The sequence below is a fragment of the Hibiscus syriacus genome, unplaced genomic scaffold (assembly GCF_006381635.1).
Source record: "Hibiscus syriacus cultivar Baekdansim isolate YM2019G1 unplaced genomic scaffold, ASM638163v2 tig00111366_pilon, whole genome shotgun sequence".
NCBI classification, from domain to species: Eukaryota; Viridiplantae; Streptophyta; class Magnoliopsida; order Malvales; family Malvaceae; genus Hibiscus; species Hibiscus syriacus.
The window spans coordinates 1520846-1580351 of NW_024063071.1; the positions used below are offsets into that span (position 1 = coordinate 1520846).

The 59506-nt window shown below is 35.8% G+C and overlaps 8 protein-coding genes across 11 annotated transcripts; 2 read left to right on the top strand and 6 right to left on the bottom strand.

The window, feature by feature from the left end:
- Positions 1-22315: 22315 nt before the first annotated feature.
- Positions 22316-23881, bottom strand: LOC120159604 (transcription factor TCP20-like). The gene is made up of 2 exons (XM_039170180.1): positions 22663-23881; positions 22316-22562 (listed from the first exon to the last, which is right to left on the bottom strand). Exon 1 carries the CDS (start codon positions 23765-23767, stop codon positions 22865-22867), a length of 903 nt encoding a protein of 300 aa, XP_039026111.1. The 5' UTR covers positions 23768-23881; the 3' UTR covers positions 22316-22562; positions 22663-22864.
- Positions 23882-26915: 3034 nt separating this feature from the next.
- On the bottom strand, positions 26916-31166 carry LOC120159474 (probable metal-nicotianamine transporter YSL6). Its single transcript, XM_039170066.1, has 7 exons — positions 30785-31166; positions 30281-30453; positions 29794-29891; positions 29333-29470; positions 28609-28798; positions 28328-28460; positions 26916-27997 (listed from the first exon to the last, which is right to left on the bottom strand). The coding sequence occupies exons 1-7, from the start codon at positions 31128-31130 to the stop codon at positions 27063-27065; spliced, it is 2013 nt and encodes a 670-aa protein (XP_039025997.1). The 5' UTR covers positions 31131-31166; the 3' UTR covers positions 26916-27062.
- Positions 31167-43736: 12570 nt separating this feature from the next.
- On the top strand, positions 43737-44104 carry LOC120159465. The gene has a single exon (XM_039170060.1). It carries the CDS (start codon positions 43823-43825, stop codon positions 44075-44077), a length of 255 nt encoding a protein of 84 aa, XP_039025991.1. The 5' UTR covers positions 43737-43822; the 3' UTR covers positions 44078-44104.
- Positions 44105-45773: 1669 nt separating this feature from the next.
- LOC120159458 (protein transport protein Sec61 subunit gamma-like) lies at positions 45774-53588 on the top strand. Of its 4 annotated transcripts, none has more exons than XM_039170051.1 (4): positions 45774-45927; positions 46027-46142; positions 53127-53132; positions 53538-53588. In XM_039170051.1, the coding sequence occupies exons 1-2, from the start codon at positions 45834-45836 to the stop codon at positions 46140-46142; spliced, it is 210 nt and encodes a 69-aa protein (XP_039025982.1). In that variant the 5' UTR covers positions 45774-45833; the 3' UTR covers positions 53127-53132; positions 53538-53588. The 4 variants fall into 4 exon arrangements, with proteins under 4 accessions (XP_039025982.1, XP_039025985.1, XP_039025984.1 ...); XM_039170054.1 differs by lacking the exons at positions 53127-53132; positions 53538-53588 and adding exons at positions 51437-51440; positions 51561-51570; XM_039170053.1 differs by lacking the exons at positions 53127-53132; positions 53538-53588 and adding an exon at positions 47041-47281 and having other exon boundaries at positions 46027-46156.
- LOC120159456 (ribonucleoside-diphosphate reductase small chain-like) lies at positions 47829-49048 on the bottom strand. Its single transcript, XM_039170048.1, has one exon. The coding sequence runs from the start codon at positions 48891-48893 to the stop codon at positions 47904-47906; it is 990 nt and encodes a 329-aa protein (XP_039025979.1). The 5' UTR covers positions 48894-49048; the 3' UTR covers positions 47829-47903.
- On the bottom strand, positions 49686-50798 carry LOC120159542 (disease resistance protein TAO1-like). The gene is made up of 2 exons (XM_039170117.1): positions 50018-50798; positions 49686-49777 (listed from the first exon to the last, which is right to left on the bottom strand). Exons 1-2 carry the CDS (start codon positions 50796-50798, stop codon positions 49686-49688), a joined length of 873 nt encoding a protein of 290 aa, XP_039026048.1.
- Positions 50850-52524, bottom strand: LOC120159543 (disease resistance protein RGA2-like). The gene is made up of 3 exons (XM_039170118.1): positions 52371-52524; positions 51720-52299; positions 50850-51651 (listed from the first exon to the last, which is right to left on the bottom strand). The coding sequence occupies exons 1-3, from the start codon at positions 52522-52524 to the stop codon at positions 50850-50852; spliced, it is 1536 nt and encodes a 511-aa protein (XP_039026049.1).
- On the bottom strand, positions 52205-58585 carry LOC120159457 (disease resistance protein RGA2-like). The gene is made up of 2 exons (XM_039170049.1): positions 58235-58585; positions 52205-52919 (listed from the first exon to the last, which is right to left on the bottom strand). The coding sequence occupies exons 1-2, from the start codon at positions 58554-58556 to the stop codon at positions 52639-52641; spliced, it is 603 nt and encodes a 200-aa protein (XP_039025980.1). The 5' UTR covers positions 58557-58585; the 3' UTR covers positions 52205-52638.
- Between the last annotated feature and the right edge of the window lie 921 nt (positions 58586-59506).

Below are 59506 nucleotides of genomic sequence, written 5' to 3' on the forward strand. Positions count from 1 at the left end.
AATTAATTCGAAAAGGGTGCTATTTTGGTAATTATTTTAAAAAGGGTGCTATTTGTGTAAAATGTTTGACAGTTTGTTGACCTCCTTTGACCAGAACTTTGACCGGCTTTGACCGGCTATTAAACGACCTTTGTTTTCAACCGAGTATACTTATCCTGACATTTTTCGACGTTCCAAATCCGAATCCAAAGTCCGTTTCACCAAATTCGAACTCGAAAGTCTCTAAATTATCAGTCAAACCCTTTTTCTTTGACTTTGACCAAGAATTTAAATATACGAAAAGTCATACTTTATGTTTTTCGACGTACTGAATCTGATTCTGAAGTCTGTTTTACCAAATTCTGATCCAAAATTCCCGAATCGAGCTTGTAAACCCAAAAAGGCTTAATATTTTAATATTTTGATTATTTAATTGAGATTTGGTCAAGGATTTATTCAATGAAAATATTTTTATGAAGGTACTCGTGTTTCACCTGAGCAAGGAACAATTAGGTCCGGTGTTATCCGTTTGTCAGATCAGTCCGAACCGCGTAATACGAGAATTGCCTGTAGGTTTTCGTATATTATTTAAATAATATTTAGATTATTTATATTAGGATTCCAATATGGATTTTTCCAATTCGTAGGATCTAGCGCTGCAGCAGAACGTGATCGACAGACCCAGTAATAGGCTTCCCTATATGATTCCCAGACTGTTACAGGTGTGTTTCCTGACAGTGTTATTTTACCGTTTTAAACTATCATATAAATAGTTTATCTGATTTTTGACCTGGATTCTGATATGATGTTTGACCTGAATTTTTATATGATACTTGACATGGACTCTGTTTTGTACTTGACCTGAATTATGTTTTAATTTTTGATATACATATATCCGTTATAAGCGGAATATGATTATTTTGGGGGGATAATGTTGGAGGAAGTATACCTGGAGGTTCCTCTGCTGTGTGCTCAGGACCTTATTTACCGGCTCCTCTGCTGTGTGCTCAGGGCCTTACTGGACTTGTTGGTGGGTGTATGGTTCTGGGGAATCTACACAGTTTGGACTTGATGGATGGGGGTGGTATTCATATAAAAAAAATTATATATATAAATCATGTTTGATAACTGATTTTACTGGAATATTTTATTTGTATGTTTTATACACTGTTTGGAGCACACTGAGCTTTTTAGCTCATTCTATAGTTTTTACCTTTTTTTCAGATAACAGCAGACCATAAGCTAGTAGATTTGGCATTAGAGGAGATCAATTACTTATATTTTGTACGAACATATATTTCTATATATTTTTCAGTTATATTTGGTGACATGTATTTGCTATCGTTTTGGACATATCTGTAATATTAATATATTTTGTGTAATATTCTATAAGTTGTAAAAAAAACCTCTGAAAGGGATATGTGACCACTTAGGTTTGGGTCTAACTTATAGACCGGGTCTGGGGGGTTACATAGAGAATTTTATTTTGATTGGTATACAGATAGAGACATAAAATAAAAGGAACAGGGTTGGCGCACAATAATGTGAATGAGTTTATATTTAAGATGGACATTAAATGCAAAATTGATGTATATATAAAATTAATTAGCGAATTTATTTTTTATTATGTTTATAATATTATTGTTTATTTATTTAGTTGAATTTTATAATTAAATAATAATTGTATAATTTTGTTTTATAGTTTATTTGGAGGTCGTACGATGATAGAGAAATTATGTCGTGCGTACTGGAACATGTCTGGGAGGGTTGTCAATATTGGTGTGCTGTTACACCATTGATCCATTTCGCATTTGTGGAGTTCCAATTTTCCGATAGAGTGTTGATGCAGTTCGGCTTCCACCAACCTATTCCAGAAATTCCAGAGAATCATGACGCTCTCCACAGATTAGATGGGCGGGGTAGGGTCGGTGAGGATTGGTCTGTGAGACATGCCAACCATATCAATAATTGGAACAACAGGGGTTCATACTTGCCAATGATCACTCCCATACAAGAGGATGACTTTGACTTTCAAAGTTCAGATTACCTGAATTATTATTGGGAACATGAAAAACCGTTATTGACAATGAACAGAGAAAGACGATAATTTATAGAGTATAAGAAAAAATTTAGTAAACCCGAGAAAATAAGAAGGACTGGGAGTTCTTCTCACCATGGAGCAGAACAAGCGTCAATAGATAATATCCCACCAGAATCTTTTGATCACACAAGATCATTTCATCAAGTGTTTGGTGATTCTGGTGTTACGCGCTACACTCCTCAACTTGTTCCTCATTAATCACTCATGTTCTCTCCCATTTTATGGGCAACATATGATTTTGATCAGCAGAGTGGTGGTGGGCATATATTTACAACACCGGATGAAATTCCCTCGGTGAATCAGCTGGATGGTAATGATGAACAAACTCCTGAACAAGTGCAACGACCACAACGAAACCGACTTTCGCCTCAACATTATTATCAACAACACCCCGACACATACAAGAGTTGTAAAAACTTTTTCATTATTAGTAGATTTCGGTCGATCAGTCGGACTTCTACGAAGTAGTGGATTTGGCAATCATTCATCATGATCTCGATTCTCCCAATAAGATTCATTTGGGATCAGTCTGAACTCATGGTTGTATATATTTAATATCATCTTTAGGTGAAAACACTCATCAACATAAGTGTATGAATTGATTCCAGTTTGCATACATGCAGCTACTGCATGAGCACACATATATCTCCACGCCTAAAAGCGGCAACAATCACATCATCTTTGTCGTAAATTAGTAGTAAATGATTCTCGATCTGCTCATTCGTTGCGACGTATACATGCGATGACAACAAAAATATGTCCAATTCGATCGAAGTCATGAACAACATTGAGATTGCCATACGCTCATTTGCTTCCATTGCTTCTACCACCGTTGGAGCCTAGATTTTACCAGGATTTATCAGAAACTCGATATTTTTCCCTTTAGCAGACCAAATTTTAGCCAACCTAAAGTATGTCTCTTTCACCACACTCGCTATTAAGAGATGGCGTGTACCTTTTAGTACTGAATTAATGGCCTCAACAAGGTTTGTAGTCATGTGTCCGTATCGCCGACCACCATCGTATATTTGTGACCACTTCTCCCGCTCGATTTTCAATCCCCACTTCCAAACGCGCTCATATATGGCCTTCAAATCCTCCAATCTCTTGTCAAAATTTGGTTGGCGTAGTTCATATCCTGTTTCAAAATAGATATTGTGTTAAAGTCAATTTATAAACAAACACATAAATGGGTCAAAATGGCCTACGAATACGGTCGTTATGAAACTTCTCAATAGAATTCTTACCAATATGACGGATACAATAAGTGGGATATGCGTGCGGAGGTGTCTAACGACTTCCAGGTCGTTTAATTGCTGCCAAAAGGCCTGTTCCTCGATCGGATATCAAGAAAACTTTTTTTTCTCGGACGACATACTTACGTAGATTAATCCAAAAAAAATCCCAAGCCTCTGTCGTCTCTCATTCAACGATTGTGAATGCAATTGGAAATATATTTCGTTGATCATCATGCGCAACTGCTATCAATAATATATGTCTGTATTAACCGTATAACCACGTACCATCTACTTGGACCATACGTTTGCAAAATGGAAAATCTTCTATGAATGACTTGAATGCCCAAAAGAGTCTATGAAATATTCTCTTCCCTTGAAGAAGTTGACATTCTCGATTGTATGTAGGCATGGTCTGAGACTTCACGATGGTTCCATGTATGAATTGTTTCATAGCTCGTAACAAATCAAGTAAATCATTGTATGTTGTATCATAATCACCATATATCAACCTCCTTGCTTTCTCCTTCGCATGTCAAACGGGTTTGTATTTTACATTGTATTCGAATTGGTCTCGAATAGATGTAGCTAACACCGAGCAAGGGATCATTGGATTTTGTTCAACCAAAATCTTCACATATTGACATATTACATTGGAGTCCAGTAGTCATTGATCTTGTTCGATAGAGTTTTGTAAACATGTGTGTGAACCTTTGTACATTGTGATGACCCAAGCATCTTGCCACTGATGTAATATGTGTCCAACCAGAAAATTGTGTACGCGAAGTGTGTTAAATATGAGCCCGAGTGTAAGTGGTTGATCAGAGTATCCAAAATACAGAAGCAAGATGCTTGGGCCATCACAAGGTACAATGATCCACACACATGTTTACAAAACTCTATTGAACAAGATCACCGACTACTGGACTCTGATGTAATATGTGAAGGTTTTGGTTGAACAAAATCCAAGGATCCATTTGTCGGTGTTAGCTGCATCTATTCGAGACCAATTCAGATACAACGTAAAATAAAACTCGTTTGGCATGTGAAGGAGAAGCCAATGAGGTTGATATATGGTGATTGGGATACATCATACAATGAGTTACCTGATTTGTTACGAGCTATGAAACAATTCATACCTGGAACCATCGTGAAGTCTCAGACCATGCCTGTGTACAACCGAGAAGGTCAACTTCTTCAAGGGAAAAGAATATTCCATAGACTCTTTTGGTCATTCACGTCATGCATAGAAGGTTTTCCATTTTACAAACGTATGGTCCAAGTAGATGGTTATACGGTCAATACAGACATATATTATTGATAGCAGTTGCGCAGGATGGTCAACGAAATATATTCTCAATTGCATTCGCCATCGTTGAAAGAGAGACGACAGAGGCTTGAGACTTTTTTCTGACTAATCTACGTAAGTATGTCATCCGAGAAGAAAGAGTTTCCTTGATATCCGATTGAGGAACAAGCCTTTTGGTAGCAATTGAATGACCGGGAAGTCGTTGGAAACCTCCACACGCATATCCCGCATATTGTATCCGTCATATTGGTAAGAATTGTATTTAGAAGTTTCATAATAACTGTATTCGTAGGGAGATAGTCAGCATGGGTAAGTTTTATTTTTAGCATTTGTACCCATTTATGTGTTTGTTTATAAATTGACTTTAACACTATCTATTTTGAAACATGATATGAACTACGCCAACCAAATTTTGACAAGAGATTGGAGGATTTGAAGACCATAGATGAGCGCGTTTGGAAGTGGGGATCGAAAATCGGGCTCGAAAAGTGGTCGTAAACATACGATGGTAGTCGGCGATACAGACACATGACTATAAACCTTGCTTAGGCCATTAATTCAGTACTAAAAGGTGCACGCCATCTCCCAATAGAGAGTGGTGAAAGAAACATACTTTAGGTTGGCTAAAATTTAATCTGATAAAGGGAAAGAGATCGAGTGTCTGATAAATCGAGGTAAAATCTGGGCTCCGACGGTGGTAGAAGCAATGGAAGCAAATGAGGTATGACAATCTCAATGTTTGTTCATGACTTCAATCGAATTTGACATATTTTTATTGTCATCGCATGCATACGTCGTAACGAATGAGCAGATCGAGAATCATTTACTATTAATTTACGACAAAGATGGTGTGATTGTGGCCACTTTCTGGCATAGAGATATCCGTGTGCTCATGCAGTCACTGCATGTATGCATACTGGAATCAATTCATACACTTATATTAATGTGCTTTCACTTACAGAGGATATTAAACATATACAACCATGAGTTCAGACCGATCCCAAATGAATCTTATTGGAAAAATTGAGATCATGATGAATGGTTGTCAAATCCACTACTTCGTAGAAATCCAACGAGTCGACCAGAATCTACTCGTATTTATACCAGTATGGATATTCATATTAGAGAAAAAGGTCAACCGAAGAGATGTGGATTACGTAGAAGCGAAGGTCATTCAAAAAGAAATTGTCCACACCTTCCACTGTACATGCCTTAGTAGTATTCTTATTTCTATTTAATAATGATTACTAATAATGATTTAATAATAATTATTAATTTAATTTTTTTTATATTTAATGATTTAATAATGATATGATATAATGATTACTAATAATGATTTATTATTAATATTTAATAATTTGATACTAATGATTTATACTAATAATGAAAATATAATGATTACTAATAATGATTTAATAATGAAAAAATGTTTACAACTTTTGTCGGTATCGGGGTGTTGTTGAATAATAATGTTGAGGCGGACGTCGGTTACGTTGTGGTCGTTGCACTTGTTCAGGAGTTTGTTCATCATTATCAATCTGCTCATTCACCGAGGGCATTTGATCTGGTGTTGTAAATATATGCCCACCACTACTCTGCTAATCAAAATCATATGTTGCCCCAAACATGGGAGAGAATATGGGTGATTGATGAGGAACAAGCTAAGGAGTGCAGGGCGTAACACCAAAATCACCAAACACTTGATGAAATGATCTTGTGTAATCAAAAGATTATGGTGGGATATTATCTATTGCCGCTTGTTTTTCTCCATGGTGAGAAGAGCACCCACTCCCAGTCCTTCTTAGTTTCTCGGGTTTACCAAATTTTTTCTTATACTCTATAAATTGTCGTATTTCTTTGTTCGTTGTCAAGAACGGTTTTCCATGTTCCCAATAATAATTCAAGTAATCCGAACTTTGGAAGTCAAAGTCATCCACTTGTATAGGAGTGAGAGTTGGCAAGTATGAACCTCTATTGTTCCAATGATTGATATGGTTGAAATGTCTCACAGACCAATCCTCACCGACCCTACCCCGACCATATAATTTATGGAGAGCGTTGTGATTATCAGGAATTCCTGGAATAGGTTGGTGGAAGCTGAACTGGCTCAATACTCTATTGGAAAATTGGAACTCCATAAATGCGAAATGGATCAATGGTGTAACAACACACCAATATTGACAATCCTCCCAGACATGTTCTGGTACGCTCGACATAATTTCTCAAACATCGTACGTCCTCCAAATAAACTATGAAACAAAATATAAAATTATTATTTAATTATAAAATTCAACTAAATAAATAAACAATTATATAATAAACATAATAAAAAATAAATTCACTAATTAATTTTATATATACCTCAACTTTACATTTAATGTCCATCTTAAACATAAACTCTTTCACATTATTGTGCGCCAACCCCTTTCCTTTTATTTTATGTCTATCTGTATTTTAATCAAAATAAAATTCTCTAATTATTTTTATTTTACAAAATATTCTCTAAATATTTTTTTTACAAAATATTCTTTAATTGATTTAAGATTAAAATTTATAAATAAAAAATTACCTTCTAACAAGAGGAAAGTCAATTGCATTTCGACTAATGGGTATTAACCATGGAATTCTGTGCCATGCCCACGATTGTAAAAACATCATACATCCACCGATTTCAGTCGTATACGCATCATTTACAAGTAATAACGCATTGCACATCTCGCAATAGAAGAACACCAATATTGACGATCCCCAACTATATTGACGAGTAATAAAGAAGTTAACCAAAAACGGAAGATATTGTATATGAACAAGATTCCTGGATTTATCCGGCTTCAAGATTCCTCCGATCAACCGTAATATATATGTTCGAGTTGCATATATAATGTCTTGCTCAGTACAATGAGAATCGAGCTTAAACTCATTTGCCAACCAGGATAATCTCACCCGTGACCCTTTTGTTAATGCTTGTTGTGGTACATTCCCAAAGTACAACCTACATATTGCAAACACGTCAAGATCATTATTTCCCACCACTGTCATTACATCTGTAGGAATCCCGAGTTGTAAAGCCACATCCTCCAAAGTTATCGTTTATTCACCACACGGAAGATGAAAAGTATGAGTTTCTAGTCTGCACTGTTCAATTAATGCACTTATCAAACCGGATACCAACCTAAGTTCTTTTACAAATGTGACATTATAAAAGCCGATCATTTTTAAATTATCGATAATACGTTGATCTGGCATCTCACAATTGATAAGTCGAATACGAATGACTCAATCGTCATCTTGTAATTTGTTAATCCATGTAATTAGAATTAATTCACATTTCTCAAATAAAAAATATTATTCGATCATAAAATCAGTGCTCCTAAATAACTCGAAATGTGTCGACCATATAGCCTCAAAAGAACATTTTCTTCTGCCATGCTTCAATAAATCTAAAAAAATAAATATTCTAATTATAATAGTACGCTCAAATACAACTTAATATGTTGGAAAAAATAAATGGAGTTTACATGGGAAACGAGAGAGAACTTACGTGTTTTTGAACAGCGTTAAACCAAAACTCGAAAAATTATCGAACACACAAAAATCTCTAATATCACTGAAAACTCACTTCTAGCAACAGTTCCAATTGAATCTAATGTAAAAAAAATTTGTTCACGATCCTCACTTGATTCTCCAATATCAACTGCAATGAAATGCAACCCAAACCGCTATTTTATAATTGGTGCATACATGCATTATTAGTCTAATTATTAGACTTATGCTCTCTCTCCCACCTATCATAATTATTAGATCTATTCACGCAATATTTGTCTAATTTTCAAAGGGAATTTCAATCCCATTATTAGCACCTGCTCCACCACTATTTCCCTTTGAAAATATCTCATAACTGCTACCAACTCACCTTTCCTATTTTATTTGTTTTCAAATTTAACACAGCAGAGAAATCTCCCGACCCCCCACATGTAGAGAAAGAATGCAGAGCTGAAGACGCCAAGAAATCAGAGACCCTTCTCTACCTATTTTAACTAAAGACGCAGAGTAATCCCCACTGATTACGCATGCAAAATTTTAGCTTGAAGACGCCGAGATATCCTGAGATCTTTAGGAGTGTACTGTAGAAAATACCCCAAATAGGGAAATAATATTAGAACCACGTTACTGTGGGAAATAATTTTCCCATACTGCATTATTCTGGCATTTTTGCCATTTTATTTGTTTTCTAATTTAAAGCAGCAGAGGAATCTCCCGGGGGCCCCACATACAGAGAAAGAATGTCGAGCTGAAGACGCCGAGAAATCAGAGGCCATTATCTACCTATTTTAACTAAAGATGTCGAGTAATCCCCATGGATTATGAATGCAAAATTTTAGCTTGAAGACGTCGAGATATCCTGAGGTATTTAGGAGTGTACCGTAGAAAATACCCTAGATGAGAAAATAATATTAGAACCACATTACTGTGGGAAATAATTTTCCCATACTGCATTATTCCAGCCATTTTGCCATATATATATATATATGTCACGTCATTGTATTTAAAAAACAAAAAAAAATGGTCTGAAGACTATAAATTCACATTTGAAAAAGGAGACTAGAAATGACTAAATTATTGTAAAGGGACTAAACTGATAAAAAAACATGTAGTACTTGGTCAAGAATTTCGGTGTATTTCCCAAAAAATCACCAGTGATCGGTATATTTATTGATCTAACACCGGTCAGATTATATTTTCCGAACACTCGTAGCAGTAAAGCGCGCCCCTTGAACCGCACTATATGTTGATTTGGCTCCACGTGGGGTATAGCGCGCCCCCTGTACCACGCTATACGCTGATATGGGTTACACGTGTGTATAGCGCCCCCCTGATCCGCGCTATACGCCACGTAGGGGTATAGCGCGAATTAGGGGGCGCGCTATACGCCACGTAGGGGTCAATTATATTTAACGCATTCTCTGGTCCGCGCTATATCTTTTATCTGAATAATTACATATAACGCGTTATATGGTTATAAATACACTCCTCCGCCGGTTAAATTTCTCACATCTCCTTGCATCTCTCCTCTCAACTTATAAATTAATACAACAATTCCGTCAACGAGTAATAATTCTGGCAATCTTCTCATATTTGATTTAGAAGTTAGTGCGATTTTTCGTTATAAGGTAATTTTGTTATAATTTTTTAATTATACTTATTGTTTATTATCATTATTTGAAAAAATATTATACTAATTATTTTCAATTAATTTTTATGTTTGTAAAATTGAAAAGCGAGAGCATACGTCGAAATAGTTTTGCGGTGCAGGTAATAATATAAAATTATATTATTTAAATTATTTACGTTGATGTGTAAAAATTTATTGTGTTATATTTTCGTTCATATATAATTTATTTAATCAGGTTTGTTTCAGTTTTGTTTTTTGCAGATATAATATTGCCGCACTTTTAAACTCAAAGCATGGCGCGACTTTCAGCTATTGTTTATTATGATGGTGAAATTCGAGAAGATGAAACCGGCGTTGTTTTCGTATCAAATGAGCGTGTTAAAATATCATTCAAGAGAAACATAACTCTTGAGGAGCTGATAACGAATATTTCGAGGAAGATTCATGTTGGAAGTAGTAGAAGAATGTCGTCGTTGCAGTACAGATTTCCAACATCATTGTTGCCATTAACTTATACAGCGTTCAAACTTTCAAACAATGATGATGTTCAAATGATGGTTGAAGCTCAAAGTAATTATTCAGACGTCGCTATTGAGATGTATGCACATTTTGTTCAAGTGTGTACTGTTCGGGGTCAATCATTAAGCTCCCACTATGGGCCGGCTGAACAAGTTGACAGTCCGACTACAGTAATGTGTAATGATTTTAATGTCATAATGGGAGACATTCATCCGCAACTCCTTACGATATGTACCGAGGTGGGTCCACAAACAATCCGTATGGAAACACCGCGTCCAGTTCAAGGGGAAGACATTCATCTGCAAATTTCTTTGACCTTAATATGGAGATGTCATCGATGCAACAATCTGTGCAGTTTCTATTTGACACGATGACTTCAAGCTCCAGGGGGAGGCATTCGACTGCGAGCTTTTTCGATCTCAATGTCGATATGCCTTCTAGTTCAAGGGGAAGACATGCAAGTAATAGGTTCTTCGACCTAAATATGGAGCGCATGGAGGAATCATCATCTCCACCAGAAGAACCGCTTCGTGAGCCTGGTACGGATGATGATGCTGAGACCGGAATATTCATTCACCCAGAATCACCGCAATTCAACTCCGATGATGATGATGTAGATGAAGTTCCAAGAAATGTGACACAAACTGACCCTCCTGCACACATGTATGAAGCTGATTATGGTGCAATATACGGGTCAGAATTTGCAGATATGCCTCATCTCGGTGACTATGAATATTACTCATCAATAAATAATGTGAGTTATCTTTAGGCATGGAGTTTTCAAGCAAAGAAGAAGCGATGATGGCTATCAAAAATTACAATATCTGTAATTCTATTCAGTCCAGAGTCAACCGATCGACGACCGAAAAATATGTATACTACTATGCCCGACGCAAAAACAGATGCAATTGGATGGTTCGCGTATCGAAAATGAAGAAGAAAAACAACATATGGGAACTAACAGTATACAACGGTCCTCACACATGTTGTGCTGGAGGGGTCAACCAAGATCATCCCAACTTGGACTCTGAAATGATATGTTAAGCTATTATGCCCATGGTAAAAGCAAGCTCTCATATAGCTGTTGCAATGTTGATTTCAACTATACAATCGTAGTATGGGTACACTGTCTCCTATAAAGAAGCTTGGTTGGCAAAACAAAATGCCATTGTCAAACTTCATGGTGAATGAGAAGCATCTTACAATGAACTTCCAGGTTGGTTTAGGCTGGTGTGGACGTTGAATCCTAGGATAATTGTGGACTTCGAAACCTCCTATGCATACCATAATGATCGAGTTCTTCGCGATCGAAGCCAATTCTACCGGGTTTTTTTGGAGTTACCCACAGTGCGTTGATGCTGCCAAATACTGCAAGCCTGTGGTCCAGATCGACGGGACTTTCTTATATGGAAAATACAAGCAAGTTTTATTATTGGCAGTTGTCCAAGATGGCAATCGCAACATTCTTCCAGTTGCTTTTGCTCTTGTAAAAGGAGAAGATACAGATTCATGGGCTTTTTTCCTCCGAAATTTACATGCACATGTTATCACGAGGGAAAACATTTGTGTCATTTCAGATCGCGAAGCTGGGATCAAAGCAGCAATGGAGTCTTTTGGTCCAATGTGGCAACCACCCTTTGTCCAACATAGGTATTGTCTCCGACACATTGCTACGAACTATCATGGAAGGTACAAGAAGGATGATGAGCCTCAATTAATTGTGCGCATGGGTAAGTGAAAGCAAGTTAGTAAGTTATACATTTTTTGATCATTTTAATTTTGCAAAGAAAGCAAGTTAGTAAGTTATACATTTTTTGATCAGGTTACGAACTATTTCCTCGAACGTTTGAATCAATGCTTCAAGATTTACGTGCGAAGAACGAGGAAGGATACGATTACATCAGCCTCATCGATAAAGAAATGTGGACGAACACATATGATGGTGGATATCGATATGGACACATGACGACCAACTTGACTGAGGAAATCAATTCAACCTTAAAGGGTGCACGTCACTTACCTGTAACGGCTTTGGTAAAAACTATATATTTTCGTTTGGGGGCTGTAACACACCCAACCCATACCCGACCCGGATACGAGTCCGAGGTGTCACATTGACTTTTCAAACTTTGACTCTTGACAAAATTCAAAGAAAATTTAAAACTTTCATTAAAGTAAAAGCAGTTTAGTTACATAATTTGACCACAATAACCAAAATCGATCAGAGCATATTTAACTCAATCAATTAGTACATGCCAACTATATTCAAAATAACAAAAATCATTTAACTCATCTATTTTCTGATCTGAAATCTTGTAAGGGAGATGCTGACCTGTATTGCTCCTCACAGCTTCTATATTCACTTTCGATAACCTGCGGGTGAAACACTCACACGCTAAGTCGATGACTTAGTGAGGCATAAAGAAAACACATCTAATGGAATTCATACCCACTAATCATGCATGACTGTTTTATGCTATCAAATTATACAACTCATTTACATATACATCAACATATATTCATGTATATTATGTACAGATACCAAAACCCCTATCACGTATATCATATCATGCAATTCATATCACACATCATATATATATCACATACATTGTTCTCATATACCAACCTGTTTATCCTTACTAATTCCCTTGTCATTACTTCAATTCCGTCATATGAGCATATAATGATATAAACATATTATATATATTTTAATATGCCACAATACATTACTAATTTCTATAATCATATAATACATAAACGCATAGCATCTCATATCACCATGACATATATGCACTTCTACCATGTCACGAGAAATACACATATTATTATATCAAATTATGTTCTTTTTTCAAAGCCCATGTACACATGTGAGAACTATAGATATGTGAGTCTATAGAGGTTGTGCACTATGTTGTCACCACAGCTCGTATAATTGCACCGAAGTGCCACGTAGAATTGCACCGGAGTGCCGCGTAGAATTGCACCGTAGTGCCATATAATAATGTCCATAAGGACCACATATCATTCCTTAAGAATATACATATACTAGGGATCAAGTATGTGTCTCACCAGACTTCACACATGTTTCAAAGAATACATATATGTCCCGAAGGACCACATATCATTCCTTAAGAATCATATACATATGCCAAGGATCAAGTATGTGTCTCACCAGACTTCACACATGTTCCAAAGAAATATATGTCCCGAAGGACCATAGACCCTCGACTCTTGGCATGCCAACTATACCCCTAGCTCTCATGACACATAACATGGGCATTAATATTTATGTTAACATACATTCACATATACACATAGTCATGTAGTTCTTTCACATAGCTCATCGTCATATAAATCACATATCACATATACATATAAACACATGGTTCAGTTACGCGTATAACTTTTATATAATCGCATAGTCATATATTTCATATAACATATATTTTCTCTTTCATATATCTCATATCATGTATCATATCTTGTGATCATATAATCATGTTACTTATAATCATAACTTCTACTCATAGGGTTCAACATCATTAAACTTAGTTCACTTTTCATATTATCATACATTTATACTCTTATATGTCCTATCAATAACCTATAAACTTACTCATATTCTCATATATACTATTTTAATATAATTTGTATAGTAATATTCTATAATTGTATCATATAATGATTTTACCCAAGTACTCCTTTATAAAGTTTATATTACAGGTTCAATTAGTATCATTCTATCCTATAAATAATTTCCACTTATTTTATATCATTTTCTCTTTTCACTCACATAAACCATCTATTTATTTAGTTCAATTTCTCATGACTTCCACAATACTCTTTAATAAAACTTTGTAGCTCTTCACTTTAATACATAAACCATAGTTTCCTTTAATTTATCAATCTTCTCTATATAACTTATATATCCTTATTATTGCCCTCGAATTCATACTATTCTCTTAGAGTCTCCTAACATTTCTCGTATAATCACTTATACCATATCATATGACTTATACTTGATTATCTTATTCTCTCATGTTCATTTCATTTCTTATGACTCTATCATATAACTTATTCCATGTTCTTCCATTATTACAGAATAAAGTCTTACATAAATCATATAGCATATACAAAGCATATCATTATCTTTAGTCATGCATACATACAATCAATGTAATACATATCACATATAGTTATAACCCACATAATCATGTCTATGACTTCATGCATATTACTCTAGGAAATAGACTCATCGCAAGTCTTATTTCCATTAAACACTACATGTCACTAGTATGCACTCACCTTGGCCTCACTAGTCAATTCCAATCTCTTATCTTTCCCTTGATCGATCTTACTTGCCAAATGTTCCGGAATTGCTTTACGCGCAGAATCTACATAAATGTACATTTTGAGGCAATCATTAGATACCTACACCTTGTAATTGGATACTAGCAACTTAAACGAACTTATTAAACCCATATTCATAATTTTCCTTTAGAGGGGAATCGGTTCCCTCCTGTGGGGGAATTGGTTCCCCTATGAGATTCTGGAATTTCTGGTTCGTTTGAGGGGGTATCGATTCCCCTAGCCCAGAAATCATATTTTCAACACGAAATTTACTTCATTTCATCTTAAACACTTCATATTTCAACCTCTTTCATATACTAAACTCAAACACGCATACTTAAGCCCATTTGTACTCATTTAACCCATCTTAATTCTCAAAATCCTCTCATCTTAATGAAATTCAATAATTATACTCAAATTTCAACATGTTCTAAATTCCTTTCCATCACTCCAAATCTCTTAATTCAACTATTGACAAGTCAAATTCAACTTAAAATTCAACTTGTCAACTTTATTTCAAGATTTCATTCAAAAACTCAAAATCTTTAATCTCTCCTAATTCTACCATCCTTTGTTTTTAAGATGATTTAAGCTTTCCTTAAGCTTAATTATCATCCAATAATCATAATCAAATCCTAAATTCAGCAAAATATCAACTAACAAGAGATCTTACCTTTGCTTATGGCTTCACGGTGGAAAAGAAGAGAATGAAGAAGAGAAGTCTGGAACTCTCTTATATTTCCCACGTTTATATAATACTCAAGAAGGGAAGATAAAAATCTTTCCCATGAAAAGATCATTTTGCCCCTTTAGTTCATCTATCTTTGCTATTTAATCCAATATTAAAATTCTTTACTTAAATCCTGAGACTTTTAATTTCATTTCTAAATTGAACACAAAACTTTCAAAGTTTGCAATTTAGTCACTGACCCTGATTTGGGATGTTACAGGGGCACTTTTTGCGACGCTCGGGGGATAAGCTCAAACCTGGATGCAAGGCGGTCATGTCTATCACCCTAGATTAGTTGTAGATCTACAGAAAAAAATTGTTGCATCAAATGGAATGTCTATAACAAGCTTCTCTAGAAGGCATGAAATGTTTCGTGTCACAGAGTTGTCGCGACCTCTTCAAGGGATTGAAGCTGTGTCGTTAAGAGTAAATCTAAGGGACATACAGTACGATTATGGGTTTTTTCAATCTCTGAAGTATCCATGCTCTCATGTGATAGCAGCTTGCTCGCATACACGTCAAGACTATAACCATCTTGTGGATCCCGTATACCTATTACCTGAAGTTTTTAAGGTATACGAATTTGAGTTTCCCCCATAGGTAATGACAAAGACCCTGATAATGTTCAAGATTGGCTTCCGATTATACCAAATCCGAGTTTATTGAGGGAGCGTGGTCGTCCAAAATCCAATCGAATTCATTGCGATATGGATATTCGAGAAAGATTTAGACAAGACAGAAGATGTGGGCATTGTAGAAACCCAAGACACACTAGAAAAACATGTCCACTTCTGTTGTCATCAAGTAACAATTGATGAGGAAATGATGTATTTGTTTATCAAATAATAATTCTTGTATTTTAATTTGCATTTACTTCAAGTTAATGTCATTCGATAATCGCTGATGAGATTAAAAAAATGAAACAATCATTAAATTTTATCAAACTAATAACAATTTGGTATTTAAATACAACAATATTACAATAAGAATTAAATGGTAAATGATAACCAAATTACAATAACTGATATTAAATGGTAATAAATAAAATTAACTAAAGGTGTATGACTCCTCGCTGTCATCGTCGTCGTCGTCCTGAGCAGGTACATTAGGTTGTTGAGGAGCTGATGATGATGAAGAACCTCCATAGAATAAGGACCCTGGAGGTGTATGACTGACTATCCCACCGACCTGCGAAAACTGGGAAAACCCAGACATCGTTGAGTCTGAAAACTGTACAGGATGTGTCTGTGCTGCGGCCATGGGTGATGAGGTTGAACCCGCCAAATATCCAGCATATGAACCCCAAGTTGGATATGCAAACATAGACACATAATAGCCTCCAGGAGGGGTCATCTGTGACGGTGGCGGCGGCGGGGTCATAAACCAGGTGAAGGCGGCGACATCTGGTAATGGAAAGACGATGACGGCATCATATATGGCTGCGGCATCATATATGGCTACGGCATCATAAATGGCTGCGGTAGCTGCTGTGAAGGTCCTGCTGGTGCAGCTGAGGATGAACCGGAAGCACCTGCTCTCCGTCCACTAGTCAGGGGACGATGGTGCTGTGTCGGTGAACGTCTCTGTCGACGTCGTGGAAAGGTCTGCCCTCGTGCATCCTCAGGAAGTAGAAACGATTTCCCGTTACTGTTGAACCACTCATAATAATCCTTAGCATACATCAAGAAGTCAGTAAAAATGGGCTCTCTACGTGGAAGGCGCCGATGTCGATCCTCCCACAACACGACCCACTCATGATGCCTCACCAGCCAATCTGTATATGTCTTGCCGCGTCTATTTAAGCTATGCAACTCATCCATATTGTGAGGTGCTTCCGGAATTGGTTAAAAACAACCAAACTGTCGGAGCACGCGATCAGTGGAGTGCCACTCGACAGTCGCATAACAGATCAGAATGACCATCGCCATCCAAACATCTGATGGACCCCTCAACTCATGTGGGATCATCGCCCTCACATCATCAGTAGAATATGTTACCCATTCAAACTAAAACAAATAATATATAATTTTTATCAAAATAAATCTAATTATATAACTATAATCTAAAATCGATTTTTAAACATTAAAATTCATACTTGTGTGTCAGCCTTTTGATCGATTAGCATCCTAATTTTTTCTAAATCATCATGTAGCTCATGATGATTTTTCCTATCAGTAGACCACCTATTCAAGGAAAAAAAATTATTATACGCTGTATAAAATTATTAATATACAAAATCAGTTTTATAATTACCTCAAAAGTAGTGGAAATGCGAATGAGTTCTTCACAACGGGACATAAAAAGGGCAATCGATACCATGCCCAAGACTGCAGCAGTATGAGACATCCGCCGATAGCATTACGCATGTAGTCAATGGCTCCACACATCTCTCTGTACAACAAATCCAAAACTGACGAGCCCCAACTGAATGATCCAGCGAGACGAAAGTCGCAAAGATGCCGCAACCACATGCAGTGAACTAGGTTGCGTGATTTATCCTGCATCAGCAACCCTCCTATCAACTGCAATATGCATGCCCGTGCATACATCTTAACCTCATCCTTAGAGGCGTCTGCGCTCAACTCCCGAAAATTGGCATCTAACCAATTTAACGGTATCCTACCTCCGATAAAACTTTTCGGGACACGTCCTAGATTATCCCGACATAAAGTAGTCCAAGAACCGGAAGCTATCCTTGATATCACATCTCCATCCACAGGAAGCCCCAGGTGCATAGCAACATCCTCAAGCGTGATGGTGCACTCTCCGCACGGAAGCTGGAATCTGTGGGTCTCCGGCCTCCACCGCTCTACTAAGGCAGAAATAAGGTCTAGTTCTATCTTACAGTGACCCTGATATCTACGAGCCATAATAATCAATTGACCATGTCATTTTCAGTTAATTACGAAAATGGTTAGCCTTTTTATTTTTAGTCTAATTTTGTTTTTAATCCCTCTATTATACTAAAATTAAAATCTAATTTGATTTATCATAATTAATTCATTTAGTAATTTCAAATTAATAACAATGCCAATCATTTGAATTAAAGTGGTGATGTACATTTTTATTATAATAAAATTACGGGTAAAGAACACAAATGGTCCCTAATTGTAAGACGAGTTTGAGATTTTAGAATCATATTTTATCATATCACAGTCAACATGTTAACGTCCAGTTCATACTATTTTTAATTTTTTAACGTAAAAGAACGAGTTTACAACATATGAATTGTCGGGTTATCATTTTAAAACTTTTAATAGTCGGAAGACCTAACAAAACAATATCTTATAGTTGATGACTATTTTGTGACTTTTAATAGTCGGGATGAACAAAACAATGAACCTATAATTGAGAGACTATTTGTTAACTTTACCCTAAAATTAATAGATCCGTCTTTATTCAAAATAATTATATAAAAACCATGAATTATTATAACCATTTGATATTATCTCGTTGGTTGAATTATCTAGGTTCAATTAAGATAAAAGTTCATTATAAGAATAATGGTCGGATTGTGAGGACTGAAAAGAAATATTACCATTTTTATGCTAACTATTTGTTTGATTTAAAGCCAAAATCACAATTTAAAAATTTTAGACATATAATTTTACACAAATCAGAACTAGATCTAAAGGGGTAAAGGTTAATCACCTAACCATCAAGTGAACTCATAAATTTATAAATTTTACAATAAATAATATTTAATTTAAATTTTAGTTGAATTTAATAATAATATAAATTATATAATATTACAAGAATACATTTATAACATCAATTAAAATATAAATTAAAATATATTTGAAAAGTAATTATAAGCATAAATGTAATCAGAAAAAAGGAGTTTTAAGATTATTACAAGCATCTCAGGGGATATCATTATTTATTTTAACTACATATATGCGTATGTGGTTAAACAGTAGAGACTAATCTCATCGCAAACAAGAAAAAGAGTTGCAGCACAAGCATAAGCATGGCACCATCGGACTTAGCTAAACATCCGGAACTCTTCCCAACGAACTCTCCGGAGCTCGGTATGGGAGCAGAGGCTTCTGAACCCGGCCATTGCGGTGGAGCTTCAGTAGGGAAAAATGTAGACATATTGGGTGCATTCACGTGCGGAAAAACAGCTGGAGAGGCTGAAACTGCAGGCTCATTGGTCACAGTTTGCAAATTAGACAGGAAAATGAGGAATGGAACAACGGCAACAAACAATTTAGAGCTAGTAGTAGACATGGATGAGGTCTGAGAATCTAGTGAAGGGTATTTGGATCTGGTGATGGAGATTAGAGGGGTGGTGGTGGCTTGGCTGAAGCATCTCACGAGATACACTGTGGGAGTGTTAAATTTCTACCTATAATTGAAGGCATAGTTATTAAAGCCTTTTCTGGTTTGGTTTCTCTTGATTTATCTGGTGTTGGTGTCAGTTACAGTGGTAAGATTCTCTTGTACATATGAGCTTGTCGGCGAATGCTTGCTTGTCTGCCACATGATTAAGTCCCTTGGATTTTGTACCAAAAAGATCATTTATTTGATTTTTTTTTATCTAAATATCATTAAAATAAAATCAAATTTAAAAATAATATTGATATTCAATTAAGTTTTTAAATTATTTTTCATAATTTTTCAATTTTTCTATTATTTTAACCCAATTATACTAGTATTATGTCACATAGGTAGAGAACGTTTTCTACAAAATACGGCTTTCGAAAAAATTCTTGTAAAATGCATTTTTACATACGTGACCAAAAAAATATGTCAGTCCGAAAATTAATCAAATGTGAGTGTTAAAATGAGAAATAATTATTTAAAGGAGATGTTTGGGGTAAAAAAGCCCATTTATTTAGGTATTTCCCTTCAGTGAGTTATGCAATGATTCTCCGTTTCTAAACTTGCGAATGGCAATAATGAATGAGATAGAAGGTATGTATTTTGAGTATTATTGATGGCTCTTCCTACAACTAATCCATTCATTTCATGCAATTCAGTCAATAAAGATAGAAAAAACGGCAAAGACACTTACTTCCCCTTCGGCTTTTGTGATTTGCATTCACTCATCTTTCACGTTATGTTTATGCATGTCCTCTTAGCATCATCAACATGCATGTGATTTTGTTGTTAATCTTTTAAGCTAGAAAGCTGAATCAATTGAACCAGTTTGAATGGGATGAGATGCTCAAAGACTCAAAGGGGCAGGTAGAAATCGAGAACTATGTTGTCCGGTCTTTCTGTGCCGGACAAATATGTAGATACGGATACGATCCTCAAAATATCCTTTAAACGAATATAGTTGCACCAAATGTTTATTTACATCCGACACTCGCACTCGAATCCAAATATCATTGATCAAGAAACTTGAACTTATAATGCCAAGAATGTGTTTGAGAAATAGTCAACTTGGAAGGCTGTCACAAGGATAGGTAAAAATGAATGCAGCATGGGAAATACAACTGGAAGATAACCTACAAACACAGCAAGTGAAGATGAAAGACTTGAATGCCAAGTGCAGAATGGTGGGCCACAAACTTAACCTCTTCAGTCAATTTCAATTCACTCAAAATCTCCCAGTGTCAAAAATGCAAGGAGCGCAGTGATCTTACCCCATGATTTAACACAGCAAATGAATGACAAAAGACTTCAAGTTCCAAAAATGTAAGGACCAAAGTAAGTTTACCTCATGATTTTGTCATCGTTGATTTCTTTTAAGAAACTATTAAGTGTTTTGGGGCAAACAAGTTAGTCAGCTTTGCTGCTTTGTGCTACAGTCCATGAGTTTTCACAATAAGTTTGCGTTGCTAGGAAACCAAAAATAGAAAGAATATTATAAACTACGTTGTTCGGACTCTTCATTTTTCATGAAGTGCTAGTATTTCACACTCGTGTCCCGCACTTGAATATGGAGGATATAACCTCCAAGGATCCTCCAAATACAAATAAAAACTTTGACAAATCTACCATACCCATGTTGGATACATACTCGTGTGTCCGAGTAACAAAACAAAAAGAATATTATAAACTACGTTGTTCGGACTCTTCATTTTTCATGAAGTGCTAGTATTTCACACTCGTGTCCCGCACTTGAATATGGAGGATATAACCTCCAAGGATCCTCCAAATACAAATAAAAACTTTGACAAATCTAACCATACCCATGTTGGATACATACTCGTGTGTCCGAGTAACATAGAGAAAAACCATCATAGATTTCACATGAAAATCACTGAACACAAATTAACTATGGCTATCCACCAAGGAGAACTCAACCTGGACCTAATTAAATTACAATAGAGACAGACAACTGAAGAAAATATCAAATAATCATTAGGGGCAACAAAAGAGAAGATCAAACAATCATTAGGGGCAACAAAAGAAAAGTCATTGTGCTACTAATTAAAGATCAATCCTAAATATTATCATTGATTCATTTCAAATATGCATGTGAGTGGCTAGTCCAAAATCAACTGGTAGAATTGGCTTCCACATGATAATCCAAGTCAAGGAGACATGAGTAGGATGCATGATCTTTCTAAGTATACCTGTGTATACAACTATATTTCAATTGAATATCAGTACACAATGTTATCATTTAAAGTTGATGAACAAAGCAGGCTATTTGCTATTACTGGCACTTCTATGTCTCCAATTCAAGAGGGCCACTCATCCTTCGCTCAACATTGAATGAGAGAATTTTAAACAGTCAAATAACACATCCAAAGTGAAAATCCCTTGTGTGCTCAAGCAGTGACTGGATACAAATTCCATAAATAAAAACTAATCCAGTGAATAAAATTTAGGAATAATGAAGGGTCCCCCCACCCAAAAGAAAAAGAAAAAAAGGTAAGATCGGCACAAAAGAACTAGGTTCTTATATGTTAACAGACATGCTATAGCAGGAAACATGCATGCTTTTGGCATCCAGAAATAATCAACAATTGGGTCTTTATGTAACCTTTTAGAGAAATAAAAGTTCCTACTTTATCTAAGAATAAACCGGACATGTATGACTGCAAATTTCTGTTTTTAATTTCATAAGCAAACTGATTCCAACTCCATCAAGACCTAGAGAAGAAGAAAACAATTAAATGTCCCTTGTATTATATTCAAAACACCTCCAAATCAAACCAGAAGATAATCCCAAAACCATGCTACTAGGCTGTGCAAAGCTCCACCTGCACATTCCACAGCAAAACCAATTAGGCACAAATGAGTTGACACTTTTTTTGAAAACTTTGTAATTTCAACAAAAGACAAGAATCAGGAAAAAAGCACCTGTAATGGAAATTTGGGTGATGCAATGCAGAAAGACGGGGGCAATATATCCATACAGTCAGCCATAGAGTTCTGAGAATCAAAGTGTCCATTTTAATCCAATCATACAATACTTAAAACCATTACAAGAAAAAAGCCATCCTCTCTCAGGCATGCTACTTTTTTAGTCTTGCTCCCAAAATAGATAACTTTACTCGCCTGATCATTGTGAATCATCTTTAGCAGGCGGTTGTTGCTCCTCCCCCTCCTGCTGCTGGTGATGATGGTGCACCCTAGCCTGCCCCATCTGTTGATACATCTGGCTCAAGGCTTGAGGATCCAAAACCCCAAAATGACCGTCTTGAGACAACCCAAGTTCCAAACCAGGGAGCTGCTGGTTAGCCGCACCAAGCATTGAGGTGAAACTCATCGGACCCATATTATTGCCTGTCAAGTCAAAACCAGGAAACCCAATTTTCTGCATATAAGTAGAACTTTCACAGGCTAAATTTGTTGTAGACGGACCGGATGATGACTGCAACCCATAGCCACTGACTGGGGGCCATAACCCTGTTGCTGCCACATGATGGGGTCTCCCCAAATTACCACCAACAATCCCCCAATTGATTCTACTGCTCCCTGACCCTACACTGGACCCCCGTAAATCTTCCGTCTTTTGGTGCAACCCCATAGATAGAGAAGCTCCTTGCGGTGAAACGGAGCCTCCAGCTGCTGCCAAAGCCGATGCCGGTATCGTTCCGCTCCCCGTGGCGGCTATTATCGCTGGCTCAGCTTGCTGTAACAGCCACTGTATGGTTTCCCCATCGGATTTGTGACCCAATTCTCGAGTCAACTGAAAGATCCTAGCTGCACATAGAGCAGGCATCCTTATCCTTCTACCTCTTCCCTCAACTTTTTTATGCCTGTCTTTGTTAGAACTTCTCTTTGGGGCCAAAAGTTGCTTCTTTCCTTCTTCTTTATCTGCAACAACAGCAAGGGCATCCTTTGTTTCAGCTGATTTGTTCCCACCAGTGTTTTGAAGCTGCTGTTGTTGGGGTTGTGATGGTAAGCTCAAGAAGTTGGGAAATTGATGTGGAGGAGGCTGCTTGGAGTCCTTGGGATCCATTGGTGGATAAAAAAAGAAGCCCTCTTTGATTGAAGAAGAAAGTGACCTGAAAAAAGTTCCTAGACTTCCATGAGTTTGTTTTTCACTGTTTTTGGCAAAGGAATGTGAGGACAAAAGTATTTATTTATCGAAAATTGAAATCCCGACGCCACACCTCAATTGTCAAAACTTTTAAACTTGGCTTCACTTTACAACACGTCAAACAAATATTGATCCTTTCGTTCTTGATTTTTCAGGGGTTAACATTCCATCGAAAATGGAGTTGGACAAAACATTTTAAATTATTTGAATTTATAAATCTTATTTTATAATTTAAAATTTATTTGAGTTAAATTTAATTTTATAAACTCAAGTAGAATAATTTAAGTATCTATTTAAATTTAATTATAAATATTTAAATAGTACTATTGAATTCTTTCTTAGTTCTCACCTTCCTTTTTAGGGTCAACTCGGGTTGACTTAAATTTTTTTAAATTATTCTAATTAATGAGTTCTATTTTATAATTTAATTTTTTTAGTTCAATTGAATTTATAAAATTTGAGTAGAGTTGATCGGATTTCTATTTAAATTTAATTGTAAATATTTATAATTAATATTACTATACTTTTGGAAGGTAAGGTATAATTGTGCCCTAAATTCCCATCTCCTCTTACCTTCTGAAATTTAGTTCTTTATTTTTAATTTTGGAAACTATTTAAAAAACATTAAATTTATTGATAAAATTATTAATGTATTTTCATTAAATTTAAATATACAGCATTCTAATTCTGGAGGTCTAATTTAACAATAAAGTTTAATTGATAATATATATTTAAAATTAACATAACGTTATTAATAAGGTTATTGAGTATTTACATTAAAAATATATAAAATAAAAATTTAGAAATTTGATAAAGTGGAGACTTAGATAATAAAATTAGGCCTAAAGGGAGTCGCTAACAAAAATATATGACTAAATTTGATAGGTTTTTCTAATACAATATGCACAAATTTTGATGTAAGTAAATATTTTACAAATTGGCCCATCACTCTAAAAAGAAAATAAATATATATAAAATCTTGATTCATGTACGACTTGGTCAATTCATCACTGTTCATATTAGACATTGAAATTCGTATAAGTATTAGACATTACAACAATAACAACAACAAAATATTATTCTCATATACAATGGGATAAGGGGTATAAGTATTAGATATTGGAAGTCTTTAAATATTTATAGTTTTCATTAAATTCATATTATTTGTCGTAAAAGAAAAATGAAGCTTTATTCGAATTAAAGATAATTACAATTTATAAATAAATAATCAGATATGTTGATATTTGAATCTTACATTTATTGTATATCATATTTTTATAATCTTTAAAAAGAAATGTATAAGTCAGTTAAATTAAAGTTTAATGAACTCGATTTCTATGACCCTTGTATCTTAGAAGACACCTATACTAAAGCCTTCTTTGTTGTTCATCATTAATAGGGTGCAAATTATTCGTGAGAATTAGGTGCCGGTAAGACCACCAAACGGCCACCACCTAAAACTTTTCACTTTCTTTCACCAATTTTCAAGAATTTACTCATTTTGTTCCCATATTTCCTGGAGGTATGTGTTTTAGATAGGGATGGGCATGGCGAACCCGACTCATTCCAACCCGACCTGATCCGATCGGGTTGGTTTATTTTAATTCGGATTCAAGTCATGTCGGTTCGGATTTTTTTAAAGGTGGTGTTCGGGTTGGGTCGGATTCGGGTTTAGGGTGAAAAATACCCGACCTGATCCAACCCAAAAAAATATAATTTTACTTTATATATTTAGGAATAATTACAATAATACCCCTCTATATATTATTTTTTTCAATTAAATCAATGTTTTTATTGAATAAAAATAATATTTTTTATTATTTCGTGTCGGGTTCAGATTTTCTCTCAAAAAATCGGGTCGGTTCAAGTCGGGTGGATGATATATAATTTTTGAATCAGGTTGAGTCGAGTGAAGAATATAAAATTTTAGGGTTAGGTCGGGTTGATCCAAACATACTCATGCCCATTCATAGTTCTAGACTTTTTAGAAGTATTTCACTTTCTTTTTTTAGAGTTCCTTTTTCCCTTTCCCTTGACTAAAATTAGAATTAACTATAGAATTTATCAAAAAGAAATATTTATTTAAAATTTTCCTAAAGTTGTCCATAAATATATATTATATATTAAGAATGAAAATTTCACACCTATATATATATTAAAATCAATCTATTAAACTTAAATTTTTAATGAATTCATTGAGTGAATTCAGTGGTTAAAGAGAATGTTGTACTCTCTCGAAGTCCAGGTTCGAGCAGTTGCATCAGGGTGTGTGTGCATTGTCAATGACTAAAAAATATTTTGAACATATATTATCTTGTAATCACTATACTATTCAAAAAATATATATAAATTTTTAATAGGTGAACTACACGTTTAGTACCTCAACTATAAATGTTGTTCCATTTGGTCACTGAACTATTTTTTTTCAAAATTATATCTATCGTTACGATTTGATTTCATTTTGGTTATCTATTATTAAAAAATTAACAGAACTGTTGGCGTGACAATTTTTAAATTTTTTCAATGATCATGTGACATTACTTTACACTGACACATCAACACCACCATTAACTTTTTAACGATGAGTGCCGAAAATGAACCAAAACTAAAAATTAGATATGATTTTGAAAAAAAATAGTTGAATGATCAAAACAAAACAAAAATGATAATTAATATACTAAACGTGTAGTTTACCCATATTTAATATTCGTTATCTTCGAAGTTTAAACGTAAATTTTCCTTTTATCAACAAAACTTCCAAATTTGGTAGAACCAACTCAAATTGGTAGCACAATCCATTGAGTTGGGTCTCCGCTATTCTTGCAAAGCTTTCTATTGCCATGAAGAATTATTACATTTTTTCCTTCAATTTTCAATGATTATGAAAGGCCGGCGATTCATATTTCATAACCCAATTATCAGTTGGAAACAGAGAGTGTGCTCCGAATTCAACAATAAGGTCAATTTTCATGTTAAAGAAATCTAGACAGTGATGGGAAATATATGAACAGATATATTTCTTGTAAACCAAATTTCAAGATTCATACAACGCATTTACTGAATCCAATTAACTGAGAGTCTCAGATTGTTGCCATAACTGGAAAAATATGAAAGAACAGACATATATACAGAATCCGATGCACCTTCCACTTCTTACAATACACTTCCATACACACACTGTTGCATCCTATATCACAACCAGTGGTTTTCCTAATCAACTACTCAGAGAAGGACCGAAGTACATGCAGATGGGTGGATTGATCCTGATGATTGAAAGTATGGCTGATGGTATGGTCCAAATTCCATCGCCACAAATTAAACCTGAAGCAACTGCACCTGCGTAATCCTCTGCATCCTTCTGGTTGATCCGTTCCCATATGTACAAGATTACTGTTCCGACAAACATGTCAACAGCAAAGTAAGCTCCAATATAGAATGGCACCGCCATCGCCATTGGAATAGGAATGAACTGTGAAATTTTCTTGGGGGTCACATCCCTCAGTAGGTTTACGATCAAAGCAGCTACAAAGAATCCGGCACATAAAGCCAAACAATGCTTGGGCAGCTCCGAGAAGCCCTCGATACCAAGAATGGCCATTTCCCTGAATATCACTGCATAAGGTGCTTTGTATGGACCATCAGGTGATCCAACATCAAAAGCAGTCCAAAACATCCAGAATGTGAGTGGAGCAATGACACATCCCATGGCTGTTCCCAATAACTGGCTCACAAACATAGATTTGGCTGATGATAGAGTGAGGTAACCCGTCTTGAAATCTTGCATTAGATCAGCTGCAGTGGAGACGATTGACATCATAACTCCACAGGCAGCCAAACCAGCCATGACTCCACCATCACTTCCGACCAAGGAAGCTATAATGAAAAGACCAATCTTCCCATAAGTGGAAGACAGGTTCCAGTCAGTAAGTCCAGTACCATAAGAGTTGCAGAAGGCAAGAGCAGGGGCAATGATGTATGAAACAAGAACCATATACCACTTGAGGGGCGGAAAGATAATTGGAATAGTAGCTGTTGATATAGCAGCCAAGGCCACATATCCAGAAGCAGCAAACCATGTAGGTATCCTGTCTTTAAGAAATATGTTCTCTCTTTTTCTCTGCTCTGCTGGCCCTTTAGAGCTCTCATTATCTGTGGAAAGTGGAAAATAATGCAATAAACCGTTAGTGGAGAATAGAATGGTCTAAGAACAATGAAAAAGATAATTGCATGCGCATTGTGCCTAAAGTTCATAATATTTTCAGAAATTTCAACAAGGTGAAATTACATATTTAAGTTAAGGCTCTATATTTATATATCTATCAATGAGTTTTACCTAGAACTACAATTTTACACAAGGAATGTCATTTCAGTAGAAGCCACTCAGTGGTGATTATACGACTTCAGTAATTCTAAAGCAATGAAAACCATTACAATAAAACAGACTGATACACAACAAAGGAAAATATAGGGCATACTCACCTATAACCTCATTAACAATAGGAAGTTTGCTCTCTTGGGTGCTCTTGTTGCACATTTCCTTTGCAGTTATATAAATTATCTTGATCAAGTTGTAAAGACCATCACCAAGGATAAGAGCAATAGCTATGAAGACCTGTGCACAAGTGATAACACAGAAAACTTCTTTAGAAGAGAACGCTTCAATGAGGATAAAAGACAGAGAATAAGGAAGCCAGGTGTAAGGACAGAACCATCAAAAACTTCCATAAAAATAACTGTGGACACCAAAATTTTCACTGTACCTTATACCCATAAAGACCTTTAAAATTATTGCTTTCCAAGCCAGTAGGGTACCAATCCCCAGCATGTGCAGAAATGAAGGGCCACAGGAAACCCCAAGATATGATAGCCCCGAGAAGAACTGAGCAATTTACTATGTGTGGGCAAATAAGACCACAACCAACATAGGTTGGGCTAAAGTCAAAATAGAACCTGTAAAAGAAATCATGTGAAACGTTAACAATATCATTAAAACATTTAATACAAACACCGGCAATCATGTTAATGTGATTTTACTCGAATCCAAATTACAGTCCTATTACATGCCAAATTACAAACATTTAATACAAGCATCGGCAATCATGTTAATGTGATTTTACTCGAATCCAAATTACAGTCCGATTACATGCCAAGCTACTAGCGTACATAAATCAAGAAATGACATCTTGCATGCACCAGAATTATAGACATATGTATGGCTTCAGAATACATGCTAATCAAGTTTGAAGTCCCTATAAGTCCTTTTTTACTGCTAGTTCTTCTACCTCAACTGGTAACATATTGATCACCATGGAGAACCAACTCACTATACATACAATAATACATCACAAATATTTGAATACCATCAACTTCACCCTCTGGCTAATAGTAATAAAGGTTCTATCATTCTCATAACATCTATAAGCATTCTTTCAACAGAGAAGAAAAAGGAGAGGGTGTTCACATGGGAAACTTGAGATAACTTACGTGTTTTTGAACAGCGTTAAACCAAAACTGGGAAAATTATCAAACCCACAGGAATCTCCAATACCACTGAAAAACCACTTGAAGCAGCTCCAAACGAAACTTATGCTTAAATATTTTCCAAGACACTTGACTTGCTTCCTGTAATAAACCATAAATATTAGATATATGTACGTTTTTGTGTGTATATATACATAATAAGAAAGAAATCAATCTATTTGTTAAAGATCAACACCATTCTCTCTAGTTAACTACATGGAGAAGTTTATGATTTAAGCAGCTGTTTCATTGATATTATAAATGCATTGTTAGATTGGAAAGACCTTCTGTTATTCATTATCTACTTTGATAAATTCATTAGAATATGATTTCCTCTCCACTAAGTCTCTGATCAAGCACTACATCAACGGAAACTATATGTGGATCTATGAAAAGACAATAAGCACAATGTATCTAATAAGTACCCTGCAAGCTCAGCACCAGAGTGAGTATGAAAACTATTTATCAACATTGCTGTGGCCGTCCCACTTGGATATGTAAGCTTATAATCCAGTATCATTACCTGATAAAATACAAAGATAGATTAGAAGGTTAAATTGAACAATCAGATTATATACTAAGAGAAAACCTTCTTGCAATGCACTCTCATAGGTAAAAGGGATAGTCAGAACAATAAAACAGAATACATTACATCTCAATAATCAAGGTTTTTTTAATCAAAGCACAAAAATTACTGATAAGTAAAAAACCAGTAAATTCTAGAATTAATTCAACAAGAGGGTTAAATATAAGCAATGCCAATATCTAAACCAAAATTACAGTCACAAACATTTTACTGGGGCGAAACTAGATATATAGAGAACATCATCTTCAAAACCAAAAATTGAAACTTAACTAAAGTCTAAATTACCTCATAGGGGTATATAATAAAGATAGCAAAAAGATCTATACCTTACGAAGAGGAGTAAGACTAAACAGCCCAAGAAAACTGACAACAAAGAGAAAACCAGTCATCCACCCTAACCCCGGGTTCTTAATATCTTCAGCTCGGTTTCCAGGGTAATCAGCACCAATAAGTTGATAAGTTTTTTCATCCATTGCAATCATATACGATCCGAATCCCCCTGTCAAAGATAAGATATTACGACAAAATAGTGAAGCTAGTGAGCTTAAGATTCAATTTAATTACTTAATTAACACTAGAAATTAAGCACCCTCAATACGTCTAAGTTAAATCAATAATATCAACTTCTTACATATTCAAAATGTTAAGTCACTAGTAATGCTAATAATCATTTCTTAATCATATACAGCTAAAATGATTAAATTTGGTATGCTTTAAACAAAACAAAAACAAGCTAATAATTTCTTCATCATATATAATCACTAAACAAAATTAGCCAAAAATGGATCAAATTCATACACAGATTAGAAGGATTTCTAGTTATCACATACCACTAAAAGCAAGGCCGTAACAAGCGACGACGCAAGTTTGAATGACGGTGTTTTCTTGTTTAGTAAAAGGTGTGACCTGAAACCCTAACTTGGTCAAAAAACCTGTCCACGATTTCACAAAGAAGAATCCGAGCAATCCAGCTCCGACATTCAACGACGGGATAATCCCGACGGTTAAATTCAGCTTGTGCGTGATGATACAAAAGAGCGTCCCTAACAAGGCGCTCACGACCAGCCCTCTGATCGTGATTTGGTCTTTCCATTCCGGGACGTGCTCCGACTCGATGCCGCCGCCGTCGATGGTTTCCTTGTCGATAATTAACGGCTCCGATATCTCGGTCCCCATGATACTGGGATCTGCTCGGGTCTCTTTGACCTTTTTCTTATTGGATGTGGGAATTAAATTGCGAAGAAAATTGTCTGCTTAGGGATTTTGAATGGATACGGAAATGAGTTGAAAGTTTGTTGGGAACTCCAACCAATGAGAACCGTTGGCGGTTGTTTGATCGAATGTTGAAGTGACACGTGGCTTAATTAAAAAACAAATTTTCCTTTTATTCCAGCCGAAATCCATGCGTGCCGTGTCAGAACTTCGTCGGATTTCCCCTCCGTAAAAAGATTTAAATAATTCTAAATTTTAATTCTTTAAATTTTACATTATAAATATTAAATTTAAGGCTGAAATGTACCATTGCTCCTTGAATTATACGGGGTTTTTTTTATTGAATTATCTCTAAAGTATTTTTAAGATGTTTTATTTTTAAAGTTTAAATCGTTATTTGTTTGTGTTAAATTGTTAAATCTGTTAAAAATGTATGAGTAAATTACATATTTAGTCACTTAATTATTTTAACTATTTTAATTTAGTCATCAAACTATTTTTTTCTTTCAAAATCTTCACTAAACTTAAGTTTTTATTTAGTTTTAATAACTTAATTCGCTTCAATTTTTTTACTTTTTATGCAAATAGAGCCGCTAATTTTATTAAAAAGATAAAATATACAAAGTTATAATGAAGTTCAAAAACTGAACACAAAATTAGAATATTTTTCTATAAACATTGATGCAATAAACTAGTCACTCGAGATCATTCAATGACCATACAAGGAAAAAGTTAAAACTCATCCAAGAAACTCGAACAAAAGACAAGTACAAACATATCTGACTCCATCGACAAACAAAACACAACAAGAGATTGAACTACTGAAAGATCATCGACAACTGCAAATCAGAATTGAGCATCGTGAGAAAACTATCTACGAACGCAAACAACATATTCAAGTCCAATATGAGGGTCCAAAGTAAGGAAGATAAACGAGATAAAAAATAAGCATCATCTTGATCAGTCGAGACGACGTTCGAACCAACCTTAAAAAATAGTCAAACAATAAAAAATGTGCCATGAAGGTAGAAGAAAATATGTCATAAAAAAAAGAATTTGCTGCCTCTGAAGAGCACCATTGGAGTTGCCTTGTGCTACACGACAGTAGTATCAATTTCCCTGCTACGTTCCTTGAATTTTTGTTCTCGAAATAAACGCCTTTCTTATTACAATTGGGGGTTTTCTAGGGTTCCGACATTAGCTGGTCTAACGAACGAGTCCTCTGGTGCGTCTCCGACATCTTCTTTTTCTTCTTCTTTGGGTTTTCTTTCTATTTCTCCTGTTACATTTCTCTTTCGTGTTCTATGTGCTGGAGAAAATTATTTGGCTGCCAAGCGAGACAAGAGCTCCAGTTCTTTCCACTAAAATCTCGAGACTCAAATCCTATCGTTCAGCTGTCCGCTATTTGTGAGTAGTAATTATGGATGCGGAATTATGTGCAAGTATACACAATCGAACAAATAATACAGTGATGAGTGAGTATCGTATCCACAGGGATTGGAGAGATCTTGAGTAAAGTTTATACACTATTCTAAAGTAACTAAGTATAGCTAATGGTATTCACAAATGAGAATGCTATGGCAAAATGAAATGGATGTTGATGGGAATGGAATGATGGTAATATGGGAGCAAATGGAGATGTCGTGGTGAATTATATTGTGTTCAGTGCAAAAAAAATGTAAAGGCAAAATAAAATGTAAATATAGAATTTGATTTATAGGACTTTAACTTCCTCACAAGACAAGATACTACGGGAATGAGTGATAGGAGTCACTAAGGAAAATCTAAGTCCACTTCTTAGAATGGTTTTAGTTCTATGTCTTACCTGCCCGACAGAGTCTACTAGGATGCCCTATGCTATCTCTAGTAAGGGACTCGACAAAGTGAATATGCCTTGGCAAAATCGTTTGGCGTAAACCCCTACAGTGATCCTATTGGTCCAGATAACAGGATATGTCTCGGCAATACCTTTTTGCGGGCAGCATTAACATCTAACCTATCGTTCATGGACAACTCCTTTTAGTCGAATAAAATCCTAGCCTTATCTCTAAGGTGGATTAGGCCTAGTTACTATCTAGAACCCCTTGCTTTTGTGGTTCCTCCCTAGTTTCTCTCGAATACTAAGGATGTGCTACTTAGACATTCTCACGAACACTTAGTAATCTCCTAAGGAATGACTACTCTCATAGCTCCTACAACCTTAAGGCATTAAACTTCATAAACAAAACATATAATAACATAGAAAAACAACCATTCATTAAAGCAAAACTTAAATATCCAAAATAAACTCCCACCAAAAAGGATTAGTTCATGGTAGGGTTCGAAATAAGCAAGCACAAAACAAGTTAATATGTTCTTTACAACCCGAATGATAAATAATGAAAGCAAAGAGTAAAGGAAAGGAGGAAAAGCCTTCGACGTGTACTGTCGGAGCTTCCCTCGGCCACCACAAACTGTCCCAGCGAACTAGCTCCTCTCGGATGCCTAGAACGCCACTCCCTTCTAGCTTGTCAACAGAGGAATGCCATGGCAAAAACGATTGACGGGAAAAAGAGAGATCTTTTTCTCTGAATTTTTAGGCTCTTGGCGGCTGTGTAAAAGTCTTCAAAGTCTCTTTTTCATTGTGGTCTCATCTTCTATTTATAGGGAGAGAATGAACTTAGGGTTTTGTGATAAAATTACCCTAGTACCCTAAAGTTCATTCCTTTTATGTAAAAGATGGTGCATAGATGGTAATGAGCCTCTCCTTTATGATTGATTGTAGAAATCATGCATGGTCAATGACAGCTGGCTCTTACTAAAAATATATTCTTTGACTTTTTCTGCCTAGAAACGTGTTTGTATCCAGTCCATGCTTAACAAACCTAAAAATTTTCTACGCAAGCTTTCTTGTTTTGCCACGACATTTACAAGTTTACTCCCACATTGTTTTCTTTTCCTTTTTTCTTTTTTTCTTTTTTTAACACTGCTACGAGGGAAGTCAGACCATCACACCTACCATTTCACACTCTAGGTAAAAGGGAGCATACTTTTCACCCCCGAGCTAGTCAGGTAGAGTCATCTTGTGACTACTTTTATTCACTCATATACCATAGCTGCCATTTAATTATTTCTAGTTTCCAGGAAATGCCATGGCATGGCGGAGTGTCCCTCTACAAATATGCCGAAGCATTTATTCACAACTTCATTTTTTTCTTTTTTTTTTCCTCTTTTTTCCTCTTTTTTTACAAAGTGGGGTTTTCATCGTTTATGCCAAGACATGCAAGAGTTCTCTTATAAAAAATTTCTAAGTTCTTTAAGCATGAATAACATACAATCGTGTATTCAAAGGTTTCAAATAAGCAAGTCCTAGAGTTTGTTCTATCATCCTCAACAGTCATGTACATTCAATCCTAGCCATCAAGAATTCATCATCATCGGGCATCCTTAATTTATTCCAGAAAACCATTGTCCTCAATGCTAAAAACTAAGGAAAATCTAACTACATGCTATGAAATGCAATGCAATGCAAGGGACATTGACTTCATGCTTGTGGTAGTGCGACGGTCGTGCGACGTGGGAACTTTCGTAATTATGTGGGGCTGGAATGTTCAGAGGCAGATGAATTTGATGCGGCATTTCTAATTGTTCATCCTCTAGTGGCTCTACAGGCCGAGGGGGTGCTGGTACGGTTGAAATCTAGATGGACCCTAACCTTTCAAGGAAAAAATAGTAAAATAAAAGGAAACTGAATAAAAAGCAGTGACAAAATAAACATTTATTTATGCACATGAGTAAATCCAAAATATAACGGCATCTTCAAGATGCTTGGCAAGTCTCGACATCATGCAAGAGGAGTGCAGATTTGTCACGTTCGATCGGAGCACCAGTGTAGACCAAAATGCCCCACACATATAACAGTTCCACCTTCAAAATATTTTGCCTTGACATTTCGGGTCTTTCACATCTGAATTGTAGGACCTTTGTAGTAGTCCTCTCTTTTTCAAATTGTTCTCTGCCTGAAGTTGAATAGTAGTGGAATGAGATCTCTTTTCGCTCCTTTTTGCTGTGGCAACTTGAAATTATTTGGGCAGAAAATTTATTGAAGAGGTTGAGGTCATCCTTATGATAGTAGCCACCATCGTGTATTATCTTGTTCTTTCCTAGGATATTTAAGTAATGAAGCAAAACAACACTAACGAGAAAATTGACAATGTTAACATATGACAAAATTGTCGCGGCAAATAATAATTTCTCATTAGGAAATTTTTCCTTAATCTCCATTTCATTCCTTATTTCTTTTATAATTTCAAGTCTAGACAGATGGGCAGTTACTTGGGGTTTAGGATGAGTAAATTCAATGGAATCTAAAGGATCAAAATTCATACCCAGTCTAGCTATGAGTAAGCTAGATTGACTCATCTCCTTTGGAATATCCTCAAGCTCCTCTTCGTCTTCTTCATGAATCTTCAAGTGATTATCAGTGCATAAAAATTTGTTGCGGTAAAATTCTACAGCTTTCCTTTGGTCATCAACTCTTACTAATGGGGGCTTTTCTTTTGCCATGGTAAAATTGTTCTTCTCTTCATTGGTTGCACTCTTCGAACCATCATCATTGTTTTCCCATGAATGTGAATCTTCTTGCACCTTCGAATCTTCGTGCACAATCTCATGATCGGGCTCTCCGAGTGTCTCCCCCCAAACTTAGCATCTTTATAGATTTTGATGTCACTCCTTAAGGTAAACATACCACAATGCTCCATTTCTTGAGCCATAATGACTTCAGTATAATGACTTCAGTAGGAAGACTGCTATGTGGGCGAGATTGTAATGCCGTGGCAATTTGATCAACCTGACCCTCCAAGGCCCTTAAAGACGAGTTGTGGCTTTGAAGTAAAGTTTCTTGGATTTTTATAGAGGTCGCATGGTCATGCAACATGGTCTTCGTGGTTGTGATAAAATCTCGCATTGTAGCCTCTAAAGAGCTTGTGTTGGATGAAGATGGTACTCCCTCGTTATAATTATGCCATGGCATATTCGTTTGAAAACCTTGGGAGTCACTGAAGTTCTGCTGCCTAGTGGACTGAATAGCATTGTTGGTTCCTTGATTTCCCCAAGAGAAGTTTGGACACTGACACCATCCAAGATTGTTAGAATAGGGGTTGTTGTTGTCTCGATTGTAATTCTCTACATAGTTGATGGACCCCATATTGGTTTGACACTCGCTCTCATTGTTATTGCCATGGCCCATTTGTCAAGGCACTAGCATCATCCTCGTGGGTGCATTGAGTCCCATTATAGAACAGCATACATATACTCCAGTTGGTGTGGAATCCATGATTGGGGCACTTGCGAAGCAAACTTTTATATCAGTCCCAACACTCATACATAGACTCTTCATCACCTTGGTGAAAAGATGCTATGGCATTTCTAAGATGGTTGTTCATATTGGGTTGATTATGCCGTAGCAAAAAAATTTTGTACAAGTCATCCCAAGACTTTATCGAGCCGGAAGGTAATCCATTGAGCCATGCCCTGGTGTGATCTTTTAAAGAATATGGAAATAATTTCAATTTCAGCACATCTTCATGTACACCTTGTTGTCGAAAGGAGTCACAGACCTCTAAAAATACCCGAACATGTTGCCTTGCATCCTCATGAGAAACACCACCAAATTATCCAATCAAGTCCAACATGTCGAACATAACCTATTTGAACTCGAATTGGGTTGCCTGAATCTTGGGAGCTACAATAGTAGGTTTTAGGTCGTCCAAGGTAGGAACTAAATGATCTCTGATAGTTCATGGTCGAGCAGTATTCCCAGCATTTGGAATTGTCATGGCAAGAAAGGATAAACACAAAAACAAGTAACTATGTACAAAGAAAATAAATAAAATGGTGCAACAACTAAACTCGACATCATCAATTGCCAATCCCCGGCAACGACACCAAAAACTTGTCCGCTATTTGTGAGTACTAATTATGGATGCAGAATTATGTGCAAGTATACACAATCGAACAAGTAATACAGTGATGAGTGAGTATCGTATCCACATGGATTGGAGAGATCTTGAGTAAAGTTTATACACTATTCTAAAGTAACTACGTATAGGTAATGGTATTCAAAAATGAGAATACTATGGCAAAATGAAATGGATGTTGGTGGGAATGGAATGACGGTAATATGGGATCAAATGGAGATGTCGTGGTGAATTATATTGTGTTCAGTGCAAAAAAATGAAAATGTAAAGGCAAAATAAAATGTAAATATATGATTTGATTTATAGGACTTTAACTTCCTCACAAGACAAGCTACTACGAGAATGAGTGATAGGAGTCACTAAGGAAAATCTAAGTCCATTTCTTAGAATGGTTTTACTTCTATGTCTTACCTGCCCGACAGAGTCTACTAGGATGCCATATGTTATCTCTAGTAAGGGACTCACAAAGTGAAGATGCCTTGGCAAAACCGGTTGGCGTAAACCCCTGCAGTGATCCTATTGGTCCATATAACATGATATATCTCGGCAATACCTTTTTGCGGAAGCATTAACATCTAACCTATCGTTCATGCACAACTCCTTTTAGTCGAATAAAATCCTAGCCTTATCTCTAAGGTGGATTAGGCCTAGTTACTATCTAGAACCCCATACTTTTGTGGTTCCTCCCTAGTTTCTCTCGAATACTAAGGATGTGCTACTTAGACATTCTCTCGAACACTTAGTAATCTCCTAAGGAATGGCTACTCTCATAGCTCCTATAACCTTAAGGCATTAAACTCTTCAAATATCAAAACTAAAAATGTTCTCACGGGATCTTCAAATAGATTTGAGGTCTTAAATTCTGTGGATGATAACTTTTCTCCCTTAAAATATCAAAGTAAGAAACAAAGATCTGCTGCTTTAGGAGTGGCTCTTTTGATCAAAGATCTCAAAAATAAAAAGAAATAACACCTTGGAAAAGCTAAATGTGATGTTGAAAAGGTAAAGGGGGTGAACATGACTCATCTTCTCAATGATCATCAGCTTCTGGAATATCAGATGATTAAACAATCCTCAAAAATAGAATAAAGTTCTTCAAAGAGCTAGTCAGTATAAAATTGATATTCTCTGTCTGATGGAAACTAGGGTAAAACCTGAAAAATTTGAAGAGTTATATAATAGTAAATTCAACAACTGGAATATTTTGACAAACTATGATTTTGCTTATAATGGTAGAATCTGGATTCTTTGGAAGAAAGGTTTAGACCTCTCTTTTTGTCAAGCTACTGCCCAAAGCATCACTGTTAAAGGTCTCAGAAATGGTCTCCCCTTCTATATATAAGTTATTTATGGTAGTAATGATGGTATTCAAAGAAGACACTTATGGCAACACTTAAAGGACATTGACTCTAATTATGGATCCAGTCACAGGATTCTAGGAGGTGATTTCAATATAATCCTTCACCATTCTGAAAGTTCTGACCATGATATTTTAGGTCCTTATAATTCCTCTGAAATGAAAGATTTTCAAGACACTCTTCATGATCTTCTTCTTCATGATCACCCCTTCTATGGGTCATTATTCACTTGGAGCAATAAGTAAAAAGAATCATTCCTTGCTAGGAAACTTGATAGAGTCCTTGTCAATTCTTATTGGGTCTCTTCTTTTCAAAATTCATTTGTGGAATTTATTGCTCCTGAACCTTCTGATCATTGCATGTCCCTTGTTTGGCTTCATAAAGATTCCTATGCAAATCATCCTAAACCATTCAAATTATTTAATTTCTGGACCAAGCATCCTAACTTTCTCCTTGAGGTTCAAAAGGATTGGCAGCAGCCAATTCATGCAAACCCTATGCTATTCTTTTTTCTCAAGCTAAAGAGACTGAAGATTTGCTTGAGAAATTTAAATAAGGACTGTTATAGTAATTTTTCTACTAGAGTTAATCAAAAGAAAGAAGAGCTTGAACTTTTCCAACTCTCTACCCTTCAAGGAAACAACTCTATCGATACTGAATTGAACCTGCAGAATGAACTTAATTGTCTTGAATCTGCTGAAAATATGTTCCTTAAACAGAAAGCTAAAATTCAATGGCTCAAGGAGGGTGATAAATATTCCAAAATTTTTCATTCAGTCATTGCTTCAAAAAACAAAAGGGACACTATAAGAGTTCTTGAAAATGAACAAGGCAGCATGCTTGATTCTTTTGATGAAATAGCCACTGAAATTGTCCTTTATTTTCAAAACCAATTTGGAAAGGTTGATCCTAATGTTAAAGACAATGATTTTCAAGCTCTAAAACACCTTCTTCAGCTCAATATTTCTTCTGAGGCTACTGCAGAACTGAAAAAGAACATCACTGCAAAGGAAATTAAAGAAGCTTTCTTTATTCAAGGAAATGACAAGGTTCCTGGGCCTGATGGTTTTACTCCTTACTTCTTCAAATTCACCTGGTCTGTGGTAGGGGAGGATGTCATTAAAGCTGTTAAGTTCTTTTTCAGCAATTCTTACATGCTGCCAGCTTTTAACTCTACCATAATTGCCTTGGTTCCTAAAACTACAAATCCTAGCAAGGTAAAAGATTATAGGCCTATCTCTTGTTGCTCAGTCATATACAAATCTATTACCAAAATTCTTGTTAAGATGCTAACCAACCTTCTGCCTGAAATCATAATTCTTAACCAGTCTGCCTTTGTCAAGGGTAGGAATATAATTGACAATACTCTTCTGGCACAAGAGCTTGTCAAATGTTATGCAAGGAAAAATATTTCTCCAAGATGTGCTATCAAGATTGACCTTCAGAAAGCTTTTGACTCTATCAATTGGGGCTTCATTTCTTCTCTTCTCAAAGCCATCAATCTGCCTCCTAAATTCAATGCCTGGATTAAAACTTTCTTCACTGAAGCTAGATATCCAATCTCTCTTAATGGCTCTCTTGTTGGTTACTTCAAAGGTAAAAGGGGTTTAAGGCAAGGTGATCCTTTATCACCAATCTTGTTTGTTCTAGCTATGAATATACTCTCTAAACTCCTCAATACTGTTGCTGCTAGAGGTCTTTTAGGGTACCATCCAAAATGTAAGCAAATTGGTCTTACTCATCTAACCTTTGCAGATGATCTTCTTATCTTTTGTAAAGGAAATTTGGAATCAATTATTGGAGTTACCACTGTTCTACAGAAATTTTATGAAATTTCTGGGCTTCAACTAAATGTAGCCAAATCTGATATGTTTGCTGCTGGAATCTCTTCTGGAAATCTTGAGTCTATCTTAATTTCTACTGGTTTCAAACATGGACTCCTTCCTGTAAGATATCTTGGTGTTCCCCTTGTTACCAGAAAACTTAATGCTAATGACTGCTCTACCCTTATTGAAAAAATCAGATCCAAAATTCACCTTTGGTCTGGGAAGCATCTCAGCTATGCAAGAAGATTGGAGCTTGTTAAAATTGTTCTCCAAAGCTTTGCTAACTACTGGTGTAGACAGTTTTTACTTCCCCAGGCTGTTATTAACAGAATTAATCAGCTTTGTTCTCGGTTTTTATAGAAAAGTACTGATGCAGCAGCTTCAGGAGCCAGAGTAAGTTGGACTAACTTATGTTGTCCTAAATCTGAAGGTGGGTTGGGATTAAAAGATCTTAAAACTTGGAATAAGGTTTGCATGATACATCTTATTCTCTCCTCGTTGGTGAAGGATCTCTTTGGATTGCCTGGATTTACACTTATGTAATTAAATCCAAAGAATTCTTATTAATGTTGAATAATCCCTCTTATAGCTACTGTTTTAACAGGCTCTTGAAAATAAGATCTGAGGCTATTTCAATTCTTAATTTGGGACTTTCTTCTTCTAAAAGCATTTGGGAAGAGTTACGTATCAAGCATGGAAAAATATTCTGGCACAAGATTATCTGGTATCCCCTTCATATTCCCAAATTTAGCATTATTACTTGGCTTGCAGTCTTGGATCGTCTTCCTACTAGAGAAATACTTACTCGTATGGGAATTACTACCGTTAACTCTTGCATCTTATGCAATGATGACATTGAAACGAGGAATCATTTGTTTGCTGAATGTCCTATGGTTATTGCTCTTTGGAATAGAATTCTAAATCTTTCTCTTTTGGATAAGCCTCATATGTCTTGGGATTCTTTTCTTGCTTGGGGCATCCTCGACTTGGAAAGGAAAATCTCTCCTTACAACCATATTGAAGATTGCCTGGTGCTCATTCATTTACTACGTTTGGGAAGAAAGAAATAGACGTTTATTCCAGTGATGTGTTAGAACCATTGATGATTTGCTCTTTTCTATCAAAGAGATTGTTAGTGCTCAACTTAGGAATAGAGATACTAATAGTCTTGATTTGGTTAATATGAAACTTATGATTAATTGGGGCATAGGATAATCATTTTGTTGTAATTAGTTTGTTTTTATCCTTGTTTGGATTCTTTGTACTGTGACCTTCTTTGGATAATAAAATTTACTTATCCAAAAAATATGTCATAAAGGTAGAGAAAAACGTATCATAAAATCAAAATTATTAAAAATTAAAAAACAAAGAAAACGTAATTTGCATATAAAAAAACGATAAATAATAAATATAGGCGTTCAACCTCAACACCAAGACTGATATTGATCGTCTTTCAAATCAAAATAAAAAAGAAAGAAGCGGTGACTATAGACGAGAGAAAAAAGATACTAAAATTTTATGATATTCGATTTAATTTTTAAATTAATAATATGTAAGAGTTCATTTATAAAAGGTAAAATTAATATATAAGAATTTATTTTTATCTTTTAACACATGAAATTTTATAATATTAGAAAGTTTATCTTTTTTTCTTCTTTTTTCTCCTTTAAATTGTTCATTGAAGTTTATAGGAGAGCGTCTGGTCGGAAGTTTATTGGAGAAAAAATTTTGTAATTTACGGTTTGTGTATTGATACAAATAACTTACGATGTTTCCTAATTATACTCAGATAAAAGATTTTGTAAGTCTCGATTAATTTAGTCGGAGTAATTTGTTCAAGTTTTGATGCGAGTAACTTACGATGTTTCTTATCTTTTTAAAATATTTTTAATTTTTTAATTTTAAAATTAAAATAATTTTTATTTTTCATTTTATAACTTATAATATATTTTTAAATTTAAAATAATTTTTATTTTCCTTAAAAATTAAATAAATCCTTAAACTTTTTAAAAAATAATTTAGCCCTCAAACAAGACAAAAAAACCAATTTGATCAATCTACCGTGTCATTAGTCATTGTAACGCCACATCAGTACAATAACAATCAACAACAAAAATATTGGTCAAATGACTACATCGAGTAAAAAAAAATTAAGCACCACATTGATTTTTTTAAAAAGTGTACAAGAGCCTAATATGCCTTATTTAAATATTGGTCAAATATGTAATTATTAAATGATTGAAGATAAGATTTATCTCTAAATACATATTATATCAAAATTAATTATAAATAGATGTTATTTTAATAATAATAATAATATAATTGGATAAAAAGGCTATATATATATAAGTGCTTAGATGTAGCTCAGAAGTAACCAAGATACATTGAACTATATGGTAGAGCAGGTGTCAAATCAGCCTTTTTGCTTGCTTGTTAAGATTTAATCAACTTTCTTTCAATAACCAACCATGTTTAATATTTTCTTTACATTGAATTAATATCTCAGCATTAAAAATGAATAATCATCAAACTGTTTTAGTAAACCAATTAATTAAAAATATTCAGAATTTCATGTTTATGCATTTGTTTTTATGGCATTCAAATGCAAATTCAACACTATTGATGACATGTAGATCAGATTAACAATGAACGTGAATGAATTTTTTTAAATAAAATAATATATATAACAAGCAAATATGGTCGGTATTGGCACGACTCAATCAGATTAAAGGATTCAGTTATCGAGAAATTTAATCAGATTGAATCATGCCAACATTGATCAATCCTTCTAACTCTACACCCTTCATTCCATCACCATGCAGTAGCAGGAAGCTCTCACCAATGAATAATTTATACATTCAATAAATGTTGAGAGTTTATACAACAATCCTTTGTTTATTATATCAATCAGACCGCTAATGATTTAATGACTCAATGATCAAAAATTAAATTCAATAAATTTAATGATAAATTAAAATATTTTATAATTAAAAGATCAAAACAAGATAGATCATAAAGTTAAGTGACTAAGGGCATAAAGTACCTTTATTTATTTTTTTGATAAACTACATAAATAATCGCTCAACTATTATTGCTTAAAATTTACATGTTTTATCAATTTGATCTTAATTTAATATTTTTTAGCATAAAATTTATATGATTTAAGAAGATTTCAGACATGATATACATATACAAGAGATCCCCCAGCAACTGCAATTTATGAGAAAAGAGATTGCAATGGTAACATGTTATTGAGAAAAGAAGCATTTTGGTTCATTCTCCATAAAAGCAACATTCACAATACCTTACTTCCCCCTTTAAACTCATTCTTTTATTTATCACTAAGTTTAGCATCCGCTTGGCCACCAAGAAATTATGTTCCATTCATCCCCTACTTAATATAATGTATTCCAAACACCTCTTCTGTTTCCAATTTGTATCGGAAGGCTCGAAAAAAATATATTCAAACCCTTTGCTCTGAGAGCGAATTCGAGGAAGAAGGGAGAGAAATCATGAGTGCAGATTGGGGACCGGTCTTCGTCGCGGTAGGCTTGTTCATCCTATTGTCACCGGGGTTGTTGTTCCAGCTGCCGTCGAGGACTCGAGTGATAGAGTTCGGAAACATGTGCACAAGCGGGATAGCCATCCTAATTCATGCCATAATATACTTCTGCATAATCACCGTCTTGATCATTACAATTGGCGTTCACGGATTCCAATTGGTGTTCATCCTCTTTTTATTTACCTTTCCGAATTGTTTTTCTTAGAATTCTACCTTGTGTCTAGTAACTATTCCGACGGATTTTCTCATCTCTAACAAAAGCATTTTCTAATGGAAAATCTCGTCTAAAAGTTTTTACCGACCAAAGTATTAGTTTTGTTAGAAATTATTATTATTTGAAGAGTCCTTGTGTTATTAGAAGTTCACAAAGGAGAGATGAATTTTACTTCCAGTATGAAACCTATCATTGCTGCATGCTTGGAGTAATTGAGGCCAAGTTGGGACCTCCCATACAGGGATGGATAGAAGGGAGAGAGAATGAGGACAATCGTATTCCGAAAATTTTAAATTATCATATATTTTGATTAATTTTTAAATTTTTTATTAATAATTTATTTTAGCCCATTCTAAAATTTTATAATTTTATTTTAGCTCATTCTAAAATTTTAAAATTTATTTATTTTATATTTTGTTTGATTCTTCAAATAGTTAGTTCACAGACGCTATCATGTGTTTCAACTAAAATTGCAACATCGGTTGCAACGATAATTGAAAGTCTTTGTAGAACTGATTCGATTTCAATTAATCGTTCGACTTTCTCAATCTTCGTAAGTATATTCTTATAAAAAATTATAACGATTTAATGTAATCTAATTTTACATGAATGTTTCTTTCACCGATATTATATCTCCCTATTAGTAAACAATGCTCGGTCCGTTTCACATATTAGGCAACAAGTTGAAATAGTAGCCTTTCACAGTGTGAGAGGCATAAGATTAGGGATAGGCATGAGACTCGAATCCGACAGGTTTCGACCCGATCTGGTAAGTTTTTTTTAAAAAAAATTGAATTCGGGTCGGGTCGGTTTTTTAATGTAATGTTCGGGTTGTGCTGGGTTCGGGTTTAGGGTGAAAAATACCCGGCTCTACCCGAAAAATATATGATTTTACCTTATATATTTAGGAATAATTACAATAATACTCCTCTATATATTGTTTTTTCAATTAAGTCATTATTTTTATTGAATAAATTTTTTTTTTTGGGTCGGGTTTTTAAATTATATATCGGGTCGGGTGAAAACTTGTTTTGGTCAGGTCAAGTCTCGGGTGGAGGACTCCTTGTTCTCGGGTCGGGTCGGGTGGACCAAAAACCCGACCCATGCCCATCCCTACATAGGATAATGAATTTTATATGAATGGCTGTGATGAGAATAAGCCACTCATCTTAGTGATCCAAGTGCTAGTTGGAGTAAGCTTTTGTTTGTCACTAATATTTTTAAAAGTTACATGTGATTACTAACATTTAGTATTAAATCATTAATTCATGTTAAAATTGAAACAAAATAATGATATGCCATGTTAAAATAAGTTTAATATCTTGTTTTAACCCTTGAATTATAATTAAAATATCAATTTAGAATTCTTACAAAAAATTTAACTAAAATTTCTCTAATCAGATTGTAACATGTTTCGTTATATGAATGAAAGATTAAATTTATTGAATTAAAGTGATAGAATGTGTAAGGAGGATCAAAAGTGTAATTGTACAAATTTACGTAACTATCGCGTTATCATTTCCGTTAAATGTTCGTCAGTGACTTGATTGATAACATTTTAATAATTTAGTAGTTTAATTGACATATTCTTTAATTTAATGGTTAAAATAAAATAGACCTCATACTTTAGTGACTATCTGGATATTTTATCCTTTTCTTTTAGAATTCTCCCCGATCCATGGATCTTAAATATTTCGGAACTTTCTTCCGAAGACCAAAGCAAAAGTGCAAAACCAGAAGAAAAGAAATGGACGCAATTGATTCAGTTTTCGATCCGCTAAGAGAATTCGCTAAGGATAGTGTTCGTCTTGTCAAGAAATGCCACAAGCCCGATCAAAAAGGTTACTCGTTTCTCCTGTCTGTTTTCTTTTCTCTCTAATATTGGGTTTTATTGATCCATGAGAATTCTAATTGAAAGATTTCGGTTTTTCTTTTTTCAGAATTTACGAAGGTGGCGTTTCGTACAGCGATCGGATTCGTGGTTATGGGATTCGTAGGGTTTTTCGTCAAGCTCATCTTCATCCCCATTAACAACATTATTGTTGGATCTGGTTAGGTGCGGCCCGATTCTTTCCATTTCAATTTTACTTTTCATGTTACTTTGTTGGTTTATTGTATTATTACATGTTATTGATGTGATATTGATCTTAATATATTAAAAAAATTAAATCTCTGAAACCCCCAAACTCTGAATTTTTGAAAATCTGATTGTTGATTACTCGAGGAAAATGGAATTTGCCTGAAAATTGCAGGCTTCTTACTGATGGGGTGATCTGGAAAACTGAATTAGTTTTCTTAATCAGATGTATCATTTTATATATGAATCCTTGTTTGGCATCTCAGTGGTCATTATTATGTAGAAACTAGAATGGAACAATTTTAATGCTTAAGCTTTTCTTTGTATGGTGATTTTGTCTTCCATGAGGGATATTGTACTCAACTGATCAATGCAATTGCTTTTTTGTACACTCAACTCGCTGCAAAACTGATTGTTACAACCAAATTTGCTGCCACTAATAATGTTCGACATGCATATGTTGAAATTCCCCCCCCCCCCCAAGTTCTTTTATTATTATGTAAAGAATCCTTGGAGAGTCATTTGCACATACTCAAATCTGAATTTGTCAGACACGGATTGATTTCTCAGAAGTCAGATCTTTTGTGTTCTTGCTGTTGAGGGTTGAAGACGAAGGATTAAATGATCAATTACATTCTGAAACTCAAATAAATGTGTTAATTGGGGTTAGGTATAGAGTATGCATGCTGGATGAAGTTGTTTTTGAATCCTACAGCCGGATGGCATCTTTCTCAATATAAACCAAATAATGGTAGCCAAACATACTGACATTAATTTCTCTGCTTTGAATGCAACAAGCACAATCCGCAATCATCATTATTTATGAATTATTGCGTATTGGTTTAAATTTCACCATGTATCTTCTGTACTCATGTTTGGATCTGATTACCGACTTGCAGGAAGAATGAAAATCGGTATGATTTCTCAGCATGAAGGCAAAAGATATAATTACATCATCTGAGTTCATAAAGTAATTCAAACTCAAACATCTGAGTTCATAAAGTAATTCAAACTCGGACATGGCATCCTGTTGAAAAAACCACAATCTTTTAGCTTTGTCATCTGGACTGTATTTCCTGCTACTTTCAAATCATATATTGTTGGATTGTAGCCAGGCATGAAATCTTCCTTCTTTACTTAAAAAAGTTAAGATATCTAATTAGATCGAAAAGAATTAGGTACCAAATTGGACATTGAAACTAAGTTCAACCATCAAACTATGACCTTCATTTTAAATTAATCATTAAATTTTTAAAAACTCTAATTTCATCCCAAAGCTATCATTCTAAACTAGTTCTTAAGCTTTTAAACATTTTAGTTTCATTCACAAACCTAAATATATTACTCTCATCCCTTTTCAATATTAAAAATTAAGAATTATCATAAAAACAATAATTTGTATTGTTAATAGTATGATATATCTTCTACAATTATTATCTAGAATAAAATTGATTTTTTTGAAATTTTATATTTATCTTCTTAATGGATATGCAATCATTTTTATATTTCAAAATTAAGTTATTAGTTTATTTAAATTTAATATAAATTATTATTTATATCATATTATTATTAAATAATATACATTAATACTTGGATGATAATTGATAATTTTTATATTAATTTTATTCTAAAACACGAAAATAAAATGGACTATTTTAAAAGTAATTTACTATAAAGAAAGGGACATTTAATTAAAATAAGATACAAAGGCAATCAAAAACAAAATAATATAAGCAAACCCTAAAAGTCCTCATCCATCTTGAACTCATGGGTGTCGCCATTACCGTTCAAACTGGACATGACCGACGCTTTCTGGTACTCGCCAACTCTTTTCTCGAAGAAATTGGTTTTCCCTTGCAACGAAATCAGTTCCATCCAATCAAAAGGGTTTGCAACATTGTATATTTTCCCGTGCCCTAAAGCTCCCAGCAACCGATCCGCTACGAACTCGATGTACTGACTCATCAAATCGCCGTTCATCCCTACTAACGCACAGGGCAGAGCGTCGCACACAAACTCTCTCTCAATGTCAACAGCCTCTCTTACTATCCCCTTCACGCGCTCTTCGCTCAGCTTTGACCGGAGGAGATCGTACAGCAAGCAAGCAAAATCGCAGTGGAGGCCTTCATCTCGCGAGATTAACTCGTTTGAGAAAGTTAATCCAGGCATCAACCCGCGCTTTTTCAACCAAAATATGGCGCAGAAACTTCCAGAGAAAAAGATCCCCTCAATGCAAGCAAAAGCTATCAACCGCTCGGCGAAAGTTTCTCCGCCGTTGATCCATTTCATAGCCCACTCGGCCTTTTTAGCCACGCACGGTACCGTTTCAACGGCACGGAAGAGGCGACTCTTTTCCTCGGAATCTTTGATGTAAGTCTCGAGGAGCAGACTGTACATCTCGGAGTGGATATTTTCAATGGCGATCTGGAAACCGTAGAAAGCACGCGCCTCGGAGATTTGGACCTCTTTCATGAACCGGACGGCAAGATTTTCAAGGACAATACCATCAGAGGCTGCAAAAAAGGCGAGAACGTGAGTGATGAAGTGGCGCTCGTCGGCGGTGAGAGTTTCCCAGTGACGGAGATCGGAAGACAAATCGACTTCCTCGGCAGTCCAAAAGGACGCTTCGGCTTTCTTGTACATTTCCCATACTTGTGGGTATTGGATCGGAAACATACAAAACCGGTCTGGGTTCTCGGTCAGCAGTGGCTCTTCTGGAATTGAAGGCATTTTGGAAGGGCAACTTGGAAATTGAAAAGAGAAAACGGGGGCTTTTTTTCCTGAAGAATTGATTTTGTGATGAATAATTTGGGGAAGGGGGAGAAGGCATTTATAGGCTAAAATGAGCGCGGGATTTTGAAAATTATTTTTGGAAGAAGCTTGCCGGGGAAGAATAAACCGCGGAGAAGGATAATTTGGGTGAATTAGTTTACGTGTGGCATTGTGATTGGATACCGAATAATAAAATTTTGAAATATTGATGGAGCGGATAACGGTCGAGCGTACAATGGAAGCTTTTGATGTGAAAATATCTCTACTCTGAAAGTTGGCGGGAAGTACTAATGGCGCCGTTCATTTTATATCTTTTTGGAGTTTCAAAAGTTTGAATTAAAACGTAGTTTACAAAGTTAGGTGGCGATTTAAAAAAAAGAGGAGAAGGAGGGTTTATGCCACGCTGTCCCCACGTGACACCGCACGTTTTACGTGGTTTAGCACTTGCCAAGTGCTTGTCTTTTCCCTTTACGTTTGTAAATATCCATGTAGTTTATGACAAGCGTCAACTGATATTTTAAGCAATTTTTTAATAATATTTTAAAATTAATGATTTAATAATTAACGTTGTTATTAATTTATAATAAATCGACACCTAACATAGATAGTCATCATTGGGGGTGACGGAATCCTAATGTAGCGTGTTAGTCCAACTGATATAATACCATTTTGTTACATGGTTTAACAGTCGTCGTTGTTGAGGCCAAGATATCAATAACATCGGCCACCAACTGTGGACTAAAGGACCCATCATCCTCCTCTCTTTCCCATCTCATTCATCTTAGGCGTCTGCAAATTTTCGACAGCCTTTGCTGTAGATATAACATTAGCAAATGGTGAGCCTAACAATTGGAAGAAAAAAGTATTGCAAAGAAACTAAGTTGATGTCTAACAGTTGGATAATGTGAAGCAAATGTGGAAAAATATAGGGGTTGAAGCATTTGAAGGATTAAGAAAACTAAAGCTGACCCCTTACAAGTTACAAGTGTAAGGAACTAATTAAAATGGACTAAAATTTGGGGTGCAGGGTATCTTGGCCAGCTCGGCATCGTTTTCTCGTAAGCGCGGACAATCGAATATACGGACTAAATGCAAATTCGAGAGGCGTTGCAAGGCTTCCTTGGATGGCAGATGCACCAGATTTGTACAACTCCAACAACATAGAATTCGCAGAGAGCAGAGGTTTCCCAACCACTCTGGCAACTCTTCGAGTCCATTGAAGTACCGAATATCTAACTCTTCAAGTGCGGGCAAAGAGCATGGTTTATCCCGTGCATCCAACCTCAATTCTTTAAGGGAAGAGTGGAGGTGGTGGATGGAACCAAGACCTGGGAATTCCTCCAACTCTTTAGAGAAGGGACCCAATTGCAATCTCTTCAAACTTGTGAGGCACCCAAGGCTCTCTTCTGGGAGCCTTTTCAAGTTTCCACAATAACAAATACACAATTTCTCGAGACAATTTAGTTTCCCTACATCTTCTGGAATTGACTCCAGATTACTGCAATCATATATGAACAATTGCCTAAGAGAGATACATGTTGACAGTCCAGATGGTAAACTTTTTAATCCGTAGCATTTTAGCAGCCTTAATTCTAAGAGAGAGGACAAACCGTCTAAATGGGGAATGAGCCTTAAGTTATGGCAATTCCTTAGTGTTAGTTTCTTTAGAGTAGAGGGAAATGGTTCATCGCCTATCCAACCCAACTGAAAACACTCGGCGATCTTGAGTTTCTCGAGAGAAGAAAACCTACTCATTCTTGGAACAGTGTTTAGACTGAAACAATCTACAATTTTCAACACTTTTAGTGATGGAAATGCAGGAATTTCCGGCTCCATTTCTAACCATTCTTTTACCTCTGCCATATCCTTTAGGGTGAAAACTTCCAATGCTGGAAATAAGATGAGTGGCTTATTCTAATCACAACCATTCATATAAAATTCATTTCCTATGCCTCTCACACTGTGTAAGCCTTCTATTTCAAGAAATTTGAGATTAGGATATTGCCCAAGTGGTGGAAGATTCTTCACATTCTTACAATGAATTAGTTTCAACTCTACCAAATTCATGGGTTGAAAAGAAGAACTTGGGTCACCACCACCAATCTTCCCTTGCAACCATGATGGACAGTACTCTCCCTCATAATACTCAATAATTAAGCTTTTCAAATTTGAGTGAGGTTCCAACACTTCCTCATCCGTACCAAATCCGAGATTCCACCTGAAATTCCATCGGTATTGCAACTTGTGTAACTTTTTCTTCTCCCATAATCTTGCTCCCCTAGCTTCTTCTTTGTCTCGAACATTCTGAAGATCATCAATGACCAATTCTCCTCCAAGTTCAACTAAAAATCCTAATTCCTCAATTCCTCTTCCCCTTTCTCTACCCACCACAAATAATGGCAAAGTTATAAGACTAGTTAGGCATCCTACCTCGACAGGAACATGACGTTGATAATTGATATACAAATGCCTCAAGTTGACTAAACTTTTCATTCCTCCAGGAAGGTGTCCGAGGTCAAAGCACCACAATAATCTTATTGTCTCCAAAAGATAGAGTTGCCTAATGCACATTGGTAGTCTACGAATGTACGTTCCCGATATATCAAAGTATCTCAAATGCTTTAGCTCGCCAATCGAGTCTGGCAATGATTCAACACCAACACCCCCAAATTTAAGAACACGCAAACCTTTGAAGTCTATTACCATGTGGAAGGAGCTGCCAGAATTTAAGAATAAGGAGTGCCACAATTTCACATCATCAAACACATTTTGTTGTCGCCTAACATGTGAAACGGATGAGCTAGATCATGAACCAAATCATGCATCTTGCAACTTGTAATGCAACCGTACAAATCCTTTTCCTCATCCTGCAATAAAGAATTCGATAGCAAGTCATTGAAGTAATCGTTACCAATATCCTCAAATGCCAGTTGTGAGCTTCCTTTGGGTTGTTGAAGGAAGCCTTCAGCCATCCAAAGTTGGATCAATTGATCCCTTTGGATCCTAAAACCCTTAGGAAAAATGGAACAGTATGCAAAGCACTGCTTTAAAGATGGAGAAGACAAGCGATCAAAACTTAATCTCAGAATACGTACAATCCCTTCATTCTTTTCTAATGAACCCCAAATAGAGCTATCTCTTAGTGACGACCACTCATCTCTATCCCATTTGTTGCACATAGTTGCGCCTATAACCGTTGCGACCAATGGCACGCATCCACACCTATGAGCAATATCCCTTCCAATAGCTTCCATTTCTGGTAATAGGGGAGAGTTTCCAAATGCTCTTTCTTTGATAATGGACCAGCACTCCTCATCTATCACTTCCTTAAGATGATGCCTGTGACCAGGAGGTGTTTCCCTTACTAATGCAACATTTTCACTGCGACTTGTGACAAGAATCCAACTTTGTTTACTTTCATTTATACCTGCAAACTGCCCCTTAAGTCCTCCCAGTTTTTAATGTCCTCATCCCACACATCATCAAGCACAAGAAGGAAGCTCTTCTCTTTCAACTCCTTTTGTATTTCACGAAGTACAACATCCTGGTTCTTGATCTCACAAGGCTTTCTAGTTAGAGATTCTAACATCTCCCCTAAAATCCTTCGGACATCAAAATTTTCAGCCACGCAGATCCATATTGTTGTGTTAAAATGGTTCTGTATTTTGTCATTGTTGCATACAGACTTTGCTAAAGTAGTTTTTCACAGACCACCCATGCCTAGTCTGGATGCTATTGACAAGGTTTGATGAGTGGTTGAACCAATCAAGAGATCAACTACTCTTCGGACATCAGCTTCCCTTCCCACAACACGTGATGAGTCAACCAGGGAGTGGGTGCCTCCTCGTACTCCACTAGACACTGGAGCCGAAAGTTGAACTCGTTGTTGGAGTCCTAACTCTGTGGCCTGACGGTTAACATCCTTAATGGACTGGCTAATATTCTTAACCTTTTTAGCCATATTTAGAGTAATTGTCATGGGATTTTGTTAGATTTGTCTAGAAATTAAGTTGACAAATTGGAAATTTCATATTGGTTGGTGGCCAACTTATTGGAAATTTCATCTTGGTTGGTGGCCAAACTTTGAACATGTGAATTTCATATTTGGTGGCTAACTTGTATACATTGGAAAATTCTTTGGTAGGTAGCCAAACTTTGAACATATTATTCTTGAAACTCAACTATAAATAGGCCTAAGTATTTCCATTAGAAATCATCTCAAAAATAAGTTCTCTCTTTCTCTTGTATTCTTCATTCTCCCACTTTGAGAATTCCAAAGAATTTCATTTGTTGTAATATTGGCGATATAGTAAAGTTATCATCCGGTGTGGTGCCCGAGGAGTAGACGATATTCTCGTCGAACCTCGTAAATTTGGTGTGTTCTCTCCTTTATTGTTTTTTATTCGGTTCTTTTCCATTGTGTTTCAATATTCAATAGTTTGATAGGTTTATCCGCTGTGCAACCTTTAGTGGTTTTAATCTTGACATTTTAGGTCAATTTTAAAACTACGTTCGTGTGAGAAATAACTCGTTTTTCCCAACAATTAGCATCAGAGCTTCGGTTGAGGTTATCCTGGTGGTTTCGTTGCTAAAAAGATACAGTTCGTGATATTGAATATTGTTCTTTAGAATTAAAATGCCAAAATACGGATCAGTTGAGACATCAAGCTCTTCATCTGGACCGGTGAGGAGGGTGATGTCAAATGCAAATTTCTCGGTGGAGTTGTTCTATGGATCCGATCATTTTGGCATGTGGCAAGGCGTGGTGTTAGACGATTTATTCCAACAAGGTCTAGACATCGGTATTGAGGAAGAAAAGCCCAAATATATGGAGGTGAAAGAATAGGGAACAATCAATCGTTTGGCGTGCAGCACGATTCGATCTTGTCTTTCCAGGGAGCAGAAGTATGGCTACAAGAACGAGACTTCTGCAAGTAAGATGTGGAAAGCTTTGGAGGAAAAATTCCTGAAGAAAAGCTCTCAGAATCATCTCCACATGAAGAAAAGATTGTTCAGATTTGATTATCAACCAGACACCAGTATGAATGAACACATCACTGCGTTCAATGAGCTAGTGGAAGACTTATTGGGCATGGATGAAACCTTCAAAGATGAAGATTTGGCTTTGATGTTGTTGTCATCTCTTCCAGATGAATTTGAGCACCTTGAGACAACGTTACTTCATGGTAAGGATAATGTTACCCTTAAAGATGTAACTGTTGCTTTGTATAGTTATGAACTCAGGAAGAAAACCAAGAAGGAGAGCAAGTACGACGCAGCAGAGGTCATGGTGGCAAGAGGTCGCTCGAAAAGTCAAAAGTCAAAGTGGAGAGGGAGATCAAAGTCGAAGTCCAGACTGGGAAAAGATGAATGTGCCTTTTTTTCATGAGAAAGGCCATTGGAAGAAAGATTGTCCGAAGCTGAAGAAGAAAGGAAAAGCAGCTCCAGATGCATGTGTTGCAGAGCATGATGCACATGACTCTGACATATCATTGGTTGTTTCATCAACAACATTCCATTCCGATGAATGAATATTAGATTCGGGTTGCACATATCATATGTCCCCTAATCGAGAGTGGTTCTCCGATTTAGTGGAACTAAATGCAAGAGTTGTTTATATGGGCAATGACAATGCCTGTAAAACTGCCTGTAAAACTGTTGGGATAGGTTTAATTCGATTGAAGAATCAAGATGGATCAACCAGAGTTCTGACTGATGTCCGATACGTGCCCAGTTTGAAGAAAAATCTCATCTCATTGGGAGCCTTAGAATCCAAAGGCTCAGTAGTCACTATGAGAGATGGAGTTTTAAAAGTCACATATGGCGCACTTGTGATGATGAAGAGCATCAGGAAAAATAATTTGTATTACTACCAAGGTATTGGAGCAGTTGCAGCAGCTTCCGGAGGTGATGATTTGGACGCAACCCAGTTGTGGCATATGCGGTTGGGACATGCTGGAGAGAAATCCTTGCAAATTCTGGCAAAGAAATGATTGTTGAAAGGTGCAAAGGCTTGTAAATTGAACTTTTGCGAGCATTGTGTTCTGGGAAAGCAGAAGAGAGTGAAGTTTGGCACCACTATACATAATACAAAAGGTATTGTAGATTATATTCACTCAGATGTATGGGGTCCTTCAAAGACATCGTCTTTTTGAGGAAACCATTATTTTATAACTTTTGTAGATGACTTTTCCAGAAGAGTTTGGGTGTATCCGATGAAGTCTAAAGATGAAGTGCTTCAAATTTTCCTGAAATGGAAAAATATGATCGAGAACCAGACTGGTAGAAAGATCAAACGTCTTAGGACGGACAATGGAGGGGAATATAAAAGTGACCCATTCTTTGACGTTTGCCATGAGTATGGTATTGTTCGACACTTCACTGTTAGACATACACCACAACAGAATGGGGTGGCAGACCGTATGAATCGAACACTATTGGAGAAAGTTCGATGTATGTTGTCTAATGTTGGGTTAGGCAAGGCATTTTGGGCTGAGGCTGTGACATATGTTGGCCATCTCATTAATCGTCTGCCGTCATCAGCGATAGGAGGAAAAACACCATTGGAGGTATGGTCTGGAAAACCTGCTACTGATTATGATTTCTTACATGTATTTGGATCCACTGCTTATTATCATGTGAAGGAATCCAAGCTTGATCTGAGAGCAAAGAAGGCTCTCTTTATGGGAATCACCCATGGAGTGAAGGGATTCCGCCTTTGGTGTTTAGACACCAAGAAGATAATTTGTAGCAGAGATGTTACCTTTGATGAATCTGCCCTAGTAAAGAAGGTAACAAGTGAAGCTATCCAGACAAGTAGTACTCCGCAGCAGGTGGAGCATACTCCAAAACAGGTGGAGTTTCAGCAGATGATGATCCTAGAAGTTGATGCAGCTGATTCTTCAACTCCAATAGAAGAATCAGAAGATGAAGAGGTTCAAACCCAAGAACCATTGGAGACACCAGAAACACTTGCAGTTACAAGGCCAAGGAGAGAAATTCGTAGACTTGCTCGATTTGTTGATATGGTGGCCTATGCTCTTCCAGTTGTTGATGATGATATCCCTATCACTTACCAAGAAGCAATACAAAGCTTGGAAAGTGATAAGTGGAAAAGTGCCATGGATGAAGAAATGCAATCTCTCCAAAAGAACGACACTTGGAAACTGGCACAATTACCGAAAGGTAAAAGAGCCATTGGATGCAAGTGGGTATTTGTAAAGAAAGATGGATCTCATAACAAGAAAGATGTTCGCTACAAGGCACGGTTGGTAGCTAAAGGCTACGCTCAAAAGGAGGGAATCAACTACAATGAAGTATTTTCTCCTGTTGTGAAGCATTCCTCCATTAGAATATTGTTGGCCTTGGTAGCACAGTTGAATTTGGAGCTAGCTCAACTTGATGTAAAGACGGCTTTCTTGCACGGTGATTTAGAAGAGGAGATCTATATGACACAGCCAGAAGGATACAAAGATGGTGGTTGTGAGAAATGGGTTTGTAAGCTAAACAAATCGCTATATGGATTGAAGCAATCTCCGAGGCAGTGGTACAAGCGATTTGATAGCTTTATGAGGAGGCAAAAGTATACTAGAAGCAAATATGATCATTGTGTGTATTTGCAAAAGCTCAAAGATGGATCTTTCATTTATCTTCTCTTGTACGTTGAAGATAAGTTGATCGCTTCGAAGAGTCAAAAGGAGATAGACAAATTAAAGGCTCAGATGAATCAAGAGTTTGAGATGAAAGATCTAGGTGAGGCCAAGAAGATTCTTGGTATGGAGATAAGCAGAGATAGACAGAGAGGGAAGCTTTGTTTAACACAGAAGCAGTATTTGAAAAAGGTATTACAATGTTTTGGCATGAATGAAAATACCAAACATGTAAGTATCCCATTGACTTCTCATTTGAAACTTAGTTCTCAATTATCTCCTAAAACTAACGAAGAACGAGTGTATATGGCAAAAGTTCCATATGCTAATGCAGTTGGGAGCTTGATGTATGCAATGGTGTGTACACGTCCTGACATTTCACAAGTAGTTGGAGTTGTGAGCAGGTACATGCATGATCCTGGAGAAGGACATTGGCAAGCTGTGAAATGGATTATACAGTATCTCCAACAAACCGTGGATGTTGGTTTAGTTTTTGAACAGGATGAAGCACTTGGTCAGTGTATGGTTGGATATGTTGATTCCGATTATGCTGGTGATTTGGATAAGCGTCGATCAACTACTGGGTATTTGTTTACTCTTGCTAAAGCCCTAGTAAGTTGGAAGTCTACTTGCAATCTACGGTGGCCTTGTCTATTACAGAGGCAGAATACATGGCAGTTTCAGAGGCTATAAAGGAAGCAATTTGGCTTAACGGGTTGATGGAAGACTTGGGAGTTGTTCAAAGTCACATTAGTCTCTATTGTGACAGTCAGAACGCTATTCACTTAGCGAAAAATCAAGTCTACCATTCAAGGACTAAGCATATCGACGTGAGGTATCACTTTGTGCGAGAGATCTTTGAAGAATGAAAGATTCTACTTCAGAAAATTGCAACATCAAAAAATCCTGCAGATATGATGACCAAGGTGGTAACAGTAATCAAGTTCAATCATTGTTTGGACTTGATTAACATCCTGAAAGTATGAACACCTTCGGGTGTGTGGCGCTTGTGAGCGCAATTAGAGGCACTATAAATTTGGGGAGTTGAAGAAGTTGAGTAGGCTTGGTAATTTCAAGCCAAGGTAGAGATTTGTTAGATTTGTCTAGAAATTAAGTTGACAAATTGGAAATTTCATCTTGGTTGGTGGCTAACTTATTGGAAATTTCATCTTGGTTGGTGGCCAAACTTTGAACATGTGAATTTCATATTTGGTGGCTAACTTGTACACATTGGAAAATTCTTTGGTAGTGGCCAAACTTTGAACATATTGTTCTTGAAACTTAACTATAAATAGGCCTAAGTATTTTCATTAGAAATCATCCAAAAAACAAGTTTTCTCTTTCTCTTGTATTCTTCATTCTCCCACTTTGGGAATTCCAAAGAATTTCATTTGTTATAATATTGGCGATATAGTGAAGTTATCATCCGGTGTGGTGCCCGAAGAGTAGACGATATTCTCGTCGAACATCGTAAATTTGGTGTGTCTTCTCCTTTATTGTTTTTTATTCGATTATTTTTCATTGTGTTTCAATATTCAATAGTTTGACATGTTTATCCGCTGTGCAACATTTGATAGTTTTAATTTTGACATTTTAAATCAATTTTAAAATTACGTTCGTGTGGGAAATAACCTGTTTTTTCCAACAGACTTTTGGAGGGAGAAAATAAGTTCCTGACCTGCGTTCTCTTTCGGGTGTCCACCTTCCTGCGAAGATGCTCGTAAGCAATCTCATCCAAGACATCATCGGTCTTAGAAGCAATATCTCTCAGCTGCTCCAACCAGACTTTGACAGGTTCATCAAGTTGCCTCCTCTCTGCATCTTGCAAGAAAGTTCGAGTGAGAGAAAGTGAGGAACGAAGCTTGTTCAGCTCGTCCTTGAAATCCCATGCAAGGCTGATTGGGTCTTCAAGGATGGAGATAACCTTGGACAGAGCCACTTCTACGGCTACACTGATGACAGCCTCGGCCATTTTCGAATCGGTAATCAAGAAAGTGTGAAAAAGTCTGTAGATGAGTTTCAACAAATGTCTGAAAAGGAAAAAAAAGGAAACGGAGTGAATGGAGAAAGGGACCGATCATCAACCTGTACTGTCAAAGGAAATTAATTATTGAAAAAGTTGATTGGTGGTGTGCTATTTTATTAAAGTAAAAACCTTTATATTTAAGGCTATAGTATAAAATTGATCCCAATTATAGGTTATTATTTTATTCAGTCATTTAATTATTAAAAAATAAAAAATGATCATCTAATTATAAGATGTTATTTTGTTAAGTCATCTGATTATTAAAGATTACAAAGTGATCATCTGACTATTCATATGTTCCATATTTCTCCTTTTCCATTAAAAAAAATCAACCGTCTAAGTTGGACATTAACCTATTAATTGAGATATGATAAAATTGGATCCCATAATCATTTGAGCTATATTTTATGGATCGACTCTTTGTTTGCATTATATCGTTGAGCCAATGCTTGAAATATTATATCTTTGAGTTAATGTTTGAAAGCAACAGTGATGCCAGTAGACATCATTAAAATATGATTTTATCATATCTCGGTCAACGGGTTAACGTTCGAGTTAGAGGATCGTCAATTTTTAACAGGAAAAGACGAGTTTGAAATATATGAATAGTCGAGTGACCATTTTATAATTTTTAGTTGTTAAAGGGCTCGATAAAATATTACCCTATATTCAGGAACTAATTTATAATAATTTTTAATAGTCAGAGACTCAACGAGACAACGCTCCATAATCGAAAAACCATTTATGTACTTTACATTTTATATAATGACAATAAACCCTAATCTTCCTTGCACTCCTTATCATCTCTTCCGGTTCCTTTCTTATCTAGAGAACTAATTGTACATGGTGAAGGATTTTGATGTTGAAGATCAGAAGGAATATTTAAAAGAATAAGC

What these genes read in the sequence shown, in the direction of transcription:
- LOC120159465 (XM_039170060.1), top strand. Translation starts at nt 43,823, where the DNA reads ATGAGTGCAGATTGGGGACCGGTCTTCGTCGCGGTAGGCTTGTTCATC.
- LOC120159456 (XM_039170048.1), bottom strand. Translation starts at nt 48,893, where the DNA reads ATGCCTTCAATTCCAGAAGAGCCACTGCTGACCGAGAACCCAGACCGG.
- LOC120159474 (XM_039170066.1), bottom strand. Translation starts at nt 31,130, where the DNA reads ATGGGGACCGAGATATCGGAGCCGTTAATTATCGACAAGGAAACCATC. An exon ending in TCTGGTGCTGAGCTTGCAGG is followed by an intron (nt 29,471 to 29,793) that starts GTACTTATTAGA and finishes GGTTTATTACAG; the next exon opens with GAAGCAAGTCAAGTGTCTTG. An exon ending in AAGGTCTTTATGGGTATAAG is followed by an intron (nt 28,461 to 28,608) that starts GTACAGTGAAAA and finishes ACTTGTGCACAG; the next exon opens with GTCTTCATAGCTATTGCTCT.
- LOC120159457 (XM_039170049.1), bottom strand. Translation starts at nt 58,556, where the DNA reads ATGGCCGAGGCTGTCATCAGTGTAGCCGTAGAAGTGGCTCTGTCCAAG. An exon ending in CTTATTTTCTCCCTCCAAAA is followed by an intron (nt 52,920 to 58,234) that starts GTCTGTTGGAAA and finishes AAATCTAACAAA; the next exon opens with ATCCCATGACAATTACTCTA.
- LOC120159458 (XM_039170051.1), top strand. Translation starts at nt 45,834, where the DNA reads ATGGACGCAATTGATTCAGTTTTCGATCCGCTAAGAGAATTCGCTAAG. An exon ending in CCACAAGCCCGATCAAAAAG is followed by an intron (nt 45,928 to 46,026) that starts GTTACTCGTTTC and finishes TTCTTTTTTCAG; the next exon opens with AATTTACGAAGGTGGCGTTT.
- LOC120159542 (XM_039170117.1), bottom strand. Translation starts at nt 50,798, where the DNA reads ATGGCAGAGGTAAAAGAATGGTTAGAAATGGAGCCGGAAATTCCTGCA. An exon ending in CTCGAATTTGCATTTAGTCC is followed by an intron (nt 49,778 to 50,017) that starts GTATATTCGATT and finishes TCCAATTGTTAG; the next exon opens with GCTCACCATTTGCTAATGTT.
- LOC120159604 (XM_039170180.1), bottom strand. Translation starts at nt 23,767, where the DNA reads ATGGATCCCAAGGACTCCAAGCAGCCTCCTCCACATCAATTTCCCAAC.
- LOC120159543 (XM_039170118.1), bottom strand. Translation starts at nt 52,524, where the DNA reads ATGTTAGAATCTCTAACTAGAAAGCCTTGTGAGATCAAGAACCAGGAT. An exon ending in CTGGGAGGACTTAAGGGGCA is followed by an intron (nt 52,300 to 52,370) that starts GTTTGCAGGTAT and finishes ATGTTGCATTAG; the next exon opens with TAAGGGAAACACCTCCTGGT. An exon ending in CTAGCTCATCCGTTTCACAT is followed by an intron (nt 51,652 to 51,719) that starts GTTAGGCGACAA and finishes AAATTCTGGCAG; the next exon opens with CTCCTTCCACATGGTAATAG.